Source organism: Moschus berezovskii, chromosome 8, assembly GCF_049115385.1.
Source record: "Moschus berezovskii isolate FMDL1 chromosome 8, NW_MosBer_1.0, whole genome shotgun sequence".
Lineage (NCBI taxonomy): Eukaryota > Metazoa > Chordata > Mammalia > Artiodactyla > Moschidae > Moschus > Moschus berezovskii.
This window is the reverse complement of record NC_142467.1, coordinates 78,396,545-78,468,633: the sequence shown is the minus strand read 5'-3', so window position 1 is coordinate 78,468,633 and position 72,089 is coordinate 78,396,545. Positions and strand designations below refer to the sequence as shown.

Sequence of the window (72,089 nt, the reverse complement as noted above, 5' to 3'; positions counted from 1 at the left end):
TCCCATGTCCTGTGTAACCCACCCAACCCCCTTCATCTCCATCTGAATCTATTTTTGCACTGCCTAAAATTTAACCATAGAGAGTCAGTACTTTGAATATTTTACCCTTCAAAGAATTTTATTAAAATACAAATAATCTCATAAGAAGTGGTGTCTTAACCTAAATCACTGTCAGTCACAGTTTTAGCAAAGACTAAGGACAAACAGGCGAAGAATTAGGCCATTTTTAAAATATTATTGAAAATATAATGACGGGGAGAAAAATAAATGCTATCTGGTACAGAGGTAGATGTTGGAGAGATGGTGAAAAGGTACCAACATAAATAGTCAACATCCTCATAAATTTTCAACAGATGACATCTTTCTGAGATGGTGCCCCTGTGTGAAACAATGTATTAAGGATGTAAAACATATTTATCCACCGGAAATTAATACTGTCAGTAACCTAAGACTCAGAGAGTTCAAATAACTAGGAATGAGAAGAGCATTCTATTTACAAAGGATCCCAGAGATGGGGGTAAAAGCCACAATTGTAAAGGATGTCTTCCCATCATAGACTTAACTTTTATGTATGAACTTTAAGCAGAGGAAGCTGCCTTAGAAAGCAATCTCAGATGATGACTAGTGCCCAGAAAAACCTCTGGGCCAAAGGATTAATATGAATTGAGCTCCATCTTCCTCTAAATCCATTGGGTAGAGTTTTGAAAATCTCCTCCATGAATCTAATCCATTTGATATCAATTCATGGAAGTAAATGAGATTAACAGAATCTGACCAAGATCTGAGTCTCTTCTAAAGAATGGACAAAGTATCCATAATGAAGGAGGGAATATGAAACATTCATGGATACCATGCTTAAAATGCCTCTTGGTCTATAAATCATGTTTCCCTGCTGTTTATAGCTCTGAAAAGAATTAGTAACCTACTCCTAGGTGTGACAGTTCGGGTCACTGAAGATTAGATGTTGCTATGAGCCCACAGAATCTGCCCTGCAGAAAGCAATGAAGTCGGTCAAACTGCTACTTCTTTTGCTGGAATATTTACTGTTGACACTTCAAGAGTTCATCTGTAGGTGAAAACAAAAAATGTCTGTCAATTGCTTTCAGTACTTAAATGGGTAAAAACAGCTAGAGTTTCAAAACAGCTGAATATTCCTACCTGACACAGAGCTGGGAACAGTGCAAATAGCATCTGGGTATTTTTTAAGGTTAATTTCAAGTGTGAATCACTTTGGTTCTGTCTCTTAGATGTCCTGAAATTGCCATCTTGTTGAAATTTGGGAAAGAATTCAGGCTCTGTCTTTCCCCAGGGAGAGCATGCAGTCACAAGTTTTACAAAAGTAGAGTTTGTACATACAGCAAAGTTAGACTTTCCTACTATTAGAGCCTGACAATACTTGATACCTGATAAAATCACTGTCAAATAACATTTATAAGAACCCAACTGCATGGGATGGGGTGCTATGTTGAGGATCACAAATTAAACAGTTACAGCAAAGGCCTTCAGGTGCCCACAGTTTAAGGCAAGCAAATTAGTATATAGGAAAGGCAAAATTTTTAAATGGCAGACCCAATTACGGGGAACCAAGTACTGCTTTGCTATTGTAGATTCTTCATATTCCTGGCCACCCATTCGTCTATCCATCCCCCAAAACATATTCCAACCCTGGTGACAAAAGTGAAGCCAAAACCTGGAAGGTGCTCAGTCCATTGGTGCTGAGATGCTTAGGGTTGGGAAGGACTCTGATACTTGTGAAATCCAACCCACGATACCTTTGAATTTCCTCTGCCATGGCTCCAGCAAGTAATTACTGGGCACATGTTCCAGGACCTTCAGGGATGGGGAATCCACCACTTCATTTAAAAAACCTACATATTTAGGCAAATATAACAGAAAAAATTCTCCCTTGCAAAGACAAATCTACTTCTCCAGAGGCTGTTGCTTCTAGTTGCATCTTTTTTTCCACAGACCAAAAAAAAAAAAAAAAAAAACTACATTCCTCTAAGGCAGTCCCTCTAATATTCAAAGACTGTTATCTTAGACTTTCAAGGCTTTTCTTCAGCAGTACAGCCCTATTCCCTCAAACATCCAGATTTTGTTTCCTCATTGAGATCCAAACTTTCTCCTGAATATGTCCTAGTTTCTTTATATTGGTCTTAATGTACACTGCTCAGAGGGCTTCCCAGGTGGCCCTAGTGGTAAAGAACATGCTTGCCAATGAAGGAGATGTAAGAGACGTGGGTCTGATCCCTGCAACCCACTCCAGTATTCTTGCCTGGAGAATCCCATGGACAGACGGAGCCTGGTGGCCTACAGTCCATGGGGTCATAAAGAGTCGGACAAAACTCAAGTGACTTAGGACGCATGCTCATTTGCCAGAATTGAACACAGTATTCCAACCAAGGTCTGACCAAGGCAAAGTAGAGTGGGGTTCGTTCTTACCTATCACAGATACTCCTGTTAAGACTGGCTTTTTGGTAGCCATATCAAACTGCTAACTGTGGGGACTTCCCTGGTGGTCCAGTGGCTAAGATTCCATGGTCCCAATGCAAGGGGACCTGGGTTGGATCCCTGGTCAGGGAACTAGATTCTGCATGCTGCAGCTTAGACCTGGCACAGCCAAATAAACATTTTTTTAAGAAGAAGAAGAAAAAAAAAAAAAAACTCTGCTAACTTTTACTGAGCTGATGCAGCCACTTTAACAAAGTCAAAATTTAAAAGCATTATTTCTTACCAAGTAATGGGCTTCTGGAGAAGGAAATGGCAACCCACTCCAATATTCTTGCCTTGAAAATCCCATGGACAGAGGAGCCTGGTGGGCTATAGTCCATGGGGTCACAAAGAGTCAGACACAGTGGAGTGACTAACAACAAAATGGGCTTCTCTGGTGGCTCAGATGGTAAAGAATCTACCTGCAATGAGGGAGACCTGGGTTTGATCCCTGGGTTGGCAAGATCCCCTGGAGAAGGGAACAGTTACCCACTCCAGTATTCTCGTCTGGAGAATTCCACAGACAGAGGAGCCTAGTGGGCTACAGTCCATGGGGTTGAAAAGAATCAGATACAACTGAATGACTTTCACTTTGACAGTGTAGCTCTATAGGTTATCCAGACCTCTTCTGTTTCCCCACCCAAAGACCATTCATAAGCCTCACCCAATAAACATAAAAGCATGAGAAATGGGTAAAGTTTTCTGTCTTGTACGTTCCTTTGAGGAAGTTGAAAGTTATTTGATTTGCCCAAGATTCCTCAAATTACCCCAGGTCAAAAATTGTCATCTCAAAACATGATGCACCTTGTTGAGTTATTTCATAAATCTTTAAACCTCATGAAGGATATCTAATACATTAAACCATTAAATGAATCCCATGTAATTAATATTATTAGTACAACATAGGAGACAGTCTGTCATCTGAACCACCTAATTCTGAAGCCCAGCCATATTTATAATGTTGACCCAGGACAGCTTATCCTAAGCCTTGCTTTCCTCCCCTAGAAAGGGGGATAATACTCCCATCTTGCCATGTTCTTCTATAAAGTGCTTGACACAATGCCTGGCCTGTAGAGGATGGGTAGTAAATGTTAAATTTCCCCATGCAGCACAGATTATTCCAGTTTGTGCTCCACTTCCCTTAATAGATTCCAAGCTCTTAGAGAAGGGGCCTGGGACTTGCTTGTCTTCATATTCCTCAAACCCTCAACATCCAACCTGAGTACACACACATTCCTCTTGAATATAAATGTGAGCATTTGGCTTCAAATTCAGTTGTATATCATATAGAAATAATTACATTTCTGTTCTGGCCTCTCAGTTTCAAAGGGATATTTTTAAATTCTCATAGAGTAGCTGAGATTACCTATTTTATATATATATATATATAGAGAGAGAGAGAGACTCTCCTCAAGTCTCAGGCAATTGTGTTCAAATGAGGCTCAAGGTATTATCTACTCAGGAAAACAGGTTGGTACTGACATTTCTAATACTCTTAATGTTGGCCCAACTTTTAGCTCTATTTCTCTCCTCAAGTAATGGTGTTTCAAGACACAGCTAAAACAGGAGGGGCCAGAGGAGGCTCTGATGGGGAAAGTCAATCTCAGATATATCCAATTTCTGACCTATGGCTCAGTCAGCTCAGGGAAAGGTTTGTGGGTCCCCAGTTCCTTCCCTGAGCAATAAAATTAAGAGAGTTCACTCCCACATGGCCTCAAGCAGGCTGAGGTAATTGTTACTGTTATGGCTTTAGCAATGTGAGTGGGAGAAGATGAGAATTCTGAAAGAGATTTATTTACTGCAAAGCATCCCAAATATCTCACTAATCTGCTTTTCATTTGGCAAACTTTTCCATCATTAAAAGTGCCATGCTCAGCTCTGCGGTTTATGACAAAGCAAAAGATGCCCCTGGGAGGCCAAGCAGCAAAATGGAAAGAACGTGGGCTCTGGAACGAGTTAGACACGGGTCTGATTTCCAAGTGTGCTACTTACTAGCTCTGTGACTGTGGGCAGTGTACCTTAGTCTGTTAGAACCCCAGCCTCCTCAATGGTCAAGAGAAGATGACTGTCCTGTCCTGGTTTATGAATACAGAGATCAGCCCGAGGCCCTTGGGTCCTGTTTGTTTCTCCTTTAAGGTTCAATGGTCACCTACAAAATGAAGATCGTAACAGTATCAACTTCATACACTTTGTGATGAGGATTTAAATGGGCGAATGTATATAAACTGTTTAGAACAGAGTCTGGCACAGAGCAAGTGCCATGTAATTGTTTGTTATCGTCATTAACATTAAGGATTAAGTGACATGCGGAAAGAACACTTTGAATGGTCATTTGTACTTGCTACATAGGAGGTGCTCAAAACATGCGCAAGCAAATATCTCTCATAACTAAAAACATTTCCATGGGGCATGAAGAAACTCCTTGGGTGGGAGGAACCTTTCAAAATTATACACTCAGAACTTGGGAGAAGGGGGGATCACATAGATCAAACCTGTTTACAGAGAAACAGACCAATAGAGGTAGAGGAGGAAAGCAGGGAGGAGAGGCAGAGAAGGGAGCTTCCCTGCTCGGGTGGCACAGTTAACAGAAATGAAAATTCCAGGTCTCCTGATACCCTGATGACCCTCTTTTCCCCACATCATACTGCCTTTTAAGTGTAGTCTTGGTTAAGAAACACCTTCCTATACACAGAGTTCAGATTTTCAGGTGACCTCTGAGCCTCTCGGAGGCTTTAATAAAGTGAGAATAAAGAAAAGTGGGCTCAGAATGGTTTAGGAAGATGCTGGGGATGTAAAGAGAGAGGATGGCTCTGCAACAAAACCCCAGCTCAGAGCAGAGACTATTCATCTCACCCTGGACAGTGAAACAAGGGCGCTGCACCCAGATACTTGCCACCCACAAATCCTAGTCCAGCAAGTTCCATCTCCCATGGTTAATTTTTACTGTTGATTTTATGTTCCAGTTTAGATTTGTTTTGTTTTAAATGTACAGCGTCACTGAGTTCCAGATACCTTACTCCTTAGCCCTAGGACTGAGAATCCTTTCCAGCTGATTTGGTTTGCTCACCATGGAAGAGGGTAGAATATTCCCCTTCTCAATGGAAATACTAACTGGATTAATGGGTCTCCTATGTTTCCTTCCCTTCAACCAGGGAGACAGATCTGACTTAAGGCACTTTGCCTTTGAAAGAAATTTTCACTTCTATGCTAGATTCTTCCCCCTCCCCCAATTAACCAAAGAAACAGAAGCCAAGAATACAAGAAAGAGAGCACAGAAAATAGAAGGGAAAGAATCAGGCCCAAGTTGAACACAAATATTGATATTTGGGGTCCCCTAAGCTTGAGTCTAGCTCTATTTTGTGCTGAGATTCTGGGCCTCTCTGGCAGCTAACAGATATCAGTCTGCTAGAAAATAATAGTAAGTATTTTCATGAGGAACCAAGGGGAGGACAAGATGACAGTCTTAATATAGTTTTGATGTTTCCCAGTTTGTCCATGGCCTACCCACCCTCATGGACTAAAACAAGAGGATTGTCCATCTGAAAATAAAGACAAGGAGTACTAACAATCCTGCCCTGCTTTGAGATCCAAAAGGGAGAAGACTGCATGTCCAGCTTCTGCCTGGCTCACATTTACAACTCCAAGAAAGAATTCAGAGGCGGAGGCAAGAATTGTACCAGGGGAGGCTGCCAACTGAGAGAAAAATCTGTGCCCCCTCTGAGGGCAGCCAGCCTGCCAACATGGGGGCTGAAGCAAAGGAGGAAGGAAACACATCATGGAACCCACAGGAGGTGGAAAGAACTGGGGCACACGGAGGAGACAACCCTGGGACTTCGCTGGGGATGGGTGAGGAGGTTTGTAACAGCCAAAGAGATAAAAAGTTTAAAATACTGGTTATTACCATTGATGTGAACCCTTTTAAAAAACTCCAGGCTAGCATGGCCTGAGCAAATGGGCTAACACTGGTAACATCATCTCTTTCTGTTATCTCTCTACAATTTAATCTGCACACAGTGTTGTAATGAGCATCCCTAGTGGGTTTTATTCATCCAGATGAATGCTCTCCTGATGCAGGAGTTCCCAGTACAAGAAATATAATTCTTGATTCTTAGAATTTAATTATGTGCTGCTCGTTGTATATTAAAGTAATTCAAACTACGATACCACAGGGGTATATGATTTGTATTACTTTTCTTATAAGTGAGGCAGGCTGGTACAGAATCATCCATTTTCTCACTCAGACTCCTTTGCAACTAATCACACAGGTTTGAGAAATAGCAGGTCAGGGCTAGAGGCACAGTGCGTGTCCATGAGAGAATTTCCCTGCAAAGAAGCAATATAAAGAACTGTTAAATCAATTAAAACAAGGAGACCGTTAGACTAACACATTAGCAGCCTACATAAAGTAAACCAAAACCTAAGGCTGTAATGTCTCAAGGTTAAGAAAGCGAAACCTGACGACGACCAATCATAAACAGCCAACTCAGCTTTTCCAAACAATGCAACTGCTTCAGATAATTCCCTTCCTTTGCGTTCCTTGCATCTTCTCTATAAAGTCTTTCTCCCAGCTCCTGTATGTAGAGCATCCTAACCACTTCCCATTTGGTGCTGTCTGATTTGAATCGAATTTGCTAAAATAAACTAAAAATTTGAATATGCCTCAATTTATCTTTCCCTGGTGGCTTTGACAGTAAAGAATCTGCCTGCAATGCAGGAGACCTGGACTCGATCCCTAGGTAGAGAAGATCCTCTGGAGAAGGAAATGGCAACCCACTCCAGTATTCTTGCCCGGAGAATTCCAAGGACAGAGGAGCCTGGTAGGCCAGTCTATGGGGTGGCAAAGAGTAGGACACAACTGAGCAACTTTCACTTTCAGTTTATCTTTTGACAGAATTAAGCAACATTAGTCCAGAAGATAGCCTAAAAAAAAGCCTTATTATTATGTGAAATGAATCACCAGTCCAGGTTCGACGCATGATACAGGATGCTTGGGGCTGGTGCACGGGGATGACCTGGAGGGAGGATATGGGGAAGAGGGAGGTGGGAGGGGGGTTCAAGAAAGGGAACACATGTACACCCGGGGAGGATTCATGTCAATGTATGGCAAAACCAACCAATATATTAATGTAAGGTAATTTGCCTCCAATTAAAAAAAAAAAAAGAAAAAAAAAGCCTTATTATTAGCTAGAGCCTAGCCTTAACCTATATGGGTCTCAGTTTCCTTATGAGTTTAAAAAAAAAAATTCTTGCAGCTAACAGATTTCATGTGCCTCCCTTTGGAGTTCTTGTGAGGGCCAAAAGAGAATATCTGAAACATTTTCTAATCTGTAACTCACTGTAAAAATATGGGGTCACCTAGCCCATTGGAATAATGGAACTTCATTTTCAAGTACATTAAAATACCTGCTTTCCTAACTGTGGTTTACAATTTAATAGTTTATAAAATGCATCACTCCAGCTCCTAATGCTTAGGTGATGACATGAAGTATGAAGGCAAAGAAAAAGACCAAATCCCCTTCCATCATACTATCCAGGCAGTCTTAGCTCATATTAGAAATTGCTATATGATGTTACATTCTAACATCCAACATTAAGCTTCCTTTTAGAGAGAAAAAATATATGTGCCAATACCAAGTTGTTCTTGCCAGGTTATCTTAAATGACTGTGGGTGGCTTCTTAAGGCACCTCACCAATCACTGTGCCACCAACCTAGTGGAATGTGGCTACACATACCAGAAGTGTGGCTAGAGAGAAGCATCCATCCCATGAAGAAAAACTAGGGGCTTCCAGTGAACAGAAATTAAATTGGAGTCTGTGGGTGGTGACAGCAGAAGAAGTAGGTCATCCTTTTAAACCTCATTTCCTCCACAGTTTTATGTTAATAGAGACCCAACCACCAAAAAGTGAGTTTCCATATTGCCTAGGGAAAATAATGTCCAAATAATTTGAATATTTTTCAAATAACTTTTCTTAATACCCTATGCAACTGAGAAATCCCACAAGCTTGTAAATTTTAGATAAGCCATTGTTTCCAGCTCTAAACCCGGCCTTTGGGTTTGGCTTTCTCTCTTTCTTTATGGATGAATAACATTTTCAATCAAGTTGTTTTTCTTGTTACTCTGGGAACCAAGATCATTTTGCATAAACTTAATCCTCATTTTCAAGCTCTCCGACTTTACCTTCCCTTTCTCATCACTACTAGAACATGACAGTCACACTCCAGATATCTCATGGGGTATAGAAGAGCTATGCTGTGCAGGGGGATAAGTCACTTCTGAAGTCTTAAGAACAGGGTCACCTCAGAGAAGATGCTTCACACCTAAGCCAGGGTCTCACTAGTAAGAATCACATAAGACTTCACTCAATGACACCTCTGCTATTAACGCTTTCCTGTCCACTTTCCCTAGTAGCTTCCCCGATAGTTCAGTTGGTAAAGAATCCGCCTATAATGCAGGAGACCCCAGTAGGATTCCTGGGGTCAGGAAGATCTGCTGGAGAAGGGGTAGGCTACCCACTCCAGTATTCTTTGGCTTCCCTTGTTGTTAAGCTGGTAAAAAACTGACCGCAATGCGGGAGACTTGGATTTGATCCCTGGGTTTGAAAGATACCCTGGAAAAGGGAAAGGCTACCCATTCCAGTATTCTGGACTAGAAAATTTCATGGACTGTATAGTCCATGGGGTCACAAAGAGTCAGACATGACTGAGCGACTTTCACTTCACTTTAGTGAGAACGGCCCACTCCCCACCTTTGCCCCCACTAAGGTGTTTACAAGCTTCAATCACAGCATTTCAGTCATCTGCTTACTTGTATTTCTGTCAACCCTAACCGCTGAAGACTTTTACAAAGGCAGCACCTTTGTCTTATTTATTTTAGGATTCCTCAGATCATGCTTCCCAATGTTTGGTATGTAATAGGCTGTAAAGAAATGTCTGTTGAAGGATTAATTTAATTGACAAGTTGATTGATTGAATGAATGCCACAGATGAAAGCACCTTATAAATCTCCCATCACTAGACAAATGTAAGTCATTATTACAAGGAATTCCATGGATAGGCTTTGAACTTGAGGTAATTAGACAATTGCTCAAAGTCAAGAGGTAATGGACCTTTTCATAGCATCCTTTGTTTTTGTTTATTTATTTAATCCAGACAGTTGCCAAGAATTTACATATCTTAAGATAATAACACACTAAAAAAACAGCCCATGCATTAGAAATGCTGAGAAATACCCTCCTGGTTAAATTCAGTTCAGTTCAGTCGCTCAGTCGTGTCTGACTCTTTGCAACCCCATGAACCGCAGCACGCCAGGCCTCCCTGTCCAACAACAACTCCCAGAGTTCACCCAAACCCATGTCCATTGAGTCAGTGATGCCATCCAACCATCTCATCCTCTGTCATCCCCTTCTCCTCCTGGTTATATTAGCATTGTCCCTTAGAGACACAATGATGAAATAATAGACTTCAAGTTCTTCCTTAGGTACATACTGGTGTCCTGGGAAGACCATTAATGCTAATACCAACACAAAACATTGAGGGGACAATCCTCAGGTGCCCATTTTGTTTTTATCCATTTCTCTCAGCATGAGAGTACTTACAGGAAATAGTTGGGTATTTTGTTTTTTGTTTTTCACAATTCAATTCATAAAACTTAGACACTAGCTATGTGTTGGATAAATACAAGCGATGCAAACAAGGATTTTAAGGTGGCATGTAGGTTGCATGAAAGGGTCTTGACAAGATCACATATACCACAACCAATGCATAATGAAATGCCATAAGACAAAGGCATTAACTCCCCAGTGCTGTGGGTCCAGAGGCAGAGAGACAGAACAGGCCGCTGGAGAAGATCAGAAAAGACTTCACAGAGGAGGTGGCATCCGTGATAAAAGTTAAGCTTTGGATAATATGTCAATCCACACAGACAGGGGGAACAGCATGGTGGGGTTGGTGGGGGAGGGGGGGAGTGGCAGGATGGGGGGGATTCCAAGGAGGCATGATGCTGTACAGAGAGTCAGCAGCAGGGCCAGCTCCCTTCATTTCTTTAAGTTTCCATCTGCTCCTGGGATGCTCATTTGACTCTGGTAATAGCCAATTTGATATTAGCTGTATTCAATGTAAAATGACACTGATAGTATTATGGTAAATTCCTCTCATTTCACAGCAGCAATAAACATTATCGTGAAGCAATGGATCAAATACTACATTTACATAATATCCCTAGAGAAATTATTCAAAACTGAAATACATTTTGAGTATACTTTAATTACATTTTCTTTAATTTTTATTGAAATTCAAAACAAATACTTCTCAGCCTTTTCTGAAAATGATCTGTGCTTAGCATGGAAAAAATCTTGTAATTACTACAGTACAATATCTTGCCAAGTTCTTCATCATTTCATCCTTGCCAGATGCTGATGTCTACTATTAGAATTAACTTCTTTGGAATTTTATTTACATTTATTTATTTTTAATTGGAGGATAACTGCTTTACTCTTTGGGATATTTTTAAGAGCTGGGAATGGGCATGTTTAACTGTATAAAAATTCCTAACTTCATCAAATTCTAAAACAGCCCCTTCAATCTGTGACAGAAATAAAGAATTGGTTTAATGGTATATCTCCCAAACTAATGTTTTATAGGATATTAATAGGTGTTTCATTAAAAAATGAGAAATATTAATGGAACAAAGTTAAGTAAAAGTTTCCACATTTATGTGTGGAATTTAGAACATTCAACAAACCAGTGAATAAAAACAAAAAGGAGACAGACTAGCAGAAACAGAGAATACACTGGTGGTCGCCAGTGGGGAGAGAGGAGGGTGAGGGGCATTATTTATAGGCATAGGGGATTAAAAGTAGGGTTATTATATTATGGGATTATATGAAATTGTGTGTGTGAAACTTCTGAAAATTGTAAAGCATTGTAGAATTTAAATAATTTTTCATTCGATAAAAAATTTTAATTAAAAAATTATTAGATTTGAATAGAGATTATCTGAATATGTTTTTAAACTGTTCTTAGAGTAGGTGATTCAATATATGACAAAATAAAAGGTATATACACTTTTTCCAACTAGACACCTCAGGAGTCTATGACTACTCCAACAATACTGCCTTTACTCAAAATATTTTTGAATACCTCTTAAAATTTCCTTTAGTTTATGACACAGACTCAGTGATGACAAATTTTCATCATATTATAGGTAGATTTGGAGACTAGACAGACATTTAGAGCCAGATCAGGAAAATATGGTAAATGGTATTTTGATCAACTGGAATCTCCCTGTCAAGTAATGATACCAACTTTCTGTATAACTTATGAAGTGGTTCTGAAATCAGTAAGACCAGAACTCAAAAGTGCTTTAAATAATGGTGACATCATTAGAAAAGACAGCTTTCTCCGAAAAGAATGTAAAAAATTAAGACTTTTTTACAAACATTGAGACTGTTGTTCAAAATAGTTCTCAATCTCATTTTTAACATTTTGTTCAAAAGTAGCTTGCTAAGGCAAATTCTTTAAGAACTTGTTATATACTACCTAGCAAATGAGTTATTTCCCTTTTAAGTGTTGTTTGAAAGGAGAGATAAGGCTTATTCTGTCTGCTCTGGCTCCCTCTCCTTTTCAAGGTAGAAAAAAAAAAAATCTGAGAGGAGAATATATTTGAGAACAATATATCTGACAAGGGGTTAATATCCAAAATATATTATACAAAGAACTCATGCAATTCAACATCAAAAAACAAACAACCCAATCAAAAAATGGGCAGAGGATATGAACAGACATTTTCACAAAGAAAGCATACAGATGGCCAGCAGACACATGAAAAGATGTTCAACCTTGCTTTTTTCATCAGGAAAATGCAAATCAAAATGACAATGCAATACCAGCTCACACCTGTCAGAATGACTACCATCAAAAAAGACAACCAATAAACATGTAACAAGAAGTACATGAAAGGGAATCCTCACACATCATTGGTGGGACTATGGACAACAGTATGGAGGTTCCTAAAGAAATTAAAAACAGAACTACCACACATTCCAGCAATTCTACTTCTGAGTAATATCCAAAAAAACAAAAACACTAATTTGAAAAGATATATGTGTTCCAATGCTTATTACAGCACTATTTAAATAGCCAAGATACAAAAGAAACCTGTGTCTGTACACAGACAAACGGATATGGCAAAAGTACAATGGAGTATTCCTCAGAATATTTGATAAAAAATATCAAAGTTAGAGAAAGACAAATACCACATGATCTCACTCATATGTGGAATTTAAAAAACAAAAGCAAATAAACATGAAATGAAAACAGAATCATACATACAGAGAACAGGTGGTTGCCAGAAGGCAGGGGTGGGGAGGGAACGTGAAGCAGATGTAGAAGATAAGAGATACAAACCTCCAGTTATGATAAATAAACCATGGGAATATAACAGCATAAGGAATATGATTAGTAATATTTTAACAAGTTTATACATGGACAGATGGTTACTAGAGTTATCCTGGTGATCGTTTTATAATATATGCAGTGTCAAATTACTATGTAGTAACCTAAACTAATATAATTGCATACATCAACTGTTCCAATTTTTTTACAAAAAAAAAGGTTTTCCAGAAATGAAAATAAGTAAGTGATATTTGCTCAGTCATGTCCAACTCTTTGCAACCCCAAGGACTGCAGCCTGCCAGGCTCCTCTGTCCATGGAATTTTCCAGGGAAAGTGGGGCAAAAACTACGTGTTGCTTACAGCAAGTGTTCCCAACCTCCAGGATCTAATGCCTGATGGTTGAGATGAAGTTAATTTAATAATAATAGAAATAAAGTACACAATAAATGTAATGCACTTGAATAATCCCAAAGCTATCCACGAACCCCAGTCTGTAGAAAAACTGTCTTCCAGTGCCTGGTGCCAAGAAGACTGGGGACCACTAGTCTACAGAATACCTATTCTTTTCTTCTTTCTCAGTACAGAATTCAGTTTTGCTGGGACCATAATACATTTAGATAAAACAAAAACCATTTCCCCACCTCCTTTGTGGTTGCTATAGTTACAGGACACAGTTGTGGCCTAAGAAATGAAGGCAGTAAAATTCCCCAAAAGAAGAACAGAATCAATTGGTACTGCTGCAATCTACTAAAGCACAGGCACAATGCTGAGATGCTGAAGGTGGGATTACCATTCTACAAATTTATGGTTACTACCGAAGAAAGGTGGAGGAGAGAGAAATTAGGAGATTGGAGTTGACATCCGTCAGTTCAGCCACTCAGTCGTGTCCTATTCTTTGCGACCCCATGGACTGCAGCACGCCAGGAATCCCTGTCCTTCACCAACTCCCAGAGCTCACATAAACTCATGTCCATTAAGTTGGTGATGCCATCCAACCATCTCACCCTCTATCGTCCCCTTCTCCTCCTGCCTTCAATCTTTCCCAGCATCAGGGTCTTTTCCAATGAGTCAGTTCTTTGCATCAGGTGGCCAAAGTATTGGAGGTCCAGCTTCAACATCAGTCCTTCCAGTGAATATTCAGGACCGATTTCCTTTAGGATGGACTGGTTGGATCTTCTTGCAGTCCAAGAGACTCTCAAGAGTCTTCTCCAACACCACAGTTCAAAAGCATTCATTCTTTGGCGCTCAGCTTTCTTTATGGTTCAACTCTCAAATCCATACATGATTACTGGAAAAACCATAGCTTTGACTAGACCGACCTTTGCCAGCAAAGTAATGTCTCTGATTTTTAATATGCTGTCTAGGTTTGCCAAATCTTTTCTTCCCAGGAACATCTTTTAATTTCATGGCTGCAGTCATCATTTACAGTGATTTTGGGGCCCAAGAAAATAAAGTCTGTCACTGTTTCCACTTTTTCCCCATCTATTTGCCATGAAGTTATGGGACTGGATACCATGATCTTACTTTTGTGAATATTGAGTTTTAAGCCAATTTTTTTCACTCTCCTCTTTCACTTTCATTAAGAGGCTCTTTAGTTCCTCCTCACTTTCTGCCATAAGGGTGGTGTCATCTGCATACCTGAGGTCATTGATCTTTCTCCCTGCAATCTTGATTCCAGTTTGTGCTTCATCCAGCCAGGCATTTCACATGATGTAGTCTGCATATAAGTTAAATAAACAAATGGGGGCTTGGCATACACACTACTACATATATAACAGGCAGTTAACAAGGACATAGGGTATAACACAAGGAACTCAACTCTATTCTGTAATAATCTAAATGGGAAAAGAATCTGAAAAAAAATAGGGATATGTATATGAATAACTGAATTGCTTTGCTGTACACCTGAAGCTAACATAAAAATCAGCCACACTCCATTATAAAATTTTTTAAAAAATTTAATGAAAAATATAAAATAAGTGACAAGGAGACAACATAGGGAATATAGTCAATAATTCATAATAACTGTAAACGGAGTATAAATCAATTTCCCTGGTAGCTCAGATGGTAGAGTGTGCCTGAAACGCAGGAGACTCAGGTTCAATCCCTGGTCAGGAAGATTCCCTGGAGGAGGAAATGGCAACCCACTCCAGTATTCTTGACTGGGAAATCCCATGGACAGACTGCAAATCACTAATTGTACACCTGTAACATATAATATTATACACCTGTTATATTCAATTAAAAAAATAGTAGGGAGGGACCAAGAGGAGTGCAGCCAGTTAGGACCTCCAGGAGACAGACACTGAATCAGAGTTAGGAGTGCAACTCTGGGATTATCGGGAGGGTGAAGATCAAAAGTGCTATTGGGGGGTAGTGAGGGTTGAGCCACAAAATCCTTCAGATTTTCTCATTTGAAAATTTGACCACTCTTCTTTTTTCTTTTTTTTTTAAATTATTTTAATTGGAGGCTAATTACTTCACAATATTTTATTGGTTTTGCCATACAATGACATGAATCTGCCCTTGGTGTACATGTGTTCCCCATCTTGAACCCCCCTCCCACCTCCCACCCCATCCCATCCCTCTGGGTCATCCCAGTGCACCAGCCCCGAGCATCCTGTATCATGCATCGAACCTGGACTGGCGGTCTTTTTCACATATGATAATATACATGCCTATCTGACAAAAATCTCAGCAAAGCCAATGGGACCCTCCAGCGTGGAGACTGTCCATCTGATGAATCCTATATTGCACAGAAATGGCCATGCCCAAGTGCCTCCTGCTACGTTCAGGCATTCCTTGGGGGCTGCCTGGGAAAAGTGTGGCCCTGGATGGAAAGTTGAGGCAGATCCTGAAATCATTTATTTGGAATCTGGGGACGACAGAGAATGAGATGGCTGGATGGCATCACCGACTCTGTGGACATGAGTGTGAGTGTACTCCGGGAGTTGGTGATGGACAGGGAGGCCTGGCGTGCTGTGATTCATGGGGTCGCGGAGAGTCGGACACGACTGAGCGACTGAACTGAACTGAACTGAACAAGATGGGAAATTCTTTCTTGAAAGAAGATTGAAGCAGTGGGCCTGCACAGCCACCATCACAGTGAAGGGCTCAGTCCTAACATCCTTAATCTGGGACTGCTGCTGGCAACGCCCCATCCCACTGGGTGAGGAAAATGAAACCACTCATATATTCAGTTCTCCGTCTGGGGATTTCAGTTCTCTTGGCTTGTATAAACGATCAACCCAGATTACACTGGGCGAGACTCCAGCTAACAGTGAATTAGGTGCCTGGGGAACTGTGCCATTCACCACAATTGTACCATTCACCACAATTCCAGGCCATAAGAGCTCAAAGCAACACCAGCCTAAGAGCAATGCTGTCACCAGGCAAATACGAGCACCAGTTTCCCAGGAGAATTTTAGTGACAAGGAGCTGAATAATTACTTGCAAAAACAGAAATAATAGGCTTAATGAATGTCTGCTTAGAGGGACTGATGTTTGGACCTTACTGAGAGGATTTTCGGATAGCTACTCACATTAAGGAAATTATACTGTTTTCTTACTTCTGGATTCTTAACCGCATTGTCAGTGACTGAAGTGCTACAAGTTTGACTTCCAGAGAGCCTTAGGAAGCACACTTTAACGTCTCTGGACTCCAAATTCCTCTTCACAAAATGAGGAGGTGGATGACGTGCCATTGCAAGTACTGAGTAAACAGAAGGGATTGAGGGTGCAGAATGGGTTACACAGGTGATGGAAAAGCTGAGAGTCGAACAGGAAATGATGACATAACCTAGATGTCAGCAACAAAAGGAAGCCAACCCCACCTCTAGGCTGCAGAACAAAGAGAAGAGGTAGTACTGCTGGAACTCAGGAGAGTCCATGAGCCAACAAAGCTGGAACCACGGACAGCCTGTACAGTGGGAGCTGGAGCCACAGGAAAAATTCACCTGCTGCCAGAGCACCAGCCCAGGGCAGAAGGAGGAGGGAAATTAACCTGGCTTCTCCCAATCTCCCCCCTCCAGGCTCTCACCAGGGCCTCCACTGGCTCAACTCAGTGAGAAGCCATCAAACACAGGACTTTGGTAAACCCCGGCCTCTGTAGGTAGCCCTGCAGTAGCCTCTATCTCATGATAGAGAACACAACAGGGGAAGGACAAAAAAGGAGCCCAGGCAGAGCAGGTCTAAGACCACCATAGTCTAGATGAAACACATCCACACTTCTTCAGAAGCTGGTCACAAGAAAACTAAAACATAATTGGGAAGACTGCCTGAACTGTTAACAATGCATGCATGCGCGCTAAATCACTTCAGTTGTATCTGACTCTTTGTGACCCTATGGACTGTAGCCCACTAGGCTCCTCTGTCCATGGGATTCCCTATGCAAGAATACCAGAGTGGGTTGCCATTTCCTCCTCCAATGGATCTTCCAGACCCAGGGACTGAACCTGCATGGTAGCTAGAGAAGATCAATGATTATCATATAAACACAGAATTTAACTCAGAAATAAGGCAAACGCAAGCCAAGGCATTATTCATACTCATAATCTCTTGATTCATTACACAGTTCTGGTGTAACTAGCTGAACTCAGACAGTTCAAAATTACATACTTAAAAAAACTCACTTCCATCATATCCGCTAGCATGACTCCTGGTAACTGCCATTCACTCGGCATGAGGTCATTTGTGTGTGTGTGATTTTTTTTGGTCATTTTTTAAAGTTAATCAAAAGCTCCAGGCAGCCAGGACCCACAGGCTGGGTGACTGTGCTGCTCTTAACACCTTTTACTGGATGCTGGGCCAGGATGCCACAATTCCTTCTGATTTAATGGTCCCCATTTCTCTAGGGTAAGCGCACCCTCCATGATGAAAGGCTCCTAGAAGCTTTGAGGAGGTCATGTATCTGTCACTCGTTCACTCGGTCATGCCAACACTGTCAACCTCCACCAGCAAGGGGGCACTGCTCTTGGCTAGGAAGTTCTTGAAGCCTCGTTCTTACAGTCATGCAAACAGTTCATAAGGGAGTTCAAAACCGTTGAGAACATCCTGGAGCCAGAAGCACCTATCCATCTCCAGCCCTTTGGGGGACCAGATTTCTAAAGTGAAATCTTTGGCTGGCAATTAGAGCTAAGCCAAAAGTGAAACTCCTCACCCCCTTGGGCAACCATCATCATGGTTTGTTCTCTGGAAGGCTGCTGGGCACTGCATGTCAGCCAGATATGCACACAGTTGAAGCCTAGCACTTCTGTGTTCTGTGAGCATCAATTTAACATCTCTCCAAAAACATATGAGTTAAAAATGATCCACGTAAATACGAACTCATGTTTTTCTCTATTTGCTCAAGGAAAGAGCATAATTCCATAATTAAGAAACCCCTGTTTTCATCTTTCAGATTTTCCTCCTCTGAATCCAGAGTTCCAACCAAGGGTGACGTAGTAATTGAGGCTCCAGGAGGGCAATGCTATAGCTGAGTGGAGAGTATCACAGTTCAGCCTTAGCTCAATAAAGCCAACCCAGAAAAAACAGGAGCACTTACCACTGAGATAACAGACAAACAGAATTTTCCTCATGACTTAAAAAATATACTCCCTATTAAACTTAAAAGCTCTTGCACAGCAAAGGAAACCATAAACAAGATGAAAAGATAACCCTCAGAATAGGAGAAAATATTTCCAAATGAAGCAAAAAACAAAGGATTAGTCTCCAAAATATACAAACAGTTCATGCAGCTCAATAAAAAAAGAAGAAACAAAAAAACACCCAAACAAAAAATGGGTAGAAAACCTAAACAGACATTTTTTCAAAGAAGACAAAAAGAGGCCAACAAACACATGAAAATATGCTCAACATCACTCATTATTAGAGAAATGCAAATCAAAACTACAGTGAGGTATCACTTCACACAGGCCATCTACAAACAAATCTACCAATAAACGTGGAGAAAAGGGAGCCCTCCTGCACTGTTGGTGGGGATGTAAATTGATACAGCCATTATGGAGAATAGCATGGAGGTTTCTTAAAATACTAAAAACAGAACTACTATATGAGCCAGCTATCCCTCTACTGGGCATATACCAAGAGAAAACCATAATGCAGAGACACATGCACCCCAGTGTTCATCACAGCACTGTTTACAATAGCTAGGACATGGAAGCAACCTAGATGTCCATCAGCAGAAGAATGGATAAGAAAGCTGTGGTACATATAGACAACGGAATATTACTCAGCAATTAAAAAGAACACATTTGAATCAGTTCTAATGAGGTGGATGAAACTGGAGTCTATTATACAGAGTGAAGTAAGTCAGAAAGAAAATCACCAATACAGTATACTAACAAATATATATGGAATTTAGAAAGTTGGTAATGATGACCCTATATGCAAGACAGCAAAAGAGACACAGATATAAAGAAAGACTTTTGGACTCTGTGGGAGAAGGCGAGGGTGAGATGATTTGAGAGAATAGCACTGAAACAAGTATATTACCATATGTGAAATAGATGACCAGTCCATGTTCGATGCATGTAACCGGGCACTCAAAGCCAGTGCACTGGGACAACCCAGAGGGATGGGATGAGGAGGGAGGTGGGGGAGGGGGTTCGGGATGGGGACACATATACACGTGTGGCTGATTCATGTCAATGTATGGCAAAAACTACCACAATATTGTAAAGTAATTAGCCTTATCAATTAAAATAAATTAATTAATTAAAAAAAAGACACATGCACCCCAATGTTCATTGCAGCACTATTTACAATAGTCAGGACACGGAAGCAACCTAAATACCCGGTGACAGATAATGAAAATGTGGTACATGTACATAATGGAATATTACTCAGTCATAAAAAGGAAAAAATCGTGTCATTTGTAAAGACATGGATACATCTAGAGACTGTCATACACAGTGAAGTAAGTCAGAAAGAGAAAAACAAATATCATATTAATGCATATATGTGGAATCTAGAAACATGGTATAAGTTAAGTCACTCAGTCATGTCCGACTCTTCACGACCCCATGGACTGTAGCCCACCAGGCTCCTCCGTCCATGGGATTCTCCAGGCAAGAATACTGGAGTGGGTTGCCATTTCCTTCTCCAGGGGATCTTCCCAACCCCGGGATCAAACCCAGGTCTCCCGCATTGCAGCCATACGCTTTAACCTCTGAGCCAGAAACATGGTATAGATGATCTTATTTGCAAAACAGAAATAGAAAGACGTAGAGAACAAACATATGGACACCAAAGAGGGAAAGTGGGTGAGGTGGGATGAACTGAGAGATTGGGGTTGACATGTATTACTATGTATAAAATAGATAACTGAGGAGAACCTACTGTATAGCTCAAGGAACTCTACTCAGCACTCTGCGGTGACCTAAATGGAAAGGAAATCCAAAAAAGAGGGGATACATATATACATACAGCTGATTCACTTTTCTATACAGTAGAAACTAATATGACATTGTAGAGGAACTTATACTTTATACAATTTTTCAATAAAATTAATTTAAAATATCCATATATATACTCTCATGCACTCCATCTTAAGAATTTAGGAACGAGGGAAGCAAACTACATGTCTATTGACAGATGAATGATGGTACGCACATCTACAATACAATGGAATATTATCACTAAAAAGTAATGAAATAATGCCATTTGCAGCCACATGGATGGACCTATAGATATGACACTAAATGAAGTAAACCAGACAAAGACAAATATCATACGATATTGCTTATATGTGCAACCAAAACAAAGACGCAAGTGAACTTATTTACAAAACAGAAATAGACCCACAGACATAAAAAGCAAATTTAGAGTTATCAATGGGGAAAGGGCGGTGGATAAATGAAGAGTTTGGGATTAACATATACATACTATACATAAAATAGATAACCAACAAGGACCCAGTGCACAGCATAGGGAAGTCTACTCAATATTTTGTAGTAGCCTATAATGGAAAAGAATCTGAAAATAATACATATGTTCTTTTATATGTAAGTATAACAGAATCACTATGCTGTATACCTGAAACTAACGCACATTGTGAATCAAACTATGGTCCAATTAAAAAAAAAAATAAGAAGGAGTAAATACAGCAATCTCTTTGGTTAAGGAAAGAAACCCATGGGAGAATTTATCTGAGAAGGAAATTTTTTAAAGGAAGGTATTTAATGCAATATAAAGGTTTATCTTGTTTACATTTAACATTTAATAGTTGGAAGGTTAAAGTTTGGGAACACGAACTATTGCTATTTGCCTGGAAGCAAGTGATTATATTTTAAAGAACCTTACCCTCTCACAGGTCTTTAAGGAGGCCTGCCATAATGTCAAGCCCTGATCTTTATCTTGAAAGGAGGCAAGAGACACAAGAATTAACTCTATAAAATGGCACTGAGTCACAGAGAGCCAGCCTATCCATCTGCCCTCGGGGGAGCTAAAAAGACCGAAAGAGCAGACAGCGAGTCTGAAAAGGACAGAGGGGAAGGGGCATCTCAAATTTCATGATAAGTTCATTTTGCAGAAAAACAGGACGTGCACTCTGTGATGAGGGACGTAAAGTCACTGCTTCTATTACAGGCTGGGGCCCTGCAGCAGATTTCTCTCTCTCTCCCCCTATTCTCTTCCTCCTCCCTATCTCACCGTTTTCTCTGTAGGATGCAGATAATTAACAAGCACCCCTAAACAGAGGCCACTGTAGTCATTCCTTAATTTCTTTTCCAATTGTCTAAATTAACAAGAATCTGTTAATCGGTTCTAAACTAGTTCAACAAGTGGGCCCCAAAAAGAAAATTTACACTTAGGGCTACTGCCGATACCCTTTCCACAGTTAAATGTGTTTTCTTCACTCTTCTGCTACTATTTAAAATAGCCAATCCTGCAGAAAATTGTCCCTCTAGAGAAAGTGCTGTGATTTCCAGTGTGAGAGGCCAAGAAGGCACTTTAAGGCGATCAATCTTAAATGGAGCAAAACATGCCGGCACCCGAGAGGGAGAGCGGCTGCATCAGGGGCAGCCACCTGCCATCCACAAAGATGCTCCAGGTGGACACAAGGAGGGCTGAATTGAAAGAAAACATGGGGAGGAAAAGGAGGTCAGCATCAAAAAGCACCTAAGCATCTGAAGGAGGAAACAGACAGAACAGGCTCCACCTTTAAAGCAGGACTCCATCTTGGGCTGGACTGTGTGGACTTTGAGCTATATGCCAGTATCTATGGAAACGACACAGCAACTGGAAAACCAGGCCGCCTCCACCTCCCTACCCGCCATGGAAGAGCCCCAGGGCTCATACCTATACTCTCTGGCGCCTGAAAGACAATCCTAATTACTTTGTAACCGAATAGAATCATAAATTCTATTATGCTTATTGGGGTATGACCACAGGCCTATTGATAATTGTCCACTCTTAACTACCTAGGCTTAAGGCATACAAATCATGGGTTAACTTGGATTGTATCTTTCTTTTCCTTTGTTCAGACTAGTTTCAGGGAATTTTGGGAGGTGGGTTTGAGCACGTACACTTAGGGTACATAAGGTTTTCACAAAAACTGGTCAGGGCCCTTGGCTAAGAGGAGACTCTGCCTTGGGTCTGCTGGTGTAATAAACTGCACTCCACTATCTGCATTATCCTGAGTGAGTTTGTTTCCCGCAACACGTGGCTACTTTTGGTGCATTGGCCAGGAAACTCTTCACTTTTAGGAGACACATCCCATTTGGGACTAGTCCAAGGCCTTGCAACTTGAATCTTCTAGAGGGAAGAAGGCGCCTCGCCCTTCTGGAAGCATTCTGCTTCTCAACACCCTGGCCTTTCACGTTAGCAGGTAGTGGACGGCAGCAGGGGAACGGAGCACTCAGGTGAGGAGGGAACCCCCCCCAGCAGGGGGCAGGAGGGGGCCTGATCACCCCCCTGGGAGGGAGTAGAAGGGGCATGGACCCAGAGGAGCCTGGAATAGGCAGGTGGCAGCGATTGCTTGGTACACAGGTCAACAAGCGTGCTAGGGCTTAGGAAGGAAATTTGTGAAAGTCATTTAGAAGGTGGTGTCCACGCCATCCTGGGGAAAATTATTGCCAGGGGATTTTTAGGAGAAGAAACTTGGTCTTTGTGTGCTCATATTCTGCCCTCCCCAAGGAGGTGTCCCACCTGCTGTGAAATTCTTGACCCCCTCGGAATTGTCAGGCTAGAAGGAGGGGGATACATAAGTGAGAACAAATTGGCTTTTCCGGAGACAGCCTGGGACGTGGGATATTTAACCCATCTGTGTTTTCATCCACACCTGATCAAGCCCACCAAGGCAAAACGGACTTTAAAAGTTAAGGAAGAAACAGAGTTGGACCACATGGTGCCCTGGTTCGGCCATGCTGACCGGCAGATGAAGACAGGCTGATCCCCCTTCTCCCTCTGGGGTCTGGCAGGGAAGGCTCTTCTCACCCCGATTAGGAAGGAGGCAGAATGGCAATTTAAATGTTTCATTGAGTGGAAATATCAGAATTACATAGGGTACTGAGAACTTCATAGACAGAATGAAAAGGAAAAGCAGAAGAAGGTCTGAGAAGGTAAGCAAGATGGGGGGAAGTGAATCTAAGGCAACTGTATTGGAGTGCATGATTAAAAATTTTAAGAAGGGATTTGTAGGAGACCAAAGCTGAAACTCCAATACTTTGGCCACCTCATGCGACGATTTGACTCATTGGAAAAGATTCTGATGCTGGGAAAGATTGGGGGCGGGAGGAGAAGGGGACGACAGAGAATGAGATGGGTGGATGGCATCACCGACTCGATGGACATGAGTTTGAGTGAACTCCGGGAGTTGGTGATGGACAGGGAGGCCTGACGTGCTGTGATTCATGGGGTCGCAAAGAGTCAGACACGACTGAGAGACTGAACTGAACTGAACTGAACTGAATGGGGTAAAGATGATGCCTAACCACCTCCACATACTCTGTGAGGTCGAATGGCCCCCTATGGGAGTAGGATGGCCACCAGAGAACACCATGAACTTAAAAATAGTGGAAGCAGTCTATACTGTAGTCACAGGACAGCCAGGACACCCAGATCAATATCCATATATTGACTCATGGCTAGGGTTAGCTCAAGATCTTCCTACTTGGGCAAAGTTCTATATCCAGCAGGGAAAGGGAAAAATATTAATGGCACAAAAATGGACTGATGATAAAAAAGGAAATTCTGCAGGATTTGGACAGGGATGACCTGAATCCTCCCCCATACTGGATAATGATGTGCCTGCCTCCAAGTGCTCCACCAGGACCAGAGGCTGCCTTAATGCCCGATCCAGGTCCAGGTGAAGTTCCTGCAGCAGACACTGCTCCTCCAGCAGCTCTCGCGGAGATTGTAGAGCCACCGTTTCGGCAGGCTCCAATCCCAGCAATGGAAACCTCTGGTCAACAACCCCAGAATTCCACCTCAGCCAGACCTCCTAGATTGTATCCCCCTCTCCCAATGAGTACGGATGGGAAGGGGGAAGAAAACACAGCACTTAGACAGAGGCTGCACTCTGCCAAGGAACATGGGGAAAGAACCCCACTACAGATGCCCCTCAGAGAGCTACAACAGCCTCTGGTTCAGGACACATGTGGGCACTACCATCAGGCCCCTGTAACCTATTATTACCAGCCATTTTCCTCTATGGATATATTAAACTGGCAGAGACACACTCCACCATACTCGGGGGAGCCACAAGCCATGATTAGGCTAATGGAGATTATTTTTCGAACCCACCGCCCTACATGGGATGACATAATCCAACTAGTAGTCTCCCTTTTCAGCACTGAGGAAAGACACAGGATCCTAACTGAGGCCAGAAAATGGTTAGGAGAAATGGCACCTGGGGGTACTGCAAACCCGCAGCGGTGGGCAGAACTAGCCACCCTCAATGAGAGGCCCAACTGGGACTGTAATGCAGAGGAAGGACAAGGCTGCCTAGAGAGAGATTGGGCGGCTATTTAACAAGGTCTCAAGAGGGGCACCCGAAAAGCTATGAGTACCGCAATACCCTTCAAAGTGATTCAAAGGGAAAGAGAATCACCCTCTGAGTTCTATGAAAGACAGTGCGAGGCCTGTGGACTTTATACGCCAATAGATACAGAGGCTGCTGGGTCTCAGATGGTGACAAATGCAGCCTTTGTGTCTCTTCAGTTCAGTCAGTTCAGTCGCTCAGTCGTGTCCGACTCTCCGCGACCCCATGAATCACAGCACGCCAGGCCTCCCTGTCCATCACCAACTCCCGGAGTTCACTCAAACTCATGTCCATTGAGTCAGTGATGCTATCCAGCCATCTCATTCTCTGTCGTCCCCGTCTCCTCCTACCCCCAATCCCTCCTAGCATCAGACTCTTTTCCAGTGAGTCAACTCGTCGCATGAGGTGGCCAAAGTATTGGAGTTTCAGCTTTAGCATAAGTCCTTCCAATGAACACCCAGGATTGATTTCTTTTAGAATGGACTGGTTGAACTTCCTTGCAGTCCAAGGGACTCTCAAGAGTCTTCTCCAGCACCACAGTTCAAAAGCATCAATTCTTCAGTGCTCAGCTTTCTTCACAGTCCAACTATCACATCCATACATGACCAGGGGAAAAACCATTGCCTTGACTAGACAGGCCTTGGTTGGAAAGTAATGACTCTGCTTTTTAATATGCTATCTAGGCTGGTCATAACTTTCCTTCCAAGGAGTAAGCGTCTTTTAATTTCCTGGCTGCAATCAGCATCCGAAGTGATTTTGGAGCCCCCCAAAATAAAGTCTGACACTGTTTCCACTGTTTCCCCATCTATTTCCCATGAAGTGATGGGACCAGATGCCATGATCTTCGTTTTCTGAATGATGAGCTTCAAGCCAACCTTTTCACTCTCCTCTTTCACTTTCATCAAAAGGCCTTTGAATTCCTCTTCACTTTCTGCCATAAGGGTGGTGACATCTGCATATCTGAGGTTATTGATATTTCTCCCAGCAATCTTGATTCCAGCTTGTGCTTCTTCCAGCCCAGCGTTCCTCATGATGTACTCTGCATATAAGTTAAATAAGCAAGGTGACAATATACAGCCTTGACGTACTCCTTTTCCTATTTGGAACCAGTCTGTTATTCCATGTCCAGTTCTAACTGTTGTTTCCTGACCTGCATACAGGTTTCTCAAGAGGCAGGTCAGGTGGTCTGGGATTCCCATCTCTTTCAGAATGTTCCACAGTTTATTGTGATCCACACAGTCAAAGGCTTTGGCATAGTCAATGAAGCAGAAATGGATGTTTTTCTAGAACTCTCTTGCTTTCTCCATGATCCAGCGGATGTTGGCAATTTGATCTCTGGTGCCTCTGCCTTTTCTAAAACCTGCTTGAACATCTGGAAGTTCACGATTCACATATTCCTGAAGACTAGCTTGGAGAATTTTGTGCATGACTTTACTAGCGTGTGAGATGAGTGCAATTGTGCGGTAGTTTGAGCATTCTTTGGCATTCCCTTTCTTTGGGATTGGAATGAAGACTGACCTTTTCCAGTCCTGTGGCCACTGCTGAGTTTTCCAAATTTGTTGGCATATTGAGTGCAGCACTTTCACAGCATCATCTTTCAGGATTTGAAATAGCTCAACTGGAATTCCATCACCTCCACTAGGTTTGTTCGTAGTGATGCTCTCTAAGGCCCACTTGACTTCACATTCCAAGATGTCTGGTTCCCGGTGAGTGATCACGCCATCGTGATTATCTTCATCGTGAAGATCTTTTTTGTACAGTTCTTCTGTGTATTCTTGCCACCTCTTCTTAATATATTCTGCTTCTGTTAGGTCCATACCATTTCTGTCCTTTATCGAGCCCATCTTTGCATGAAATGTTCCCTTGATATCTCTAATTTTCTTGAAAAGATCTCTTGTTTTTCCTATTCTGTTGTTTTCCTCTATTTCTTTGCATTGATCACTGAGGAAGGCTTTCTTATCTCTCCTTGCTATTCTTTGGAACTCTGCATTCAGATGCTTATATCTTTCCTTTTCTCCTTTGCTTTTCGCTTCTCTTCTTTTCACAGCTATTTGTAAGGCCTCCTCAGACAGCCACTTTGCTTTTTTGCATTTCTTTTCCATGGGATGGTCTTGGTCCCTGTCTCCTGTACAATGTCACGAACCTCCGTCCAGAGTTCATCAGGCACTCTATCTATCAGATCTAGACCTTTAAATCTATTTCTTACTTCCACTGTATAATCATAAGGGATTTGATTTAGGTCATATCTGAATGGTCTAATAGTTTTCCCTACTTTCTTCAAGTCTGAATTTGGCAATAAGGAGATTCATGATCTGAGCCACAGTCAGCTCCTGGTCTTGTTTTTGCTAACTGTATACAGCTTCTCCATCTTTGGCTGCAAAGAATATAATCAATCTGATTTTGGTGTTGACCATCTGGTGATGTCCATGTGTAGAGTCTTCTCTTGTGTTGTTGGAAGAGGGTGTTTGCTATGACCAGTGCGTTTTCTTGACAAAACTCTATTAGCCTTTACACTGCTTCATTCTGTGCTCCAAGGCCAAATTTGCCTGTTACTCCAGGTGTTTCTTGACTTCCTACTTTTGCATTCCAGTCCCCTATGATGAAAAGGACATCTTTTTTGGGTGTTAGTTCTAAAAGGTATTGTAGGTCTTCATAGAACCATTCCACTTCGGCTTCTTCAGCATTACTGGTTGGGGCATAGACTTGGATTACTGTAATACTGAATGGTTTGCCTTGGAAACAAACAGAAATCATTCTGTCGTTTTTGAGATTGCATCCAAGTACTGCATTTCGGACTCTTTTGTTGCCCATGATGGCTACTCCATTTCTTCTAAGGGATTCCTGCCCACAGTAGTAGATATAATGGTCATCTGAGTTAAATTCACCCATTCCAATCCATTTTAGTTCTCTGACTCCTAGAATGTCAACGTTCACTCTTGCCATCTCCTGTTTGACCACTTCCAATTTGCCTTGATTCATGGACCTAACATTCCAGGTTCCTATGCAATATTGCTCTTTACAGCATCAGACCTTGCTTCTATCACCAGTCACATCCACAACTGGGTATTTGTTTCGCTTTGGCTCCATCCCTTCATACTGGGCAACTACCGACCTAGAGAATTCCTCATTCAATATCCTATCATTTTGCCTTTGATACTGTTCATGGGGTTCTCAAGGCAAGTATACTGAAGTGGTTTGCCATTCCCTTCTCCAGTGGACCACATTCTGTCAGACCTCTCCACCATGACCCGTCCATCTTAGGTGGCCCCACACGGCATGACTTAGTTTCATTGAGTTAGACAGGGCTGTGGTCCATATGGTCAGATCAACTAGTTTTTTGTGATTATGATTTCAGTGTGTCTGCCCTCTAATACCCCCTCCCAATACCTACCATCTTATTTGGGTTTCACTTACCTTGGTCGTGGAGTATCTCTTCACAGCTGCTCCAAGAAAGCGCAGCCGCTGTACCTTACCTTGGACGAGGGGTATCTCCTCAAGGCCGCCCCTCCTGACCTTGACTAGCCTACCCCAAAAATGTCAGATTGGGGGACACCAAGTGATTCATGAATTTTTATACATCCCTGAATGCCCAGTACCTTTGTTGGGAAGAGACTTGTTGTCTAAATTGGGGGCACAAGTGACCTTTCCCCCCACGAAAGACCTTCGTTCGAGTGGGCTCAACCACCTATTTACTCTCAGTAACCCCTCAAGATGAATGGAGGTTGCATGATCTCCCAGAAGGGAAACCGGACAGGCTAAACAGTTGAGAGAAGAGAGTTAACAATTCCCTGAGGTCCGGGTGGAAGACAACCCCACCCCACCCCACCCCACCACTCCCCCAGGCTTGCAAAACAAGTCCCACTGGTAATAGTACTCAAACCCAGTACAATTACATCAGCACCCGCCTTGGGCCTGCCAGACCGTGCTAAGCTGTTTACTCTTTACGTGACTGAAAAGGACAAGGTGGCTATGGGAATGTTGTCCCAGACTATGGGACAAGGGACAGACCCGTGCCTTATCTCCCAAACCAGCTGGACAACTGGGTGGCCAGGATGCTTACGGGCAGTTGCCTTACTGGTCCAGGAGGCAACCAAGCTGACTTTCGGCCAAGATTTGATCGTAAAAGTCCTGCATGGGGTCAACACTCTTCTGCGAGGGGACCCCCATAAATGGCTGTCAACACCCCAGATTACTCAATACCAGAGACTGTTATGTGAGAACCCCCATGTTACTATTGAGCCTTGTCAGGCCCTGGATCCAGCCACTCTCCTTCCTGTGGGAGAAGGTGGGCCCTCACATGATTGCAAGGAAAGATGCCAACAAACCTGACTTGAGAGACCAGCCAATCCCAGACCCAGATTTGGTCCTGTACACCAATGGCACCAGCCTGGTGAAACAAGGACAGTGACTGTCAGGATATACAGTAGTCAGGGGAGAAACCATCACTGAGGCCAGCTCTGTGCCATCACACTGGTCTGCTCAACAGCCGAACTATATGCTCTAATCCGGGCCCTCCAGCTGTCCAAAGGTAAGAAGACATTTACACAGACTCCAGGTATGCTTTGGACACACTACATGTACACAGGGCTCTGTATAAGGAGAGAGGCCTTTCGACAGCTAGTGAAAAATATATTAAAAATAAGGAAGAAATTAAGATCCTATTAGTTGCTGCCTGGGAACCAGAAAGGGTTGCAGTCATATACTGCTGAGGACATCAAAAAGAGGATACCCCTCCAGGCTTGGGGAGCAGACTGGCAGACAAGACCGCTGAACAAGCAGCTGAGGGCTTGGGGGTGACAAGTGAAGCCCCTATTAAAGTTCTCGTATTGGCGGAGCTGCCTGAGCTAATGCTGGACTCTCCAAAATACACTGAAGCCCAAAACCAACTAGTCAAAGTGGAAGGGGCCATCAAGACTGAAAGGGATAGTGGGAATTGCCAAGTGGCAAATTATTGATACCAGAGGAGCTGGCACTCACTCTGGTAAGCCAAACACACCAAGGGACCCACCTAGGCCATGATAAATTGGAAGAGCTAATTTGAAAATATTTCTTGGTTCCCCACCTCTCTTCCCTATGCAGAACAAAATCTCAGAATTGCACTGCCTCCATCTGTGGGGTCACACAGAGTCAGACATGACTGAAGCGACTTAGCAGCAGCAGCAGCAGCTCACAGGTCAATGCTGCCTTTCAGCACAGACAGAAACCTCCAGGGATTCAGCTAAAAGACACGCTGCCTGTTGAACACCTGGAAGTGGATTTCACTGAAACGAAACCTCACTGACACTACCATTACCTGCTGGTCATGGTATGTGCATTCTCGGGATGGGTAGAAGCTTTTCCTACCCGGAGTGAAAAAGCATCAAAAGTAGCCTGGTGTCTGCTTAGGGAGATAATTTCCAGATTTGGATTCCCTACCAGCATTGGATCGGACAATGGCCCGGCTTTCATAGCTGATTTAGTACAAGTAAGCAAAACTTGAAACATCAAGTGGAAATTACATACAGCATATAGGCCCCAGAGTTCTGGGATGGTAGAAGGACCCAACCGGACACCTAAAGAGACACTCTCCAAGTGGATCATAGAGACTGACTGCTCCTGTGTGGACAAGTTTCCGACGGCTCTCTTCACACTCAGGATGACCCCATGGTCTCAAGGCTATTCTCCGTACGAAATTGTCTATGGGAGGCCCCCTCCCATAATAAAACAGGTGTCAACAAATTTGCCTCAGGTAAGGGGCGATGAGATTTCACAGCAGATGGAACAACTGGGTCAGGTAATAAATCAGGTAACTAAGTTTGTATAAGAAAGGGTGTCATTCCCCCTTGGGGAACAGATTCACGAATTTGTGCCCAGGGATTTGTGTCAAGGACTGGAAACACGACTCCTTGGCCCCACACTGGAAGGGTCCATAAACTGTTGTTCTAACCAGCCCTACTGCAGTTAAAGTTGCAGGTGTCACTCCCCGGATCCGCCACATGAGGGTGAAGAGAGCATACCACACAGACCCAGGAAACGCTGAGTGGGCTGCGCAGAGGGACCACACTGACCCTCAAGAAACTAAGATCATCCTTAAGAAGAAGGAAAAGAAGATCCAGGACGAGCTCCTTCAGGATGAAGTTGCATAATCAACTCCTGCTGCTTGGCCTCATCAACGTGTTTTTTAATTTAACTTCTGTTTCAACTCAGGACAATGTTTTCGTCTCATGGGCACATTCCTACGTGGACTTTCACAACACCTGCAACTGCTGGCTATGTGGGGCTATGCCTCTGTCTGTGATGGACGGACTTCCTTGGTGCTCTTTTCTGGCATGACAAAAAGAGACTTTCTTTCTCTTGTCAATCATAATCTCTCCCTGCTCTCTTGGTGGAAGCCAGACCTACAGTCAATAGACTCGGGTCATGGGGTTACATTTGCTGTAAACTCCAGTTTCATAGGAGTAACAAAAGCCTATACCTCATATTTGAAGAACAAAAAGGAAAAAAGCTCCCTGACTGGCAAGGGAGGACAGGCCTCTAGGTATGTTGAACAATTCTACCAAATCTGGGATGAATATTTCTAGATGACCCCAGAAAAGGGTCAATCAATTACTCCTACTGCTATATGCTGGGAACAAAAAGAACAAAGGGTAGGGTTTGGTGACCTCCATTAGACCCAAAATAACTAAAATATATGGGGTACCTATCCCCTGAACAATGTAAATGAACATTCGAGGTCACATACCACCCCAACCAGTCCATCCAATGGCCAGGCTCTGATTGGAAATACAACCCTGGAATCGACTGGATGGTGCCCAATGGAACCCAATAACTTTGTGGGCCTAACCTTTGGCCTTGGTTACCAATCGGCTGGGTAGGCCACTGCACACTGGAATTCACTTTTGCCCATGGCAGCATAAAGCCTAACCTACAACAAGCTCTGATATATCTACCTTATTTACATGGTAGGTGGACAAGGTCTGTGTTTCAATGGTGTAAGTATATTGCTGCCTTATTCGTACTTCCATAGGGACAACAGATATTATGATTTAAGTAGAGGCCTTGACTAATTTCACAAAACAGGCCCTCCTAGATGGTGCTAAAGCCATCCAAGCCTTAAATGAAGAACAAATCCAAATAAGAAAAGCGGTAATTCAAAATAGAATGGCTTTGGACATGCTCACAGATGCTCAAGGAGGGACCTGTGCTATAATTAAGGTTGAATGTTGTGGCAATGTATCAGCTGCTTTAGATGACATGAAAAACCAGGTAAAAGCAATGTCAAATGAAAACATTCCTTTCTGGACTTCGGTCCTGTCTTGGGTGAAGGGTGACTAGTAGAAAACTATATTCACCATTGTTACAGTTGCCTTGATAGTTCTGCTTTGTGGACCCTGCATTTTACAATGTATTATGAACTTTGTAACCCAAAGGCTGGTGTCATTCTCCCAAATTGGTGGTTGGAGAGCCAGGGTGCAATATATCCCTATGAGTGATGCTCACACTATGAGTTAAGAGCATCAAGAAGGGGAAATGAAGGAGGAAACAGACAGAACAGGCTCCACCTTGAAAGCAGGATTCCATCTTGGGCTGGAATGTGGACTCTGAGCTATATGCCAGTATCTATGGAAATGACATACCTACTGGAAAACCAGGCTCCCCCTACCCCCCAGTGGAAGAGCCCCAGGGCTCGTACCTAGACTCTCCGTCACCTAAAAGAACAACCTAATTATCTGTGTAACCAAATAGAATCATAAATTCTATTATGCTTATTGGGGTATGACCACAGGCCTATTGACAATTGTCCACTGTTAACTACCTAGGCTTAAAACATACACATCATCATCTGTCGTCCCCTTCTCTTTGATTGTATCTTTCTTTTCCTTTGTTCAGACTAGTTTCAAAGAATTTGGGGAGGTGGGTTTGGGCACGTACACTTAGGGTATATAAGGTTTTCACAAATACTGGCTGGGGTCCTTAGCTAAGAGGAGGCTCTGCCTTGGGCCCGCAGGTCTAATAAACTGCACTCCACTATCTGCATTGTCCTTCTGAGTGAGTTTGCTTCCCAGAATTCGTGGCTACAACACACCAACCTGATAACAAATAGAATGTCAAAATAATATTTCTGAGTTTTAGGTTGTCAGACTAAATTTTCCTAACTTTAATTTCTTTCTGTGTTCTCAGCTCTACGGGCACATTGGAATCACTTGGGAAGCTTTAAACTTTAAAGCTGATGTCTGGTCCCGTGTTAGAGCAATTAAATCAGGCTATCTTAGGGAAAGTGAGCTTTAAACAACTCTCCAGATTATTAAAAAAAAAAAAACAAAACTAAGATCATGGCATCTGGCCCCACCACTTCATGGCAAATAGAAAGGGGAAAAGTGGAGCAGTGACACATTTTATTTTCTTGGGCCCCAAATCACTGTGGATGGTGAATGCATTCATGAAATTAAAAGACACTTGCTCCTTGGAAGGAAAACTATGACAAACCTAGACACTATTAAAAAGCAGAGACGTTACTTTGCCAACAAAGGTCCATATAGTCAAGGCTATGTATGGATACAAGAGTTGGATCATAAAGAAGGCTGAGAATCAAAGAACTGATGTTTTCGAACAGTGGTGCTGGAGAAGACTCTTGAGAGTCCCCTGGACTGCAAGGAGATCAAACCAGTCAATCCTAAAGGAAATCAACCCTGAATATTCATTGGAAGGACTGATGCTGAAGCTGAAGCTCCAATACTTTGGCCACCTGATGCGAAGAGCCAACTCTGGAAAAGACCCCGATGCTGGGAAAGATTGAGGGCAAGAGGAGAAGGGACGACAGATGATGAGATGATTGGATGGCATCACTGAGTCAATGGACACGAGTTTTAGCAAACTCTGGGAGCTAGGACAGAGGAGCCTGTCGTGCTGCAGTCCATGGCATCGCAAAGAGCTGGACATGACTTACTGCCTGAATAACAACAACCAGATGATTCTAATGTGACAGGAGAATCAAGATCCTCAGCACTCCACCAGCCCTGCCTTGATCAAGCAACCACACCTGGAACACCCCCACTGATGACGAATTCACTACTTTCCAGGGAAACTCATTTCATGTTGAGACAGCTCTGATTTTTCAAAATCTTCCTCATGTTGAAGTTAAACCTGCCTTTTGGACCCTCCCTCAATTTGGCCTAACTCTGCCCACAGCACCATGGAAATCCACCCAATACACATATCAAATTCCATAATGATACAAAGCTGGAGACCTTCTTTGATAGCACAATTGACAGACTGAGAGCAAATTTAATGAAATGAAATTCAATAGGCAACCTCTCTTCATGGGGCTGAAAAAGTATGACACAAAGAGGGGATGGGAGAGAAGGTTGCTGGCAGCAGAAGTTACTTGATAGATTCTGGGGTGGGGACGGAGGGCTGGAGGGGACTCCACCTGAGCCATCAGGGTGATGCAGCTTATGCTTTCCCAGGCTGCATTCACAGACATGAGATCTCCAGAAGCGAGACATACCTGTAGGAGCAAACTAAGGTGACCACATTTAGATAGAGTGTGATAGAGTGATGGAGTGTGATAGAGAAAACCAGAAAAGAATGAACCCAATGGTGAAAGACTTTTAAGTGTTAAATGAAGAATTGTTACGGGGAAAGCCGAGGAAAAAGAAAATATTAAAAGTAAGGCCCAGGAAACTAGCATTTGAGGATATACTTTGTGCCGGGTGCCCTACATACATCACTTCAGATAATCATCAACACAGCCTCTGAAGTTACCTAATTAACGGGAAGATGTTTACAGGGCCTCAAGGGATAACATTAGAAAGAAGGGGAGGGTTCAAAGCTTTAACGATACAGATACCTTCAGTTATGTCGCTTTCCTTTTCTTTTTGGGTCTCCTTCAGAGAAGAATAAGGTGATGACACGCCTCTGTTGGTGGGGCTCCGTTCATTGGTCCACAGACTCCTATCTTATTAATTTACTCCTTTGTTTTTTCATGTGTATATTTTAAGTCCCCATGGCCCACCAACATTTCTCTCCTTCTTTATAAACAACGTATACTCTTCTATCTGCATATGTTCTTGTAAAATTTTGTATTTATTCTGTAAATTTTCTTTTCCTATACGTCATCATTTTCCACTAGAGATTGTACCTTTTTCTTGTTAACTTGCAGGAGTTTTCAGACATCAGTCCCTTGTTGGCATTGACTTTATTCATAGTCTGTTAACATTCTAATCTTTGTAATAACATTGCTCAGAGGTAAACAAAATCAACTTTTCTTCTTAAAGATTTCACATTTGAGCTTTTCGTTAATAAATTCCCACCTTAAGGTCACAAAGAAATTCTACATTTTCTTCTAATAATTGTACAGTTTAAACTTTTACATTTAGGTCTTTTAGTCATCTGGAATCTGCCTTTGTATATGATGTTTGACAAGATCAACCTTATTCTCTGTGTAATGAGCCTGTTCATCCAGTAGTGTCTAATATACAATCTTTCCTTTTCCCATTGACTGTAGTGCCACCTTTACAATATATAAACTTCCAATCAATACATGAATCTGTTGAACTCTCTATTCTGTTCCACTGATCAATTTGCCTGGCCTTGTACCAATATTGCACTGTTTTCATTACTATGGCTTGGTAGCCTGCCAGGAAATGTTATATTCAGTTTTCTTCTGCAAGCTTGGCTTATTATGAAAAAGTTCTGGAGACCTGTTATATAACAGTCTGCTTATAGTTAGCATTATTGTACTGTACATTTGTCAGGAGCAACAATCTGATGTGTTTACTGCTGCTGCTGCTAAGTCACTTCAGTCGTGTCCGACTCTGTGCAACCCCAGAGATGGCAGCTTTACTACAACTTTTAAAAAGACATTGGCTTACAATTTGTACACTTTTATTATTCTGTATAAATTTTCAAATTCCGTTCAGTTGCTCAGTCATGTCCAACTCTTTGTGACCCCATGGACAGCAGCACACCTGGCTTCCCTGTCCATCACCAACTTCTGGAGCTTGCTCAAACTCATGTCCATTGAGTCAGTAATGCCATCCAACCATCTCAACCTCTGTCATCCCCTTCTCCTCCTGCCTTCAATCTTTCCAAGCATTAGGGTCTTTTCCAATGAGTCAGTTCTTTGCATCAGGTGGCCAAAGTATTGGAGCTTCAGCATCAGTCCTTCCAATGAATATTCAGGAGTGATTTCCCTTAGGATTAACTGGTTTGATCTCCTTGCTGTCCAAGGGACCCTCAAGAGTCTTCAACACCACTGTTCAAAAACATCAATTCTTCAGTGCTCAGCTTTCTTTATGAAATTTCTACTAAATTTTCAAGTAGAGGCTATCAAATTCATCCAAAAATCCAAATGGAATTTTAATCAGAATTGAATAGAAATTATACATAATTTAGGAAAAATCTCCATCTTCATTATGTTAGTCATTTCATCCAAGAGCAGGAAATGTTTCTCCATTTATTCAGGTCATATTCTATGCTCTTTATTTACATTAAAAAAATTTCCCCATAGAGCACGTGCATAATCTTAGATAAATTAATTCCTATATACAGTCTGTCTTGCAGAAGTTCCTATGCACAGACTGATAGACAAACAATATCAGGGACTTCCCTGGTATCTTAGGGACTTCCCTAAGACTTCTTGCTCCCAATGCAGGGGGCCAGGGTTCAATCTCTGGTCAGGGAACTAAGGTCCCACATGCCGCAACTAAAGATCCTCCATGCCACAAAGAAGATCAAAGGTCCCATGGGCTGTGAGTAAGACCAGGTGGTGCAGTGCATGCTCAGTGGCTTCTGACTCTTTGCAACCCCATGGACTTTAGGCCACCAGACTCCTCTGTCCATGGATTTCCCAGGAAAGAGTACTGGAGTGAGATGCCATTGCCTTCTCTAGGGAATCTTCCTGAACCAGGGATCGAACCCGGGTCTCCTGCATTGCAGGCAGATTCTTAACCGTCTGAGCCAATAAATAAATTCCGTTCCATCGTTCAGTCATGTCCGACTCTTTGCGACCCCGTGGACTGTAGCCTACCAGGCTTCTCTGTCCATGGGATTCTCCAGGCAAGAATACTGGAGTGGGTTACCGTTTCCTTCTCCAGGGGATTTTCCCGACCCAGGGATCGAACCCGGGTCTCCCGCATTGGAGGCAGACGCTTTAACCTCTGAGCCACCACGGAAGCCCCAATAAATAAATTAGGCACAGCCAAATAAATAAATTCAGTTCAGTTCAGTTCAGTCGCTCAGTCGTGTCCGACTCTCCGCGACCCCATGAATCACAGCACGCCAGGCCTCCCTGTCCATCACCAACTCCCGGAGTACACTCAAACTCATGTCCACAGAGTCGGTGATGCCATCCAGCCATCTCATTCTCCGTCGTCCCCTTCTCCTCCCGCCCCCAACCCTTCCCAGCATCAGAGTCTTTTCCAGTGAGTCAACTCGTCTCATGAGGTGGCCAAAGTATTGGAGTTTCAGCTTTAGCATCAGTCCCTCCAATGAACATCCAGGATTAATCTCCTTTAGAATGGACTGGTTGGATCTCCCTGCAGTATAAGGGACTCTCAAGAGTCTTCTCCAACACCACAGTTCAAAAGCATCGATTCTTCGGCGATCAGCTTTCTTCACAGTCCAACTCTCACATCCTTACATGACCACGGGAAAAACCATTGCCTTGACTAGACGGACCTTGGTCGGCAAAGTAATGTCTCTGCTTTTTAATATACTATCAAGGTTGGTCATAACTTTCCTTCCAAGGAGCAAGCGTCTTTTAATTTCATGGCTGCAATCAGCATCTGCAGTGATTTTGGAGCCCAAAAAAACAAAGTCTGACACTGTTTCCACTGTTTTTCCATCTATTTCCCATGAAGTGATGGGACCAGATGCCATGATCTTTGTTTTCTGAATGTTGAGCTTCAAGCCAGCCCTTTTACTCTCCTCTTTCACTTTCATCAAGAGGCTTTTGAGTTCCTCTTCACTTTCTGCTATAAGGGTAGTGTCATCTGCATATCTGAGGTTATTGATATTTCTCCCAGCACAGCCAAATAAATATTTCACAAAATGATATCAGTATAACTGAGAAGCTACTGGTTAATATGGGGTTTTCTCAACACCATTCATATCCTGTGCTACCCAGCAACAGCAGTTATGTGCAGAACAACTAACCCAGTTGCCACGGTCCACTCAACTCAAGACCCTTCACTCTCCTGGTCTCCTCCATCTGCTTCAGGTCCCCAGTGTGTGGTAACCAGTATCTTCCTGGAACTTGGTCTGTAACTGCAGCACTACAGACCTTAAGACCCTGTTTTTTCCCAGCTGGAGGCTATTCACTGTCCCAACTGAGCTGCTCCAGCAGATCATGTACTCAGGGAGTGCCCCAACGAAGCAGATTTCAGCTCAGACCAAGCAAAGACTTTCTGACCCAGCTACCCTAGGAAGGAAAAGTGCTGTCCCCTTCTCTCTGCAAGAGTCCTCTATTCAGCAGGCCCTGGTGTGACACTGAGACCCCACGGACCAGCCGAGGTCTCCCATCCTGAGTACATGGAGCTCTTGTCTGCTGGAGAGGTTGGGGAAGAAAAGAGAGAGAAGGACCTGGAATCCTTGTGGCACATGTTTGGACTCAGCAGGCAAAGGCCAGGCTCCAATGTCTCCCTGGCGCTGAGAGAGCCACAGCCCCCAGCAGAGGGTGCACTCACATACACAGTGTGAATCTTCTTACCCTGGGTTCATAAAATGAGCCAGGCAGTTTTTATCCTTCTCCATTGTCTGGAACAACTAGTGTACGTTAGAAAACAACTGTCTCTTGGAAGTTTCTTAGACTTTACCTGAAAAAATAGTTTAAGCTTAGAGTTCCAGAGAGGGGAAGCCATTAAAGTCCATTTCAGTTTATTTCATATTTATGATTCTCTTTAAATTTTCTATTAAATTTGTGCTAATTGTGACATCTTCTATTTTTCAAGAAATGTATCCACTTCACCTGCTTTTTAAGTTCACTCACATATAGTTATTCATAGCAGAGAAAAAGCCATAAGTATAATGGAAACATTAAAAATTAGTCATGTAAAGTTCGATGCAGTCCAAGTTAGATGCATGAAACAGGGCACTCAAAGTCAGTGCACTGGGACAATCCAGAGTGATGGGATGGGGAGGGAGGTGGGAGGGAGGCTCGGGATGGGGGACACATGTACACCTGTGGCTGATTCATGTCAATGTATGGCAAACCCCACAATATTGTAAAGTAATTAGCCTCCAATTAAAATAAATTAATTAATTTTTAAAATTAGCCTTGTAAATGAAGAAATATTTAATTGTGAAACTAATTAAATGTTCAGGATGAACTTTTACAACCAGGGGCCAGGAATTGCAACACCACAGAGGTAAGGTTTACCCTGGCTAGCTGCACTGTGATGCCATCTAGTGGCTTCATTATAGATTGCAACAATTCTAAGACCCAAGTTAGCCAAAACTTCCAGGTCACTGGCAGAAATCCTATGAATTCCCCAGTTTGCTGGTGGTCCAATGCTGCAGATTTAGGCTAACGGACTCCTGCTCACTTTGAGATCTCTTCAGAGATTGCTGTTGCCCCCCGACCCCACCTTCACATATTCACCACAGACGTCCCAGAAAAGAATAAAACTAAAGACCACAGCCATTGAGAACACAGGCAGTATACATCTTCAATCCTGATATATCAAGTTAATATTATTGTGAGGTGTTTTTGTAATTTTTTGTTTTTTTTTTATATTTATGTTGTGTCTATTTACTTGACCATTCTCTTTCTGTATCTTATTTAATTTTATTTAATTTCTTTTCCCCCAACACATATGTTAGAGTTTATCAATCTCTATCAAGAGAATGGGAAAGACTAGAGATCTCTTCAAGAAAATTAGAGATCCCAAGGGAACATTTCATGCAAAGATGGGCACAATAAAGGACAGAAATAGTATGGACCTAACAGAAGCAGAAGATATTAAGAGGTGGTGACAAGAATACACAGAAGATCTGTACAAAAATGATCTTCACGACCCAGATAATCACGATGGTGTGATCACTCACCTAGAGTCAGACATCCTGGAATGTGAAGTCAAGTGGCCCTTAGGAAGCATCACTACAAACAAAGCTAGCAGAGGTGATGGAATTCCAGTTGAGCTATTTCAAATCCTAAAAGATGATGCTGTGAAAGTGCTGCACTCAGTTCAGTTCAGTTCAGTCACTGTCGTGTCCGACTCTTTGCGACCCCATGAATCACAGCACGCCAGGCCTCCCTATCCATCACCAACTCCTGGAGTTCACCCAAATTCATGTCCATCGAGTCGGTGATGCCATCTAGCCATCTCATTCTCTGCCGTCCCCGTCTCCTCCCGCCCACAACTTTTCCTAGCATCAGAGTCTTTTCCAGTGAGTCAACTCGTCGCATGAGGTGACCAAAGTATTGGAGTTTCAGCTTTAGCATCAATATGCAGGCAAATTTGGAAAACTCAGCAGTGGCCACAGGACTGGAAAAGGTCAGTTTTCATTCCAATCCCAAAGAACAGCAATGCCAAAGAATGTTCTAGCTATAGCACAATTGCACTCATCTCACAGGCTAGTAAAGTAATGCTCAAAATCCTCTAAGCCAGGATTCAACAGTATGTGAACCATGAACTTCCAGATATTCAAGCTGGATTTAGTAAAGGCAGAGGAACCAGAGATCAAATTGCCAACATCTGTTGGATCATAGAAAAAGCAAGAGAGTTCCAGAAAAAACATCTACTTCTGCTTTATTGACTATGACAAAGCCTTTGACTGTGTGGATCACGACAAACTGGAAAATTTTTCAAGAGATGGGAATACCAGACCACCTTACCTGCCTCCTGAGAAATCTGTATGCAGGTCAAGAAGCAACAGTTAGAACTAGACATGGAACAACAGATTGGTTCCAAATCAGAAAAGGAGTACATCAAGGCTGCATATTGTCATCCTGTTTATTTAACTTATATGCAGAGTACATCATGCGAACTGCTGGGCTGGATGAAGCACAAGCTGGAATCAAGATTGCCGGGAGAAATATCAATAACCTCAGATAGGCATATGACACCACCCTTATGGCAGAATACAAAGAACTAAAGAGCCTCTTGATGAAAGTGAAAGAGGAGAGTGAAAAAGTGAAAAATTCAACATTCAGAAAACTAAGATCATGGCATCTGGTCCCATCACTTCATGGCAAATAGATGGGGAAACAATGAAAACAGGGAGAGACTTTATTTTGGGGGGCTCCAAGATCACTGAAGACGGTGACTGCAGTCATGAAATTAAAAGACGCTTTTTCCTTGGCAGAAAAGCTATGACTAACCTAGACAGCATAGTAAAAATCAGAGACATTACTTTGCCAACAAAGGTCCATCTAGTCAAAGCTATGATTTTTCCAGTAGTCATGTATGGATGTGACAGGTGGACTATCAAGAAAGCTGAGTGCCGTGAAGAATTGATGCTTTTGAAGACTCTTGAGTGTCCCTTGGACTGCAAGAAGATCAAACCAGTCAATCCTAAGGGAAATCAGTCCTGAATATTCATTGGATGGACTGATGCTGAAGTTGAAGCTCCAATGCTTTGCCCACCTGATGCGAAGAGCTGACTCATTGGAAAAGACCCTGAGGCTGGGAAAGATTGAAGGCAGGAGGAGAAGGGGATGACAGAGGATGAGATGGTTGGATGGCATGGCATCACCGACTCTATGGACATGAGTTTGAGTAAGCTCTGGGAGTTGGTGATGGACAGGGAGACCTGGTGTGCTGCAGTCCATGGGGTCACAAAGAGTCAGACATGACTAAGTGACTGAACTGAACTGATCAATCTCATTTATCTAGTCAAAGAAGCAGCCTTTGGTTTATTAATTTTTCTATCTGGGGGGCTATAAATATTTTAATTATTTATTTTTTAATATGCCATCAAATCCATCCTTTTAAAGTGTAAAATTCATTTAGTTCAGCTTGCTCAAACTCATGTCCATCGAGTCGGTGATGCCATCCAACCATCTCATCCTCTGTCGCCCATTTCTCCCGCCTTCAGTCTTTCCCAGCATCAGGGTCTTTTCCAGTGAGTCAGTTCTTCACATCAGTTGGGCAAAGTACTGGAGTCAGCTTCAGCATCAGTCCTTTCAATGGATTTTCAGGACTGATTTCCTTTAGGACAATTATTTGGTCTTTAGTATATGTGGGAGAATGTGCAAACTATTACCACTATCTAATTTGGGATGATTTGGGAGAATGGCATTGAAACGTGTATGTTGTCATATGTGAAATGAATCACCAGTTCAGGGTCGATGCATGTTACAGGATGCTCGGGGCTGGTGTGCGGGGATGACCCAGAGGGAGGATAAAGGGAGGAGGGAGACGGGAGGGGGGGTTCAGGAGGGGGAACTCATGTGCACCCGGGGCGGATTCATGTCAATGTATGGCAAAACCAACCAATATAATATTGTAAAATAATTAGCCTCCAATTAAAAAAAAGTAAAAAAAAATAAATAGTATATGCAATTCAAAAAAAAAAAAAAGAACATTTTCATTACCCCCAAAAGAATACCCATACCCATAAGCCATCATTTTCCACTTCCTTCTTTTGCCCAGTGATCTGTTTTCTGTCTCCGTGAATTTCCTATCCTGGATAGATCATATAAAAGGAATCATAGAATAAGTAGCCTTTTATAACTGGTCTCTTTCACTTAGCATAGTGTTTTCAGTGTTCATCCACGTTGTGGCAGATATCAATACCTCTTCCTTTTTATGGTGGAATATATTCCATTGCGTAGGCATACCACATTTTCTTCATCCATTCATTAGTTGATATATATTTGAGTTTCTACCTTTGGGGCTATTAAAAATAATACTGCTATAAACATTCATGTAGGGGCTTCCCAGGTGGTCCAGTGGTTAAGAATCTCCCTTGCTATGCAAGGGAGGAAGGTTTGATCTCTGCTCAGGGAAGATTCCACATGCCTTGGAGCAACTAAGCCCATGTGCCACAACTATAACTAGACCCATCCAAATAAATAAATACTTTTTTTTTTAATTCACGTACAAGGTTTTGTGTGAACATATGTTTTCAGTGGGGCTTCCCTGGTAGCTCAGCTGGTAAAGAATTCTCCTGCAATGCAGGAGACCCTGGCTCAATTCCTGGGTCAAGAAGATCCCCTGGAGAAGGGATAGGCTGCCCACTCCAGTATTCTTGGGCTTCCCTGATGGCTCAAACTGTAAAGAATCTGCCTGCAATACAGGAGACCTGGGTTCGATCCCTGGCTTGGGAAGATCCCCTGGAGAAGGGAAAGGCTACCCACTCCAGTATTCTGGCCTGGAGAATTCCATGGACAAAGGAGCCTGGCAGACTACAATCCATAGGGTCACAAAGAGTCAGACACAACTGAGCGACTTTCACTCACTCACTCATGTTCTCAGTTCTGAGTACATAAGTCGGAGTCAAATGATTGGGTCAGGTGATAAAGCTGTTTAACTTTTTAAAGAACTGCCGAACTTTTCCACAGTGTCTGTACCAGTCTACATTTCCATCAGCAAAATGAATAAGGGTTTCAATTTCTCCACATCCCTAATGGGTATGAAGAAGTATCTCATTATGATTTTGACTTGACTTTCCCTGGTGACTAATGATTTTGAGCATCTTTTCATTTGCTTATTGGCATTTGTCAATCTTCTTTGGACAACTATCAATTCAAAATTATTTGCCCATTTTTAATTGGGTTTTTTGTCTCTTTATTGTTGATTGTTTATAAGTTGATAAGTTATTGATAAGAGTCACTTATCTATTCTGAATACTGGACTTTTTTCTCCACCAACTTTAAACAATTTCTTTGGCCAAAGATTTTATCTGTAAACTCAGAAAGTAAATAGCAGCATTGAGAGAAGGTAGTAAATGAGCAAGGGTGAAGGTCAGAGTACACATATTTTTATCAACTGTTTATCACATCAGGGCTAGGGTTGCCTGGACTTTACCATCCCAGCACCACAGATTTGGATCTTTGCTAATATTTCTGCAATAAATCCCTGTTTTTAGTCCATGATCTTGAGGATATTATTGATCCCTCCAAACTTCATCTATAAAATGGAGATATTATCCTTGAAGTTCCTCTTGAGTATTATATGATATAATGTATAGAAACACTTGGGGTTTCCCAGATGGCTCAGGGGCAAAGAATCCACCTGTCAATGCAGGAGACATGAGTTTGATCCCTGGGTTGGGAAGATCCCCTGGAGGAGGAAATGGCAACCCACTCCAGTATTCTTGCCTGGAGAATTCCATGGACAGAGGAGCCTGACGGGCTACAGTCCAAGGGGTCACAAAGAGTCAGACACAATTGGGTGACTTAAGTCTATAATAGTAGCTCTTCCTCCTCCTCTCATTTTAATGTTTATTCCCGCATATTGCCTTCCAAAGTCTTAATTTCACATATGCCAACTGTTTAAATATAATGAATGTGTAAAATAGATAGCTAGTGAGAAGCTGCGGTATAACACAGGGAGCTCAGCTTGGTGCTCCGTGATGACCTAGAAGGGTGTGACAGGTGGCGGGGGTGGGGAGGATATATGTTTACTTATAGCTGATTCAAGTCATTGTACAGCAGAAAGTAACTCAACCTTGTAGAGCTATTACACTCCAATTTTTAAAAATTAAAAAATAAGTGATCTAATACTTGCATATAAGTTTAATAGGAAAGTACAAATCAATATATTCAAGAATGTATATGTTGTTTAGGAGAAAAAGTTCTCATGGAGAATTTACACAGAAATAACTATGGAACTCTTTTTTTTAATACAAGAAATTGTATCACAGATATTAAATTTAATTTACATAAATTCATGTAGCTCTATAATTACAATATTATAAAATAAAAAAATAAATAAATATAATGAAGGTTTTCTTCCCATAATGATTTTGGCCCGCTATGGGAAGAGGTCGTATTGCCTAGTTAGATATATATATTAGATAAACATAATGTGTATATGTATTTCCCTATGACCAGAATTCTAGAACAACTTTATGTTCCACAAGCTTAAACCAGCCCTAAGTTAAACACTAGCCTTCTTTTCTGATCACATTTCTAAATATGGTCTCTGGCTTATCATTTATTTCCCACAGATGTTGCTGAATGGACTTTTATCCTAAAGCTTCATATTAACATAAAAGAATCCTCACTCGAACTCTGAGGAAAATATATTACTCCATTTTTTTCTAGATTCCCAGTAGCAGAAAGCATACATTTTATTAAAAAGATTCAAAAGACTATTGTTTACAAAAGTGACTCACATATAATCGGAAGAATAAGTCAAAGAGTAGATACATGAGGAATTTAGGAATTCTTTTTTCAGCAGTGTCTGATAAACCCAGACTTCTCAAAATCAATTTCAGTCTTCACCATTCCAGGATAGCTTGACAGGGGAGCTATTCACTCAAAAAGGATGCTCAATGAGAAATCATTAGCTCAGGGAACAATACCCACACAAAGGAAGGGGTAATTTTAGAAAATTAAGAGCCTCATATCTCAAAGGTAAGGCACTCCTAAGGTGATAGTCTTAGTTTTCAATATGGTTTCTCCTTTATGCATATAAAGGTTCTCTTTTCCAAAAGCCGTGAGTTTGGCTTGAGGTAAAGTTTGTTTGCATTTTATTTTGTATCCTTTTCATTTCGGTGTAATGCTGTAGTGAAAAATCTTATTCACCCTTCAAGAATGAAGGGAAGAGGTATTTAGGGAGTTTGGGACGGATATGTGCACACTTTTCATACTGTTCATAGGGTTCTCGTGGCAAGACTACTGGAATGGTTTGCCATTCCCTCCTCCACTAGACCACATTTTGTCAGAACTCTGCACTATGGCCCGTCCACCTTGGGTGGTGCTACATGGCCTGGCTGGTAGCTTCAAGTCATAGAAGCCCCTTTGCCATGACAAGGCTGTGATCCATGAAAGGGTGACTACATGAAGGACAGTCATCCATGAAGGGCAGTGACTGCAGCCATGAAATTAAAAGACATTTCCTCCTTTGAAGAAAAGTTATGACAAACCTAGACAGCATGTTAAAAGGCAGAGACATCACTTTGCTGACAAAAGTCCATCTAGTAAAAGCTACAGTTTTTCTGGTAGTCATATACAGATGTAAAAGTTGGACCATAAACAAGAGTGCTTAAAAATTGATGCTTTCAAACTGTGGTGCTGGAGTAGACTCTCCAGAGTCCCTTAGACAGGAGGAGATCAAGTCACTCAATCCTAAAGGAAATCAACCCTGAATATTCATTGGAAGGACTGATGCTGAAGCTCCAATACTTTGGCTATCTGATGTGAAGAGCCAACTCATTGGAAAAGACCCTGATTCTGGGAAAGATTGAAGGCAAGAGGAGAAGAGGGCAGCAGAGGATGAGATGGTTAGATAGCATCACTGATACAATGGAGATGAATCTGAGCAAACCCTGGGAGACAGTGAAGGACAGCAAAGCCTGGGATCCTGCAGTCCGTGGGGTCGCAGAGAGTCAGACACAAGTTAGGGACTGAACCACAACAATGTACCACTGCTGTACTTAAAACAAACAATCAGCAAGGACCTAGTACACAGCTGCTGCTGCTGCTGCTAAGTCGCTTCAGTCGTGTCCGACTCTGTGCAACCTCGTAGACGGCAGCCCACCAGGCTCCTCTGTCTCCGGAATACTCCAGGCAAGAACACTGGAGTGGGTTGCCATTTCCTTCTCCTAGTATACAGCACATGGGACTATATTCAATGTCATGTGGCAGCTGGATAGGAGGGGGATTTGGGAGAGAATGGACCCATGTATATCTATGGCTGAGTCCCTTTGCTGTCCACCTGAAACTGTCACAACACTGTTAAACAGCTATACTCCAATATAAAACAACAAATTATCAATATAAAGAAAAATTTTTAAATAAAATAATAAATCTATTCACCCTTCATATGAACGTGGCTGACATTTTCCACTGTTGGCTGGAGAAAGAACGAGAACATTAATACTATTCTGTCCACATGGCCGCCACTTAAATTCTGCTTACACTGATGAAGGAAAATATTCATAAGATTCCATAATCCAACTGGAATTCCTTATATTCACCAAATGAATTGACTTTAATGGGAAGAACATGTTACACATATAATGATTTGCAAGAGAGCCTTCATATTTAATCTTCATACCATTTGATTCTCATTAGACTTTTTACTGATTCAAGGCTAAAAATAACTGAAAATCCCATGACTACTCTTCCTGCTGAGGTGCCTCTGAACTGGTAACAGAGTTAAAAATGTCATTTCCACAGATGAAAACTGCCTTTACTGAAATTCAACAATTTCATGGTAATTATCCATCCATATTTACTTTTCAAATGCTTTCATTTGGATAACATTTCATTCAGTTCATTGCATATCATCAAATAAGTTTTCTTTGGGGCACAGTTGATTTTCATACTGTCAACTAATAACCAGTCAGGTGTGCATCTTGATGCTTCCCAGAATCACCCTTTTTTCATTTTCCTTTTTAAGTCAGTACTTTCCTTCTTAGCTTCAGGAATATTTTATACTGAAGTGACAAGCCATCTTCCAGATCAGATTTTTAGAGAAAGGAATTTTGTTGTTAAATATGTGGACAAATTTAGCCACCAAAACTCAACCTCCTATTAACCCATTCACTACCAGAGAGCTCACAAACCAAGCTGTCATCTCGCCACTTCACCAAGAGTTCCTCCGACAGTCCACTGAAGGTGTATACACAGGTGGCTCTCCTGCTTGAACAAGTATCAGAATCACCTGGAAACGTGCTAAAACAAACTGCTGGCTCACTACTGTCTGATCTGGCCCAAGAATTTGCACTTCTAGATGATGCTCACGCTGCTGGTTCCATGACCATGATTTGAAAACCACTGCACAAATCCCCATTCATTAACCTCCACTCTAGAGAGATATTACCTTTTCTCAACACACACCAACTTTAAGGTTAAAAAGATTAAAACGGGTAAAATCTTCAAGAACTCCTTTGCAGCCTGCACCTACTCCAGATATCCTGGATTCCATAATCACTTGCTGAAGTCACTGCTACTGATTCTGTGGCTTTCTGGATTCTAGGATCCTGAATCCTGTTCTTTTACCAAGATTTCCAGAATTTTCTAGAATCCCTCTAATTCATTACTAAACTACTGTTGCTCTTGTCTCAGTATCACAGCATTATTGCTACTTATCTTCTGACTTGGAAACAAAAAAACAGTGAAGAAAAGGCTTAGCTCCTTTTCTGAAGGCAGATGGAAACTGCTCACCAGGTCATGATTTCTCTAAAGCACTTTTAAGAGTTCAACATTTATTACAGATTCAGTAAGTCTCTACATTTTTAAGTCTTTATTGAATGCGTTACAATACTGCTTCTGTTTTATGTTTCAGTTTTTTGCACGTGGGATCTTAGTTCCCCAAGTAGGTATCTAATCCACAGCCCCTATATTGGATGGTGAAGCCTTAATCTCTGGACTGCCAAGGAAGTTCCTCTGTACATTTTAACACATTTCCAAACTCAGAGGGAGAGGGAGTATCCTGTATTGTCCTTGATTACTGCAAATACTGTAATAGCTTCTGAATAGTTCTGAGAGGTAAAAATACATTCTCAATGGACTAACAACCTGCAACAGACACAGCATAAGGGCAGGAGAGGTAGGAATGTGGCTGGACTCACATCCCCCTTATAGTCATCTTAATTTATTCCTCTGCAGTCCAAGCCACTTACATTTAAAACATAGCTTAGGCTTTGTTAGAGCCCCTGGCACAAAGCAGGTTTGCACATGGCACTGTTTTTTCAGTCATGGAGCAAAATAATGTGCTAATTTGTTGTTTAGTCGCTAAGTCGTATCCGACTCTGCCACCCCACGGACTCTAGCCTACTAGGCTCCTCTGTCCATGGGATTTCCCAGGCAAGAATACTAGAGTAGGTTCCTTCCCAGGGCATTTTATAGACCCAGGGATCGAACTCCCTTCTCCTGCACTGGCAGGAGGATTCTTTATTGCTAAGCCACCAGGGAAGCCCATGTACCGATTACCTGTGTCTAATACTGTATGTGAGCAGTCATGGGTAACCTTTATAAAAAACAAAACCCCTTTCATTTGGTCCCACACGCTGTCAAGTGTGGCTAAATTTTTTAAAGAATAAAAGCACCTTGTTAATACAAGGTAAAACACAGTGTATCAGGTATCAGAGATCCCCTGTTTCACTTGTACAGCCCCAGTCTATATTTAACAGAGTCAGAGAGGAAAACTTAATTGTGATAACACCCAAAATTAGGTGGCCATCCTAGCAGCTAAAGAGATGGAGAACATTTATCAGTCATGCTTTCCACTGTCTGGTTTTAGCTTCCTAATTTATACTCGCCTTCTCTGAACTTCTGAGGCTTCTTCCCTGTCACATTCAGAAAAAGAAAAATCTTATAATACAGAGCAATGAAATTGGCTTCCAATGGCCAAAATATATGTAACAAATATAACAGGAAGGCTTCTTGCTTCAAAAGCACACCTCAGGGTTCCCCTTAGGGTGTTCCCTGCCGTAGGCAAGAGAAGCCACAGAAGCAAGAAATACCTTCATTAGTCCACACAGACCACAGTCAGGAGCTGCCTCCGCTGCTTTCCAGGCTCCATCCCCACCACCTTCTTCTCCTTTCATTAGGAAAAGTTTTCATTTCAACACCTAACATTGGTTGACCAGACCTCAGGATAAAGGAATGCCAACACTTCATCTACACCAGGTGTCTACTTTTATATATCTTATCACTGATCAGAGACTGAAATGTTTCTTCCCCTTACATGAATTCTAGCCATAAGTAAGTCTGTGCAGGGGCTTGGTGGCTCAGGTAAAGAATCCGCCTGCAAGGCAGGAGAAGCAGGTTTGATCCCTGGGTCAGGAAGATCCCCTGGAGGAAAACATGGCTACCCACTCCAGTATTCTTGCCTGGAGAATCCCATGGACAGAGGAGCCTGGCCAGCTACAGTCCATAGGGTTACAAAGAATCAAACAAGACTGAAGCAACTCTACGCAAGTGCAAATTTGTAGGGAGTACCTAAGACCACTTTCTGGAAATGCAGGGAATGTGGTGGGTAGAAGGCATGAGCCAGAGGGCAGAGGTGCCCCAGACACAGCCTTAGGGAATGGAGCCCTTCTTTCCCTGGCATGAGTATCTTGCACAGTAGCAGCTTGAATGCAGAGAGCATTTCGTCTCCTTTCCCACACCCTGGTCTCACCCAGCTCTGCTCCAGCTACTCAGATGCTAGGCTCCTGGGCTCATTCGGACATATGGAGGTGCTTCTGGTTGTCACAAGGACTGGTAGACCTAGCATTTCCCAGACCTCCTTGCTCATCTCTCCAAACTGGGCAGAGGGTGTATATGGGGCGGAGGTGGGGTGTCACTCTGTGTCTGTGGATCAAATGTAGCAGCTGTGCATTATAGCCTACACATCTATGAGAGGGCTAATTTTTTCCCTTCCAAATAGGTCGAGATGTAATTGACCTATAGCACTATATAAGTTTAAGGTGTACAGCATAAAAATCTGCCTCGTGTACATCATGACATGATTAACACAATAGGTTTAGTGGTAATATAGATACAAAATAAAAGAAAAAAATCACTTCATGTAGCTACAAAATAAAAGAAAAACATTTTTTTCCTTGTCATGAGAACTTCTAGGGTTTACTCTAACAACTGTCATATATAACCTATAGCAGTGTTATTTATATTTATCTCATTGTACATTCAGAGAAGGCAATGGCAACCCACTCCAGTGTTCTTGCCTGGAGAATCCCAGGGACGGGGGAGCCTGGTGGGCTGCCGTCTATGGGGTCGCACAGAGTTGGACACGACTGAAGTGACTTAACAGCAGCAGCAGCACTGTCCATTACATCCCCAGTATTTATTCTATAACTGAGGTTTCTTCCTTATTACCAGCTCATCCAATTCCCTCTCCCCCTACCCACTGCCTCTGGTAAGCACAAATCTGGTCTCTTCTTCTATGAGTTTGTTTGGTTTTGAAGTAGCATGGACCTGTACCACTATGTTATTTCCCATTATACAACAACATAGTGATTTGATATTTCTATACATTCAAAATGACCACCACAATAAATCTAGTTAGCATCTGTCACCACGTAAAGATACTACATTATTATTGACTATATTCCCCACACTGCACATTTCATACCTGTGACATTTATTTTGTAACTAGAAGTTTGTCCCTCTTAATCTCCTTCACCTACTTCTCTCATCCCCCTTGCTCCCTACCCTCCAGTAACCACCCATTTGTTCTCTGTGACTTTGCTGCTGTTTTGCTATGTTTGTTCATTTGTTTTGTTTTGTTTTTTAGATTCTAAAAAAGGGAAATTGCACAGTATTTTTCTTTCTCTGTCTGACTTTTTTCACTTAGCATAATACTGTGGACCCTCCAGGTCCATCCGTGCATGCTCAGTTCTCAGTCATGTCTGAGTCTTTGTGATCCCACGATTGCAGCCCGCCAGGCTCCTCTGTCCATGAGATTTCCCAGGCAAGAATACCGGACTGGGTTGCCATTTCCTGCTTTAGAAGATCTTCCCAACCTAGGGATCAAACCTGTGTCTCCGGCATTGGCAGGCAGGTTCTTTACCACTGAGTCACCTCGGAAGCCCCTAGGTCCATCCATGTTGTCACAAATAGCAAGAATTCATTTTTTTATAATTAATATTCCATGGCACATATATACCACATATTCTTTTCCATTCATCTATCTATGGGCACATAAGTTTCTTCCATATCTTGGCTACTCTATACAATTCTACAGTGAACAATGAAGTATATATATATATATATTTGAATTAATTTTTTGCTTTCTTTGGATAACTACTCCAAAGTGGAATTGCTGGATCATAAGGTAGCTTTATTTTTAATGTTTTGAGGAAACTCCATACTCTTTTCCATAGAAAGTTAGGCACTTAGTCATGTCTAACTCTTTATTACCCCATGGACTGTAGCCCATCAGGTTCATCCACAGAATTCTCCAGGCAAGAATACTGAAGTGGGTTGCCATTTCCTTCTTCAGGGGATCTTCCCAACCAGGATTAGAACCCAGGTCTCCTGCATTGCAGGTGGACTCTTATCGACTGAGGCATCAGGGAAGCCACTAAAAGCCACATTTCCATAGTGAATGCACCAATTTCCATTCCCACCAACAATGCACAAGGGTTTCCTTTTCTCCACATCCTCATCAACAGCTTTTATTAATATTTGTTTGTTTTTGATGCTAGCTATTCTGGCAGATACGTTGAGCATCTTTTCATGTGTCTGTTGGCCATCTGTTTATTTATAAAAATATCTATTCAAGAGTTCTGCCTATGTTTTAATTGGGTGATTTTGTTTTTTGATATTGAAGTATATGAATTCTTTGTATATTTTGTATATTAATCCCTTATTGGATATATCATTTGAAAAAATTCTTCTCCCATTCAGTAGACATTGCAAATATCTTCTCCCATTTTGTTTTGTTGATAGTTTTCTTCACTGTACAAGTTTTTTGTTTGATGTAGTTCCATTTGCCTATTTTTCCTTTTGTTTCCCTTGCCTAAGGAGACATATCCAAAAAAAGTACTGCTAAAACTAATGTCAAAGAATAGACTACCTATGTTTCTTTCTAGGAGTTTTATAGTTTTAGGTATTACATTTAAGTTTTTACTCCATTTTGAGTTTATTTTTGTATATGTTGTGAGAAAGTAGCCATTTCCCAGCACCGTTTATTGATGAGGCTGACTTTTCCCCAACGGATCTCCTTGCCTCCTTTGTCATAGATTAATTGCCTATAGAAATGTGAGGTCATTTCTGAGCTTGCTATCCTGCTCCACTGATCCATATGTCTGTTTTTGTGCCACTGTTTTGAAGACTAAAACTTAAGTATAGTTTGAAATCAGAGAGCATGATGCATCTTGTTCTTTTTTTCTTAAGATTGTTTTGGCTATCAGAGTCTTTTGTGTTTCCATACAAAATTTAGAATTATTTATTTTAGTCCTATGAAAAACGCCACTGGCAGTAATGTTTTGATCTGGATCATGTCAAATCTGTATACTGCCTTGAATAGTGTGTGATTTCAACAATGTTAATGCTTCCAACCCATGAGCTTTTTATCAAGAAAATGTTCAAATATGGACAAAAGAATAGCATAATCAACTATCATATCACTCAGTTCAGTTCAGTTCAGTCGCTCAGTCGTGTCCGACTCTCTGCGACCCCATGAATCACAGCACGCCAGGCCTCCCTGTCCATCACTCAACCCTACATAATTCAGTGTGCATTGCTATAAGAACATTTTCTTACATAAGCAGAACACCATTGCCACTCTTAATAGAATGTCTTGATATCATCTAACATCCAGTCCATATTCAATCCTGAATTGGAGAAAAATATTTTTATTTTGTATGGATATGAAGATAACTGATTAATATTGAAAAACTGATGATAGTAATATGACTATAGACACTGAACAACTACAAAGAGAAACAAAACGTTTGGTTTGTCCAGCTATATTAAAATAATTCATTAAGACAATTTATTCAAATGCTTGGTATTTATACCCAATGACAACAGATCATAACAATTATGCACGTCATTAAATGTGCTCTGGACTACAGCTGGAATCAAACAGAATAGACACAAGTATTACAGGAATCTGTTTGCAACTTAAAAATGGTTTATTTCCAAAGAAACTGAATTGACCTAGATACACTGCGTTCAGACCCAAGAGTACAAAAAGAAATTTTGGCCTTCATCACACTCCTGACGATCTTCTCTCCCTGCCTTTGCAATGATGCACTACACTCCCAGCTGGGAGAGGAAAATGCTGACGTGAAACTATAGCACAAGCACTAACAATGCAATTGCTCAGGGGCCTCTGAGGGAGAACTCTTTTCACATGGGAATCTTGGAGCCTGGAGGACCACTTTTGCACACTGTAGCTGTCTGACAACTCCTCTTCCTCTTCCCTCTGACCACTTCAGTTTGCAGGACTGCACAGGCAAGGGTTCAGAAAACTGACCTGGAGCAAAGAGGGAGATTCAGGTATCCAAGTCTCCTTCTTCTCCAGCAGTGAGTGTCTGCCATTAAGGCAGCCCCAGACCCTTGTTCTCATCCTCTCCGGGCCTTGTGTCCACTTTGTTCTCTGGACACAGAATCTAGTGAACTCAAGGACCTCAACCAGTGATCAACCAGAACTGTTTCAGAATCCTCCGGCGAAAGTAATCTTGCAAATGTTGACCTCAACTCAGTAGTGAGGTTGTAAGCATAACAGGGCAGCTTTCGTTAAATTCACATTATCCGCAGCCTTCTGCAAAGGGGGAAGAAGGAAAGAAAGAGCAAGAGAAGAAGGGAAGGAGAGAGGGAAAGAAGGGTCGAGCTTGGAAATGCATTCTGAAACCAGAGCTCTGGTGAGCTTGTTAAAGATTTTTAAGTCTGACAGGCCAGCTTTCCCAAGCCATGGCAGCTGTAAAGGGAATATAATTATACTTAACAGAAACCACCTGCATTTTGAACTTACCCTAAATTTAAAGCTTCTGGGGGACTTAATTAAATTTAATGAAAACCATAGCTGCTAAACAAAGATGTATTATAGCTCCCACTTCGTTATTCCTGAGGAAATTAAGCAGCAATCATGAAGACATACCTCAGATCTCACAAGGAAGCCTCTAGATAATAACGCCCGAAGTCTATAAATAAGATAATGCTCTCTTCTTTTCATTAGCTAATAGCATTGTTATATTACTCATCTGTTCCTGTAAAAAGAAAGAAAATCAGAACTAGAACAGAAGGATAAAAAGAGCAAAGTGCAGGACGTTTTCCTGAGTGGGATATAGGGTAATATTCCTGACTTCAATCCCTTGAGCCCTCCACTACACCCCCAACCTCCCTCCATTGGTATTTCTTATTTTCTTTTTTTACCTTTTAATTATATACTGGGAATAGAGCCAATTAACCTGGAGAAGGAAATGGCAACCCACTCCAGTATTCTTGCCTGGAGAATCCCATGGACGGAGGAACCTGGCAGGCTACATACAGTCTATAGGGTTGCAAGAGTCGGACACAACTTAATGACTAAAGAGAGAGAATGCCAATTAACAAAGTTGTGATAGCTTCAGGTGGACAGCAAAGGAACTCCGTCATCACATACATGTATCCACTCTGCCCCAAACACCCCTTGTATCCAGGCTGCCATATACCATTGAGCAGATTTCTTTTGTTTTTAAAAGAATTGTGTGTTAATGCCATTGCAGAATAAATATCTGGGTAGTTCAGGTCAGGACGGATGTCTATGAATCACAACACTAGGATATGGAACTGGTTATGCTCCCATGCTCATCTTACTTAACCTGAACTATTTATACGTAAAAATAATCATGGTCCTTTAGAGGACCATTTGAGCAACAGGATGGTAGAGAGAGAGTGAAAGTTGACACCAAGCAAAAATTCTACTCTCAAACTAGAACAGGGGGAAAGAGCGGGGAGGTGAAGTAGCCTAAACTGCCTTCAGGGAGGACAACCAGACAGTCAGGACAGGGTGTGTAAACACTAATGTGCATCAGAATCCCCTGGGGAGGGACTGCTGGACCCTGTCCTTAGAGTGTCTGCTACAGTAGGTCTGAAGTGGGACCAAAACCCGCCTCTAACAAATTCCCAGGAGATGCTAATACTGCTGGTCCAGAGATCATATTTTGAAAACCACTGGTCGAGACATACTGTCTCAGAAGTTTAGAAAACAGAGGCACATTTAGGGAACAGTTTGGTATTAGATGAATCCAATACAAAACACAGAAGATAGGGTTGACACAACTAAGCTACCAAAGACAGAAAGTAGGCAGGAAATATGTTGAGTCCCAGAAATCTGCTCCATAAGGGCGGGCCCTTCACCAGCAGATGAGGAGTAAAGTCTTACTAGGAGGGTGGGGTCCCATAGCCATCATCCACCTGCTGGAATCAGAGCAGGACCTCAGCCCTCCAGGGAACCAGCCAATAGGTTATGGGAGGTCCCTCGGGGCTGATGGAATGAATATGGGGCAGAGAGCTTCAGGGAGCAGAGGCAAGGACAACTCCTACCCACAAGGAAGATCTGACTCATCTGTGGGTAGACTGGAACATATGCTCCCTCTCCACACATCAGACCTCTGACAACTAGAACCCACTCCACACGCCCACACAGACTCTTGCCCACAAGTGCTCCAGGACTTGACAAGCCCCGTATAACTGAGCAAAGTATCTGCATCACTGAACTCTATGCTCATCTGACTACATTCAGAGCACTGTGTGCCCCAATTTAATGACTCAGAATGCACAGAACTATAAAGTGGTGTTATTAAAACATATTTAATACTCGTTTTCATTCAACTCTGAAAACGACTCCAAGAGATGTGCCAAGAAAACAGCCAAGAGGAGGGATTATCAAGAATCACAGGTCTGGCTCTCAGACCCAACACTGTGTAAAGTTGAGACTAGCCTCCTGACTCCAAGGCTAACATTGTTCTCATTAGTTCATATTCCTTCCCTTTTAAAAAGGATTTGTTTGTGGGGTTTTTTTTGAGAGGTGGGCTTAATTTATTTATTTACTGATTTTATTTTTATTATTCTTTTGAAAATTAAAAAAAAATTTTAGACAGTTTTTAAAGCTTATTTTCTATTTATGCTGCTGCTGCTGCTAAGTCACTTCAGTCGTGTCCTGTGACCCCATAGACGGCAGCCCACCAGGCTCCCCCATCCCTGGGATTCTCCAGGCAAAAGCACTGGAGTGGGTTGCCATTTCCTCCTCCAATGCATGAAAGTGAAAAGTGAAAGTGAAGTCGCTCAGTCATCTCTGACTCTTCACAACCCCATGGACTGCAGCTTACCAGGCTCCTCCATCCATGGGATTTTCCAGGCAAGAGTACTGGAGTGGGTTGACATTGCTTTCTCCATTTTCTGTTTATAGTTACTGCAAAATACTGGCTGTATTACCTGTGTTGTACAATGTATCCTTTCTGTAATCTGAAGTATAGTTCATTAACAATGCTGTGTTCATTTCAGGTGTACAGAACATTGATTCAGTTACACACCTTTTTTTTCAGATTCTTTTTCCTTATAGGATATTACAAAATATTGACTATTGTTCCCTATACTATATAATAGGTTCTTGTTGGTTATCTATCTTGCTACTTATCTATATCTATGGTGGTGTGTATATGCTAATTCCAACCTCCTAATTTATCCCTCCCCACCTACCCACCTTTCCACTTTAGGAATCATAGGTTTGTTGAAAAGGATTTGAACCAACTCTATAGAACTGGAGAAATTTAACCTCCTCTGCTTCTTAAGCAAAAACAAAAATCAACACATGATACCAGAAAACATATTTCATTATTACACTCAATTATGTAACACTTAGCACAGCCTGTTTTCCTAAGGAGGTCACTCCCTGCCTTAGGAAAAACAGAGTTCTCCATCACAAGACATAAGCAAGGAAAGGCTGCACAAACACCTGCGAGGCACATCAAAAAGGGAATTCAAATATCTGGCGGGATGGATGTTGACTGATGCTATTCATTCTATTGACTCTAACGTCTCTTAATCTGTCTATTAAGCAATGGCAAGCCACTCCAGTACTCTTGCCTAGAAAATCCCATGGATGGAGGAGCCTGGTAGGCTGCAGTCCGTGGGGTCGCTAAGGGTCGAACACGACTGAGCAACTTCACTTTCACTTTTCACTTTCACACATTGGAGAAGGAAATGGCAACCCACTCCAGTGTTCTTGCCTGGAGAATCCCAGGGACGGGGGGAGCCTGGTGAACTTCCGTCTATGGGGTCACACAGAGTCGGACACGACTGAAGTGACTTAGCAGCAGCAAGCTAATTTTTAAAAGCAGACTCAATATCCCTATGACCATTTCCATAATTTTTATGTGTAAAAGGTTTCTGTGGGCACTGCAATTTCAAAAGACAATGAAAACCCAGTATTTCCATTGCAACATTTAACACAAATGATAATGTGTTTTTGCCATTTATTATTGACAAGCTGAAGTACACAGTAAGATATTTTTTACCAGAATCCATGGGCTTGCAATTCCAAAATTAGAACAATACCCATACCTCACAATCTCGAGTGTGTATATTTCTTGCCCAATGGTACTTTTTTTTTACTATCTGAAAGTGTTTTTCTTTAACCTTTTTTGACACAATTTCTCCTATTCCTTCTATTGCTCACACTGTAAACTTTGAAAATAAATGTCCTTAGGCATCAACTCTGTGATGTGTATTATAAAACCTGGCAAATTTTTAATGGAATCATTATAAATTCTGCTTGTTAAACTCAAGTAAAAGTAGAGGTACATCAATATTTTAAGTGGAAAACCCATCAAGGCAACCTGGCACATAGACTCGGGAGATTAGTGATGTGAGCTGGGTTAGACTCCTGGCGCCACTACATCCTAATTCTGCAACTTGGGGAGTTTATTCTTTGGAAAAAATGATGAAAATTGCACATAACTCACAGAAATAGAATGCAATCATGTATGTGGGGTGCCAGCATAATGGATAAGGTGGCAGTGTTTTACGGTGATTTATAAAGATTGACTGTATCCAAATCTCAGATCTGCCACTTAGCTGTATGCTGTTGAGTGAGTTACTGAACCCCACCCTCCCCCAAACCTGTCTCCTTGTCTCATGATCCCAAAATAGGGATGATGGTATTATCTACCTTACAGGCTTGTCATGATGATTAGCTGGGATAAAACTTGTAAAACCAATGGCACAGGGGCCTGCAGGTGGTGGACAACTCAAGGATGCTAGTTTCCTTTTCCAGCATCCTCTTCCCAAGCTGTCTCCAACTCTCCATACTCACCTCTACCTAACTTGCCCTCTGACTTTGCCCAGGAGGAAAAAAATACTCATAAGGTAGAGGCAGAGTTCCTTTCAGAGAGAGAATTATCTTTTTTAGGCATATATATTGAAATCCTCCCTAGCTGTGAAAAGAGCTCCAATGGTCTGGCTGAGAAATAGAGCTAAACTGTTAAATATAATAAAGCATGAGGAGTATGGGGATTTTGGAGACCTGGGAGGTGAGGAGAGCAGATATGAGAGGAGTCAGCCTGTTTGTAACTTTTCAACATAGGAGTGGCCAAGGTACTACTTGAGCATCTAGTAATATAATACACAAGTGGCCCACAGGGCTAAGCTGTGAGGTAAACCCTCTATATTCATCCTAAACTTTCAGTCCTGGTTTAGTACACATAATTACTTTGTGTAAATGGTTTGGGGTAAAATACGAACAAAAATGAATGCTGTTCCACGCTGAGATTCAATGCAATGATTAAAGAAAGGAACAGATGAATAAGGAGACCTGAGAGACTGCCAATTCAGTGGAATCAGAAAATTATCAAAAGGTAATTCAGAAAACTACTAACCACTGCCCCCCTTCCCAAGAATACTTGGACATGTTGGTGGAGATATTGAATTTCTCGCTGTAAGCAGGATGGAGACTGTTTGAATTTAATATTACATGAAAGATGACCAATGGGACTGGAAAACCTGGACTCCCGTCACCTTCATTCCATCAAGACTGCTGACATCTTGATTATGCCAATTCTCTGTTTTTCATCACTGGTTTTCATTGGACATCTATATAAAGGATTACTCCTACTTGGGAATTTTAATGCTTATGGACTCCTAAAATCTTGAAACCAGAAGACCTTCTGGTGATAAACTACCTGTTCAAGCTCTTAACAGGAAGAAAACCAGCCGAGAGAAAGCTTGCCTGGTTCTCATGCAAGTTGCCAGCAGCAGATAGACTTGTGTTTTCAGCCAAGGGCAACTATTCCCTTTCTTATCATTAGGCTGGCTGTTTCAAGTCAGAAAGGGAATAAAATTGAGCCTAAGTATGTAAGGGGGCTCACAAAACTAGGGAGCTATTACTAGTTGCCCGCACTTGTTCTTGAGTTGAGATGTGAGTTAATCCATTTTACTATCAACTTCACCAACCAGTAATGTCAATGCATTGCTATAAAAGACAACCTTCTAATGTTCTCCTTAGAATAAAATATCATAATGAAACTCACCCTTTGTCATATAAAAGTGAAACTGAGTATGAAAACAGGCCCATGTGAATATGAGAATTTCTGAAGTTTTTTACAGAGAATAGACTTGTGGTGACAAGGGGGATGGGGGGGGACTGGAAGTTTGGGATTGGCAGACGCAAACCATTATACAGAGAACAGATGAACAAGGGCCTGCTGTATGTTTACAATAGGAATAATTTGACTTTTAAGATATACAAAGAAGACAAAGATGAACTACTGTATAGAAACTTTAATAGACCATGTCTTAGGCCTCTAAGTATTGTTCTTTTATAATAGTTATGGTTATAAGCATAATTAACTCAAAGCGAATTGGATTTTTGTCAACTACAAGATTTTATCTGAAAAATACAAAGAAAATTCGTTTGGATACTGGGGGGGGGGGGCAGAAGAGACATGTCCCTAAGATGTTGTCAAAAGGTAGTTAGGGGACGGAACTTTAATACATAAAAGAGGTATACTGTTAAGTCAGAAGCACAGTTTTCAACTCTGCAAGGAGAATCAGAAATAAAAAATGTCAAAGACTGGCCTCTCTGATCCAAGTAATTATGCAATATCTAGCCTTCTCCTTGGAGAAGGCAATGGCAACCCACTCCAGTACTCTTGCCTGGAAAATCCCATGGACGGAGGAGCCTGGTAGGCTGCAGTCCATGGGGTCGTGAAAAGTCAGACACAACTGAAGTAATTTAGCAGCAGCAGCAGCAGTCTTCTCCTAGTAAACCTTTGGTTAGAGAATTTCTTATAATTCTAAAGTTACAGAGCTAAAGTACTGCTAGCTTTATAGAAACAGTGCTTCTCAGAGCCCCATTACCTTCATTGTGGAGTCTCTTTTAAGACAAATCATATTACCTTAAAAGACAGGGATGGAAAGATATGTTTAGAGATACTGCTTGGAATACATAGTAGAACAAACACAAACTAGGAGCTGGTGACTTTGTTTCTCAGTCTGACTCTTACACCTCTCCCAGAATGATCTGGGACAACTCATTAACTTCTGGGAGTTTCATGACCATCTGCCAAAGGTTTTTTGTGTGTGTGTGTTTTTTTTCTTCCCAATTGTCAACTCTGAAGAATAGACTGACAATTTACATTTGGAGAAATACATATTCCTTAATTCATGGGAAAATGTTCATTCTCTAATTTTAAAAATGCAATTTAAATCAAACAGGTGAGAAACCACCGAATACCTGCTAAAGAATAAGAATTCCTTTTTATAAGTATTAGTGCTGTGCTGTGCTAAGTCGCTTCAGTTGTGTCCGACTCTTTGGGACCCTACGGACCATAGCCCACCAGGCTCCTCTGTCCATGGGATTCTCCAGGCAAGAACACTGGAGGGTTGCCATGCCCTCCTCCAGGGGATCTTCCTGACCCCGGGATCGAACCCAAGTCTCCTGAGGCTCCTGCATTACAGGTGGTTCTTTATCGCTGGATCAGGTCTTAGTTGCAGCACTCTGATCTTTGCTCTTCATTGTAGTATGCACCTTTAGTTGCAACATGTGGGATCTAGTTCCCAGAAAGAACCCCAGGCCCCCTGCATTGGGAGCTCGGAGTTTTAGCCACTGGACCAGGGAAGTCCCAAGAATTCCTTTTAATGATAATAATCCTCAAGAAGTAATGATAAAATTGGATTCACTCATTCAAAGCAATCAGCTGCTTAAGACTGGATATTCTCTCTTCCTTATTTACATCTAAATCTTTAACGCCCAGTGCACACTAGGAGTTCAATAAATACTCATTGACTGACTATCCATTGGTGGTCTTGAAAATTGTTATTTGGAAATCAACATGGTTACATGTAGCAAAAACCATGTTCTGGAATAGCTCACACATTATGCTGAAAGATGAATGATGAGGGGAAACGATTTGTTCCAATCTGTCCTAACTCACTCCACAGGCTAATCAAACTGAGTACTCCTAACTTTGCCAACAAAGGTTCATATAAATAAAGCTATGGTTTTTCCAGTAGTCATGTACAGATATGAGAGTTGAGCCATAAAGAAGGCTGAGCGCCCAAGAATTGATGTTTTCGAGTTGTGGGGCTGGAGAAGACTCCTGAGAGTCCCTTGGACAGCAAGGAGATCAAACCAGTCAATCCTAAAGGAAATCAACCCTGAATAATGGAAGGACTGATGCTGAAGCTGAAGCTCCAATTCTTTGGCCACTTGATGCCAACAGCCAATTCACTGGAAAAAGACCCTGATGCTGGGAAAGATTGAAGGCAGGAGGAAAAGGGGGCGACAGAGGATGGGATGGTTGGATGGTATCACCAACTCAATGGACATGAATTTGAGCAAACTCCAGGAGATAGTGAAGGACAGGGAAGCCTGGCATCCTGCAGTCCATGGGGTCGCAAAGAGTCTGACACAGCTTAGCAAATGAACAACAACAACTCTTAACCAGGCAGAGAAAAAAGAAGACAGGTCAATTTGTATAGGGGACAGTGGGCCAGAAGGTAGATACAACCTCAGGTCATATCTCAGGTCGACACAAGGTACCCTGACGACAAGTTCACCGCCCAGTCCATCACAGTCACACCCCTGGACCGCTGTGACAGCCTGTGCTTACTCGAACCGGACCAACAGACCCCCTTCCCCCGGTCTCCGAGCATCCCTGAGTGAGCAGCGCTGCCCGCCTGACTCACAGGGCACGTGCCTGGGGTGGGGGTGGAGGGGGTGCTTTCCTTTCATTTTTTTTAACTTTTTATTTTGCCTTTTTGTTTGTGTCCCCATCCTCATTACTCCCGCTTCCAGTTTTGTTTTGCTTTTTTTCCCTTTTTTTTTAAATTTTTTATTTAATAAATGGTACAAAGCACAATGCTTTTTTTTCCTTTCAGCCCTCTGCCAAACTCACCTCAGAGGTCCCAGCAGCCCTGCCTCCAGGATCTTGTCCTGCCCTCACCTTTGTGCCCAGACCAGGATTTGGGAGACTCTCCACTGCCTGCCCCAGGCCCAGGCCTTCGTGCAGTTGGGGAGATCCTGGTCTTTAATCAACAGAAAGCCAGAGCATGGAGCGTGGGGCCTACCTGAATTTCTGGCCGGGGCGCCCAGAAATGCTGCTCCTTCTGGTGGACAGCGCCCTGTGCCGCCTTCCTTGCCCTGCCGTGAGGTTCGCAGCGGCCTGGGGCCGTCCGGCTCCCTCCTCGGCCAGAAAAGCAGTCAAGCCCGCGGCCTGCGTGGGGAGGAGGCGCGGCCCCGTGGAAGCCGCGCTCAGGATTGGGTTTCGGGCTCCCCCTAGTGGCCGGGGCTTGCGTTGCCCCGTGAGAAGCCAGGAGCTGGCGCAGAGCCTCTGGCTCCGCCTCCGGGCCCTGTGTTCTCCGCCCCTCCCCTGCTCTCCTGACCCTGTGGGTGAAGCAGGAGGAAATTTCGGGAGCTAGCTTTCCCACCCACTAGCCCCGAGCCTTCCTAGGGCTTCCTTCCAGCGGGTCTTACCTCCTGCTGGACCCCGTCTGAGAATGGGCGCCGTGATCTCCACCTTCGCTCTGCCTGGGGCACCATCCTCAGCTATTACACATCTTGCACCCCGAGAGTATTGGGCCCGGCGGACTCAGGTTGAAGAGAGAGTAAGGGTGGGGGTCTGGTACGTACGGAGGCAGGGGCCTCTGAGAAGGGAGGCCTCAGGCCATCTCACTCCTTCGCCCTCTCTGGGCCCCACATTCTGCAGCCTTAAGGTGAACGTATCGGTGCTATGGGCACTCACGAGCATGCCTCAGACTCTGGGTGTGTGTGTCTTGTGGGCGGGCATCCCTGTGCATCTGGGATGTAGGTGTACGTGGTGTGTGTGCATGCGCATGCGTGTCCGGTATGTTGGGGGGGGTGGCGGGGGGCGGTGTGTGAAGGCAAGCGAGTTCCGGCCTCCAGTGTGTATGGTTCGCGTGAACTCTGGATGGAGGTTCGTGACATTGTACAGGAGACAGGGACCAAGACCATCCTCATGGAAAAGAAATGCAAAAAAGCAAAATGGCTGTCTGAGGAGGACTTACAAATAGCTGTGAAAAGAAGAGAAGCGAAAAGCAAAGGAGAAAAGGAAAGATATAAGCATCTGAATGCAGAGTTCCAAAGAATAGCAAGGAGAGATAAGAAAGCCTTCCTCAGTGATCAATGCAAAGAAATAGAGGAAAACAACAGAATAGGAAAAACAAGAGATCTCTTCAAGAAAATTAGAGATTCCAAGGGAACACTTCATGCAAAGATGGGCTCGATAAAGGCCAGAAATGGTATGGACCTAACAGAAGCAGAAGATATTAAGAAGAGGTGGTAGGAATACACAGAAGAACTGTACGAAAAAGATCTTCAAGACCAAGATAATCACGATAATGTGATCACTGACCTAGAGCCAGACATCTTGGAATGTGAAGTCAAGTGGGCCTTAGAAAGCATCACTACGAACAAAGCTAGTGGAGACGATGGAATTCCAGTTAAGCTATTTCAAATCCTAAAAGATGATGCTGTAAAACTGCTGCACTCAATATGCCAGCAAATTTGGAAAACTCAAGCAATGGCCACAGGACTGGAAAAGGTCAGTCTTCACTCCAATCCCAAAGAAAGGCAATGCCAAAGAATGCTCAAACTACCGCACAATTGCACTCATCTCACACACTAGGAAAGTCATGCTTAAAATTCTCCAAGCCAGGCTTCAGCAATATGTGAACCATGAACTCCCATATGTTCAAACAGGTTTTAGAAAAGGCAGAGGAACCAGAGATCAAATTGCCAACATCTGCTGGATCATGGAGAAAGCAAGAGAGTTCCAGAAAAACATCTATTTCTGCTTCATCGACTATGCCAAAGCCTTTGACTGTGTGGATCACAATAAACTGTGGAACATTCTGAAGGAGATGGGAATCCCAGACCACCTGACCTGCCTCTTGAGAAACCTGTATGCAGGTCAGGAAGCAACAGTCAGAACTGTACACGGAACAACAGACTGGTTCCAAATAGGAAAAGGAGTACGTCAAGGTTGTATTTTGTCACCCTGCTTATTTAACTTATACGCAGAGTACATCATGAGGAACGCTGGGCTGGAAGAAGCACAAGCTGGAATCAAGATTGCTGGGAGAAATATCAATAACCTCATATATGCAGATGACACCACCCTTATGGCAGAAAGTGAAGAGGAACTAAAAAGCCTCTTGATGAAAGTGAAAGAGGAGAATGAAAAGGTTGGCTTGAAGCTCACATTCAGAAAACAAAGATCATGGCATCTGGTCCCATCACTTCATGGGAAATAGATGTGGAAACAGTGTCAGACTTTATTTTTTGGGCTCCAAAATCACTGTGGATGTTGATTGCAGCCATGAAATCAAAAGACGCTTACTCCTTGGAAGGAAAGTTATGACCAACCTAGATAGTATATTAAAAAACAGAGACATTACTTTGCCAACAAAGGCCCGTCTAGTCAAGGCTATGGTTTTTCCCGTGGTCATGTATGGATGTGAGAGTTGGACCGTGAAGAAAACTGATCGCCGAAGAATTGATGCTTCTGAACTGTGGTGCTGGAGAAGACTCTTGAGAGTCCCTTGGACTGCAAGGAGATCCAACCAGTCCGTTATAAAGGAGATCAATCCTGGGTGTTCATTGGAAGGACTGATGCTAAAGCTGAAACTCCAATACTTTGGCCACCTCATGCAACGAGTTGAGTCACTGGAAAAGACTCTGATGCTGGGAAGGATTGGGGGCGGGAGGAGAAGGGGACGACAGAGAATGAGATGGCTGGATGGCATCACCGACTCGATGCACATGAGTTTGAGCGAACTCCACGAGTTGGTGATGGACAGGGAGGCCTGGCGTGCTGTGATTCATGGGGTCTCAAAGAGTCGGACACGACTGAGCGACTGAACTGAACTGGGCTGCGTGCTGGGGCCAGGGACTGGGAGAAGTGTGGCCTAGCAGGGGAGCCACACTTTAGGTCCAATTGTTGCACTGTCCCCACTTTCCCCCCAATGTGTCTGTTTGGAATTTGGTTTTTGTGGTTTTGATCTCCCACCTCACTTCCTGTAGATAGTTCACAGAGAGACATTCTGGGGTTGGGGGTGGTTTGGGTGGGTGGGGTTCTTCTTCCCTGTGTGTGTCTGTCGTTAATCTGACAATTCTCCCTCCTTCCCACTGGCCTGGCCCCTTTCCTTATATTTGCACACTCCTTTCTCTAATCTCCCAATCTATGGTGAAATAACGTTACTGCTCAGGTGTCTTCCCTTGGGACACGAGCCCAAGTGTTGGCTTGCTTCCCAATGAATCCCAACTTCAGCTGATTATTCAAAAAGGCAAAAGATTCAAATCATTGAAACGCATAGTCCTACCTAACTTCTTATGATACATTCTGTAAACAGGACTGTGTATTCTGATGATGGACCTGTTCTCAATCAGATGAAGGGGTCTCCTCCTCCTGGGCCAGCATCTGCACACAGCAGTATTGGCTTCTTGCCTAATTTACTCCCACAAGACACCTATTTGAATCTAAGTCACATTGCTTCAATTGCTTTCTCTTGGTTGGTGATACAAGATTTAATCACATTAGGAACCAAGCGACTGATGCAGTCAGTAGGTACTGACTTGCATAAGGCTGTCACTTTTTTTTTTTTTTGATAGAATTTGCTGTTCATAAACATGCTGATGTTTTTGCTCTCCTTTCCTTACCTCTCAAAGTGGGATAAGCACAAATGAAACTTTGTTCCCATAAAGGACTATCACAAAGCTTCTCTTACCTCTTGACCAAATAATCCTACTCCTGTTTCCAGTGGTCATGTATGGATGTGAGAGTTGGACTGTGAAGAAAGCTGATAGCCGAAGAATTGATGCTTTTGAACTGTGGTGCTGGAGAAGACTCTTGAGAGTCCTTTGGACTGCAAGGAGATCCAACCAGTCCATTCTGAAGGAGATCAATCCTGGGTGATCATTGGAAGGACTGATGCTAAAGCTGAAACTCCAATACTTTGGCCACCTCATGCGAAGAGTTGACTCACTGGAAAAGACTCCACGGGGAAGGATTGGGGGCGGGAGGAGAAGGGGAAAACAGAGAATGAGATGGCTGGATGGCACCACCAACTCGATGGATGAGTTTGAGTGAACTCCGGGAGTTGGTGATGGACAGGGAGGCCTGGCTTGCTGTGATTCATGGGGTCGCAAAGAGTCAGTCACGACTGAGCGACTGAACTGAACTCAACTGAAAAGCTTTGTCTAAGAAAACAGTTCAGAAGTAAAATATCTAAAACAGCAATGTTTAAATAGAGGGTATTTTGAGGAAGAGGGTATGTCATGAATGTCAATGAAGATGAAAAGGAAGATCAAGGTGAAAATGGGAGTTTTGTTGTTACTCAGTTGCTCAGTTGTGACCCCATGGACTGTAGCACACTAGGCTCTCCTGTCCATCACCAACTCCCAGAGCTTGCTCAAGCTCATGTCCATCGAGGTGATGCCATCCAACCATCATCTCATCCTCTGTCACCCCCTTGTCCTCCCGTCTTCAATCTTTCCCAGCATCAGGGTCTTTTCCAGTGAGTCAGTTCTTTGCCAAAGTTTTGGAGCTTCAGCTTCAGCATCAGTTCATTCCAATGAATATTCAGGGTTGATTTTCTTGATTGGTTTGATCTCCTTGCTGTCCAGGGGACTCTCAAGAGGCTTCTGCAACAGTACTGTCCAAAAGCATCAATTCTTTGGCGCTCAGAAAATAGAATTGCTGGTTAAGAAAACTGAGAAGATGTCAGTGCCACTCACTGACATTAGGAATGCATCATGTGGCTGGCAGGGGCACAGCCAGTGCATGTGCTGTGTGGTTTCACCTGCCTGGGCATGAGAGTGGGAGAAGGCCTTTCATACTTTCATAATTCATATGAATTCACACTTTCATAAATATTTAAAGCGAGTAAGTGACAGTTCAAAAAAATTTTTTCCAAAATGGCACTCTCAGCACCCACACCTTCAGGCCATATCCACTCCCTTTCCTCCTCCCCAGTTTACCACAGGGTTTTACATTTTTTAGAAAGTTGATTTCATTACTTCTCGGCCTTTTGGCTAAGATCAAGTGTAGAAAGTTGATTTCAAAAGAGAATATGCTACAGAGACAATATGTGGCCTGCAAAGCCTAGAATACTATGATCCAGGTCTTTACAGAAAACTCTTGCTGAAAGTTGATTTAATCCATTATCGTTTTTATTGACATGCTTGTAACTTCAAAAGAGATTAAGGAATAGGAGCTGTTCAATCTCCCGTCACATAAAATTCACTTGAACTGATCCTGTTGAGACATAATTTTATGTCTTCTTCCATGCTGCCCTCAAAAACTTCCCCGGGTCAGTGCTCCCCCAACTCACAATGCTTTCTACTTCTCTATTTTCTGATGTTTATCAGCTGTGGACTCAAAATTATGCAACCAAACTCTCTCAAACATGGCTGCTGGATGAAGCTATCAATAGCTCTTCCATGAATAAATTGTGTATTTTAGTGCAACATTTTACCTTCTCATGTACCTTTCTATCTTTAGAGCTGTAATAATTCTGATAGCTAGATGTCATGGCTTGGATGGTAAAGAATCCACCTAAAATGTGGGAGACCTGGGTTTGATCCCTGGGTTGGGAAGATCCCCTGGAGGAGGGCATGGCAACCTACTCCAGTATTCTTGCCTGAAGAATTCCCATGGATAGCAAAGCCTGGCAGGCTATATTCCATGGGGTCACAAAGAGTCGGACATGACTGAGCGACTAAGCAGGGCATAGCACAGGAAACTTCAGCCAATATACTGCAGGCATATGCAATATAAATCTAGATTTTGCCAACATTCACAATTTTTATGGGTATTTTAATGGCTTATTGTCTTTCCTCCCCTCCTCTTAAACAGCTTAGTCCACACTGTCCTAAAAGCTGTTCTTCGGAAAATCACTTTCTGTAACTTTCAGCTTTTGGGGTCTCTTAACTTCAGAATTTCTCCATGGAATTATCATTTAGTTTTGCTGAAATATTTTTTACTTAAAAAGGATAACTTTAATATTGGGGTAGTAGTATTATTAAATTGGTTATTATTCAAATCTGTTTCTCTCCAATATAAAATTCAGCTTTCTCAGATTATTTGCGCTAAAACAAACAGAGTTCTGGGAGGAGTCAAGTGACCATTCTACTACTGTGCATGAAGAATAGCCTGGCACAGGGAATACATTCGGGAGGCTTAAGGATACAGACGTGTTTACAGGTGATGAGGTGAGAAAGTGATTTAGGAGAACTAAACATTTTTTTGGGCTCCAAAATCACTGCGGATGCTGATTGCAGCCATGAAATTTAAAGACACTTACTCCTTGGAAGGAAAGTTATGACCAACCTAGACAGCATATTAAAAAGCAGAGACATTACTTTGCCAACCAAGGTCCGTCTAGTCAAGGCTTTGTTTTTACAGTGGCCAAGTATGGATGTGAGAGTTGGACTGTGAAGAAAGCTGATCACCAAAGAATTGATGCTTTTGAACTGTGGTGCTGGAGAAGACTCTTGAGAGTCCCTTGGACTGCAAGGAGATCCAACCAGTCCATTCTAAAGATCAATCCTGGGTGTTCATTGGAAGGACTGATGCTAAAGCTGAAACTGCAATACTTTGGCCACCTCATGCGACGAGTTGATTCACTGGAAAAGACTCTGATGCTGGGAAAGGTTGGGGGCGCGAGGAGAAGGGGACGACAGAGAATGAGATGACTGGATGGCATCACCGACTCTGTGGACATGAGTTTGAGTGAACTCCGGGAGTTGGTGATGGACAGGGAGGCCTGGCGTGCTGTGATTCATGGGGTCGCAGAGAGTCAGACACGACTGAGCGACTGAACTGAACTGAAAGCACCTTTGAGGTAGACTTCTGAGATTTGGTTCCCTACACTCTAAATTTCCTCTGATTCACTCTCAGGCCTTGTAGTTTGGTTGGGGTTGATCCTATCAGTTAGGAGAGTCATCATGTCAGGCCTAAGATTGCCATCCTTAGAAAGATTTGCCTGCAAGTTTGGCCCTTGGCTGAGATCTGGGAATGTAGATTTTGAGGAGGTTCCCAACGTTCCCTCACTGAGAAGAGTGGCTCCCTGTGCCCAAACTGTACAAACAATGCAGTTGATGCTAAATATCTGTTTTGCTTTTAGGAGTCTGGAATTCTGGTATAAAGTCTGGCAGAAAATGCCTGTGTGACCAGCATCCTGATGAAAACCTTAGACACTTAGTCTTGGTAGACATTTCATATGTCATCACGATCTGATGCTGGGAAAATGAGCATATCCTGGATGACTGCATAGGGAAAGAACCCTTGAACAGTGTGGAAGAAGACATAAAATTATGTCTAAACAGGATCGCTTGAATGCTTGTACCTGATTTCCTCTGGACTTCATTCACATGGCCTCTCTGATTTTGCTTTGTTTATTTTGATGTAATAAATCATGGTCATAAGTATAAAATTACATGCTGAGTTCTGCAGGTCCTGCCGACAAATCGCCAAATCTGAAGGAAATCTTGGGGTTCCCCAACACACCATCTTTAGCTTACATGCACAGGCCCTGATAGATGCAGGCTAATCAGCATACCCACCGTTTCCAGCTACTGTGATGAGTTAAGGGACTGGCTTTAACCCAATCACAGCTAGTGTGACCAGATGAGAACTTCGCTGGGGCTTCTGGAAGAACCCAGTGGTCTCTCTTCTGCTGGTTGATTAGAAATGGGACTATGAGGCTGCACCTCTTGGCTAAAGTCTTGTGACCACAAGGAAAATAGCCTGGAGCTGCTGGGGTGATACCACATGGTACTTGTGGATAAAGCAGGCAGAAAGATGGCAAGGAATTGGGCCTGGCTTCCCTGGCGGCTCAGTGGTAAAGAACCCACCTGCAATGCAGGAGCCTCAGAAGACATGTGTTCAATACCTGGGTCAGGAAATTCCCCTGGGGAAGGGTATGGCAACCCACTCTGGTATTCTTGCTTGGAGAATCCCATGGACAGAGGAGCCCGGCAGGGTACAGTCCATAAGGTCGCAAAGAGTCAGACACCACTGAAGTGACTTGGCAGGCATGCACAACACTGACTCAGCAATTTCCCTTCAGTCACTCCTACCCATCTAGATGTTTTTCAATTTGATGAAAAAGTTTCATGCCAATTTGAACTGGCTTTATTATTTGCCACTGAAAGAATTCCAACTGATGCAAACTTGAACCATGCTAAAGGATCTGACAGTTAAGATAACCGAGTAGGAATCATCACAGGTTTCTAAGCTGGAGAGTGTTAACCTGGGAAGTTCAGCTGTGTTAATCTCCAGAGGCTGCAGGGAAGTGGGGGGGTAGGAGGGTGGTGGTGAAAGACCAGCTGGAAAGCCACTAAAATGGACTATCAAGTATGAGGAACTATAGTGCCAGTACTTGGGTAGCAGCAATATGGAGAAAAATCCTTAAATATTCCGGAGGTAGAAGCGATAACAGTTGGTAAGATTGAATGTGGGGTGTGAGGAAGAGAAAAGTCAAGGATCACGCTGACTTTAACTCAGCAAAAGGTGACGTTCTTAACTAAAACAAAATACGAAAAGACAGGCTTAGGAGTGCAGAGGAAGATCACATGTTTATTTTGGGCATGTGTTTGCAGAAACTATACTTGACCCTTGAACAATGGGGATAAGGGAGTTAAGAGGACTAACCCTCCATGCATTCAAAACTTCATACAGAACTTTATACTCAGGTCTCAGCCTTCTGTATCTGTGCTTCAACCAACCTCAGATGGTGTAGTAATGCAGTATGCATTTACTGGAGAAAAAAAAAAAGACAAGTATAGGTGGAGCCATGCAGTTCAAACCTAAATTGTTCAAAGGTCAAATGTATATGAAAACAGTCTAGAAATCATTTGGCACTGTGGGTAGAACTACAGAATTATGAAGAGCTGAAAATAATGGTCAGAGTTATGAATACTCAGGTGACAGCTGAAGATACAACAGTAAATGAAATCATCTAGGAAGAAAATGTCTATCAAAAAGTGAAGAGGGCTGAAACCTTCATCAAAAGTTCTGAGAAGACAGGTAGACAGAGGAAGTTACCAAAGAGACAAGCAGAACTCAGAGAGAGTAATCCACAGGTTCATTTAAGATGATAATATATTTCTCATTGGAGAATAAAAGGAGAATAAAGAATTAAGAAGGATGGTGTATTCAATATTAAAT

The 72,089-nt window shown here is 42.4% G+C and overlaps 1 protein-coding gene and 1 pseudogene across 1 annotated transcript; both read left to right on the top strand.

Moving 5' to 3' along the window:
• The first annotated feature begins 23,451 nt into the window (after nucleotides 1–23,451).
• On the top strand, nucleotides 23,452–24,853 carry LOC148777103 (uncharacterized). The gene is made up of 3 exons (XM_088839305.1): nucleotides 23,452–23,527; nucleotides 23,792–23,997; nucleotides 24,080–24,853. The coding sequence occupies exons 1-3, from the start codon at nucleotides 23,452–23,454 to the stop codon at nucleotides 24,851–24,853; spliced, it is 1,056 nt and encodes a 351-aa protein (XP_088695431.1).
• Nucleotides 24,854–30,974: 6,121 nt separating this feature from the next.
• On the top strand, nucleotides 30,975–47,730 carry LOC129558878 (endogenous retrovirus group PABLB member 1 Env polyprotein-like; annotated as a pseudogene).
• Nucleotides 47,731–72,089: the final 24,359 nt, after the last annotated feature.

Coding starts and splice junctions, on each gene's coding strand:
- LOC148777103 (XM_088839305.1), top strand. CDS start 23,452: ATGGGGGGAAGTGAATCTAAGGCAACTGTATTGGAGTGCATGATTAAA. Junction 23,528..23,791: donor GAAGGGATTTGTAGGAGACC/AAAGCTGAAACT, acceptor GAACTGAACTGA/ATGGGGTAAAGATGATGCCT. Junction 23,998..24,079: donor CTCAAGATCTTCCTACTTGG/GCAAAGTTCTAT, acceptor GAAATTCTGCAG/GATTTGGACAGGGATGACCT.